The 72089-nt window shown below is 39.8% G+C and overlaps 4 protein-coding genes across 4 annotated transcripts in view; 3 read left to right on the top strand and 1 right to left on the bottom strand.

The window, feature by feature from the left end:
• Positions 1 to 9675, top strand: part of nsfl1c (NSFL1 (p97) cofactor (p47)) — a 10888-nt gene extending 1213 nt beyond the window's left edge. The window contains exons 2-9 of the mRNA XM_062426965.1: positions 447 to 547; positions 691 to 768; positions 4692 to 4857; positions 4979 to 5074; positions 5835 to 5944; positions 6110 to 6247; positions 7095 to 7265; positions 8442 to 9675. Coding sequence (XP_062282949.1) covers positions 447 to 547; positions 691 to 768; positions 4692 to 4857; positions 4979 to 5074; positions 5835 to 5944; positions 6110 to 6247; positions 7095 to 7265; positions 8442 to 8604 — 1023 coding nt within the window. The 3' untranslated portion in view covers positions 8605 to 9675. The remainder of the gene's footprint in view (positions 1 to 446; positions 548 to 690; positions 769 to 4691; positions 4858 to 4978; positions 5075 to 5834; positions 5945 to 6109; positions 6248 to 7094; positions 7266 to 8441) is intronic.
• A 4525-nt stretch (positions 9676 to 14200) lies between these two features.
• Positions 14201 to 24199, top strand: fkbp1ab (FKBP prolyl isomerase 1Ab). Its single transcript, XM_062426964.1, has 5 exons — positions 14201 to 14297; positions 14475 to 14522; positions 17185 to 17297; positions 18954 to 19112; positions 22670 to 24199. The coding sequence occupies exons 1-4, from the start codon at positions 14261 to 14263 to the stop codon at positions 19080 to 19082; spliced, it is 327 nt and encodes a 108-aa protein (XP_062282948.1). The 5' UTR covers positions 14201 to 14260; the 3' UTR covers positions 19083 to 19112; positions 22670 to 24199.
• Positions 24200 to 28247: 4048 nt separating this feature from the next.
• sdcbp2 (syndecan binding protein (syntenin) 2) lies at positions 28248 to 43817 on the top strand. Its single transcript, XM_062427407.1, has 9 exons — positions 28248 to 28381; positions 33371 to 33422; positions 33813 to 33909; positions 37975 to 38075; positions 38642 to 38806; positions 40829 to 41004; positions 41471 to 41642; positions 42464 to 42555; positions 43269 to 43817. Exons 2-9 carry the CDS (start codon positions 33372 to 33374, stop codon positions 43321 to 43323), a joined length of 909 nt encoding a protein of 302 aa, XP_062283391.1. The 5' UTR covers positions 28248 to 28381; position 33371; the 3' UTR covers positions 43324 to 43817.
• A 6647-nt stretch (positions 43818 to 50464) lies between these two features.
• Positions 50465 to 60448, bottom strand: snphb (syntaphilin b). Its single transcript, XM_062426584.1, has 7 exons — positions 60399 to 60448; positions 58551 to 58703; positions 54560 to 54685; positions 53776 to 53883; positions 52692 to 52841; positions 51872 to 52517; positions 50465 to 51736 (listed from the first exon to the last, which is right to left on the bottom strand). Exons 1-7 carry the CDS (start codon positions 60446 to 60448, stop codon positions 50465 to 50467), a joined length of 2505 nt encoding a protein of 834 aa, XP_062282568.1.
• Between the last annotated feature and the right edge of the window lie 11641 nt (positions 60449 to 72089).

Below are 72089 nucleotides of genomic sequence, written 5' to 3'. Positions count from 1 at the left end.
ACGCTCTTTTTAGAATTGAATTTGATGTCATACTCTATATCGTAATTTGAGCAGATTCTGAGCAGTTGTTGTAATCCAGCACTGTAAGAAGACAGGGCAACTAAATCAGCAGCATACACCAGATCATTAATAAGATTACTCCCCACTATACAGCCAGTCCTGCACTCTTTTAGCTGTTTTGAAAGATCATCCATATACACATTGAATAAGATAAGTGACAAGATTCCACCTTGTCTAACCCCATTGGTCTAACTGAAGGGTCAGAGGTAGAAATATTTAACGTTAGCACAAAGTTGTCTTATTGTAGGCTGAACTAGTTGAAAGGTTATCAGTATCGTATTATTAATAACAATAATAATAATGCACATAACAATAATTAATACGTTGCTATGCTGTCTGTCAGTTATTGTGACAGTGTCATATTCATTTCCATGTTTCCTCTCTAGCTCGCGCTGGCCAGCTTCTTTGAGGATGGGGCTGATGACGACATAGTGACGCTTCCTCAGCCGGAAGGAGGCTCCTCAGTGTCCCGGTCAGCAGGACCAAGGTAGTGTTTACATCCTGCCTCTGCTTTTATTAATATCATACTTCAGTCTTGATGAATGTTTAGTAAACTTATAGGCTTCTTTTTTTTCCCTCTTCAGTGCAGCAAACAATCATGTTCATGTTTATTTTTGTCCTCTTCAACAGTTCCCAGCCCAGAGTGACCTCCTTCAGAGATCTGATGCATGAGGCAGAAGAAGAGAGTGATGAAGAGGAAGGTCAAAGGTATGATTAGTTTACAATATTCGTTTAGCTTAAGCTCACAAGTCACCCCCTTTTAAAAGAGGCCATATTATACCCCTTCTCCACAAGTTAACACAGTTCCTTGGGGTCTTAATAAAATGTATCTGACATGCTTTGGTCAAAATACCACAAGGAGGCCCTGTTCAGAAAGGCCTGTTTGAGTGTAAAAACATATTTTACTGTGATTTAATTGCAATAAACAGATGCTGAAATAACGACATCATGATGGCAATTTGTAAAAAGTCTGAATTCATACTTTAACAGGTCTGCCTGCAAGATGACAAGCAAACAACTTTTAAAATGCTTGTTTTCTGCATGAAGTTCATATTGATTAGAGCTATTCTAACATTGTAGCTGCTTCATCCACACTCAAAATAATATTACCTAAAAAGGTATAAATACAGCAGCAACATTACTTTTTATACACATAGATATCCACCTACTGTGTATGTTTTAAATTGATATAAACTCACTGGCATTAAAAGATGTTTATTATTGATGACAGCAGCTGAGGTGGTGTTAGCTCTGGCTAGGTTGAGATGTCAGATTGAAAATAAATCCACTTAATCCCTAAAGTTTAAAGAACAAACTCCTCCCACCAGTTAACTGCTCTGGATCACAGCAGAATCAGCAGTGATTCTTCATCTCTGTCCCCCAGTCTGGCCCCACAATACACGCACATTTTTCAACGTGAGCATAGCTTTTCTCCATGTGACATAAGAAGGGGCACCAAATCTGAACGGCTTAATGAGTCACAATACAGAGAAAGCTAGCTCACACCAAACTGACTGGGTGGTCTCATTTTAACAGTTTGTGTGTTATTAGGCACATCAGAGACTCAAATATATACACACAAGCATTGAAAAAGCAAGTTTTCATAATGAAGTTTTTCATAAATATTCAGCCATGATTTTGAACATAGTTTAGATAACACTAAGCTACTATGTCTTTACTCCAACACAACACATTCCTCCTGGCACTCCCCTCTCCAACTGTCTTGGCTGAATATTTAGAAGACAACAACAACTCAGCTCTCATGAGATTTCAGAACAAGACTTCATGATCCACACTTGGTTAGACTCAATAACAAACGGACTGGATCAAGTGAAAGTAAAGAAAAAAGCTGTTTTTCTCCATATGGTTCTCTCCATAATAACTTCTAATAACAATCTGAGCCTGTCAATGGCAAAAATAAGCACTTTTAGTTGATGTACATTGATGGTGCCTTATATTAAATGATTACATTGGCACTGGCTAAAGCACTCCAAGGCAGTCTTCTGGTTGTTTTCCAAAGTAGTTGACAGCTACTTATCCTTTTATCTGTGACTATTCAATTAATACCCACACACACAAGATATTTGTTATATTTCAGCGTGAGTTATAGAAGGTATGGAATATGATTCAGTGACTCATCAAGGACACATCATAGAATACAGAGGATTAAAATGGTCTGAAAGACAAGATGGCAATAAATGGAAGTCCCTGCCCAGCTGATTCTGTGTGTTGTCACAGTGTCTTCTTCTAAATGGCAGTTCCAGTTGTTCTTGTGGTGTTAAAGCTGTTGAAACGTCAGTCAGTCAGTTTGTCTATCAGCTGTGATTCTAGAATGCACCATACTATTTTCGGTCGCACCTCATTCACTGTGAGCCGGTCGTGCTTTTTTGCTGCATCGACAGATTCTGCAGCAGGGGCAGGGCAGTGCAGAGGATGTGAAGGGACTGCGTGGTGTTACTAATGTCAGTAAGACACTAGGAAAACTGTCATCTACAGTCGATTGTAGCATCAGGTTTGCAGTGAATGATTGCATTATTATTTATGATGTGACTGAGAGTGAGCAGAGTACTGTTTGATGTCTTTTAAAGAGTAAATACACACCCAAATTCTGCCAGCTCCCTCCCTCCCTTACTGCACATTATAACATGCAGTAGAGGAGAGCACAGGGCAGCAACTGTAGGGGACGTGGCTGCTGTTGGTCTTGTGGTTACATAGTGTGTGTGATACAGCAGGTGAAGGGACACTGACTGACCACTGCTCACTGTAGCATGAAGAGCCACAGCAATGTAGAGCTGACCAGTTATGAGCAGCTGCTGTCACACTCTCTGTGACTTTGACAGTCACTAGAAGCAGAATCATGACTCGTTATAAACGTCTCTGTGTTGTAGCGGAGGTAGCAGCTCTGCTATGAGAGGCTCCTTGGTCTGTGAGGTAGTGTCAGTATGTCACTGTCAATTTGTTAATATTCTTTTTTCATATGCATTTTATAATGGAGGTAAGTCTCCAGCAGCTCACTCTATGTTAGCATTGGCTATAAATGGTTAGTAAATGGTTTGTTGAGCCATTTTCAACACATGAAATGTCGGTATATATATATACATTTAGTGTTGATGTCAATATTGCCACCAGCATTAATGTGTCTCATCACAGTAGATAGATAGATAGATAGATAGATAGATAGATAGATAGATAGATAGATAGATAGATAGATAGATAGACAGACTTATTTGTCATATGCATTATTATATTGCACAGCAGTAGTTTGTAAACTTGTACTTGAGTATATAAAGCAGTCCGTGGAGTATGAGTGTGTGTGTATATGTATGAAGGTGGGGGGGATTACTGGGAATTCACAGCCAGATGGCTAGGGCAAAGAAGCTGTTGTAGAATCTGACCGTTCTGCTACGGCCAACATGGAGAACAGTGAATGGGGAGGGTGGGTGGGGTCTCTGATGAGCTTGTGGGTACAGTTGTATCATTTAGTTTACAGCTCCAAAAACTGTTGAAGTGTGCAGCACCTCTTTAACTGTGCTGTGTTAACTACATGGAACAGTGTTCACATGAGGGGACACCTTGCACAAATGTGTCAATACACTAGTTTATACATAAAGTAGTTCCCACTGTTCAGTCACTGTGTGTGTGTGTGTGTGTGTGAGATGTCAATGTGAGTAACTTCATGCAGTGTTTGGTTGTTTTCAGATTAGAATACAGTAGAATAAAATGTACACACACCACTAACATCACCACCAGAATGTTTTAAGGTGTGAGACTGCAAAAAGTAAGAAGGAGAAGCAAGACTGACTTGATTAAATTCCCCTGGGGTTAGGAATCTCATGATTTCATTCCATATCAATTCTCTATTCACAACTAGTTCTCCATTGAATTAATTGTGTGTGTGTGTGAGAGAGAACACAGCTTTTTGGTTATTAAAGTTAACTGCATTAATGAATATAGAAGCATCTCACAGTCTTCTGTCTGTATGAAGTATATTTAATGTTCATATCACTAAGGTAATTATTTAGTCATTATAGCAGAAATGTGGACACACACTTGACTTAAAGATGGAACTACAAGATAATGTGTATGATTTATGAATCCATTCAGAATCATCTAAGATAAGGATTGGAAGTATTTTATTAATCAATTTCCCCCCCCACCTGCACTACTGCACCTCTGCACTCATGCACTGTCAGTTATGTATGATTTCAACTATGTATTGTAACATTATATATTACTTGACTGCAGCTCTGTGCAGCATTTTTTCCCAAAGACACATTTCCCTCAAGACATTAAAGTTTATCTTATCTTAAATGCCTCTTTACACTGTCTCAGATAAAAGATGACAATCATGAGAGAAACTCTGAGCCGGAGCCAAAGCTTGTTTATGCATGGCTTTGCTTTTTAATACAAGAGAGCGGTGCAGATGTTTTTTCTCACATATGTTTTAGCTCTAAAATTCACCATCAAATCATCTGATATCAGCTGATTGGACTCTGTTAGATCTGTCGTGCACAGTGTGACACCCTAGTGCATTTGTTGTTTTCTTTCCTGACTATCTACAGTGTTACCTTGTGGAATGATTTTATTCAGTTTCATAGTCTGTAGTCACACTCTGCCATGTCTCCCTCCAGATTTTTCGCTGGAGGATCAGAGCGCAGCGGGCAGCAGATCGTCGGACCACCCAAGAAGAAGAGCTCCAATGAAGTGGTGGAGGATCTGTTCAAAGGGGCCAGGGAACACGGAGCTGTGCCTCTGGAGCGGAGCGGGAGAGGACCAGGAGAGCCCAGCAGAGCTAGGGTAACGCAAAGCTCACAAATCCTTCTCCTTCTTGTTAATTCATATCAAAAAAAAAATTCTGTTTATGCTCATATTTCAGGTTGTCTCTCATTCTGTTTTTATTGGCTCTGTTATTTCTCAGGCATTTGTTGGTGGAGGATACAGGTTAGGAGCAGCTCCTGAGGAGGAGTCAGCCTATGTTGCCGGAGAGAGGCACGGCGCCAACGCCCAGCAGGATGTGAGTAGACCTCAGATCATCAGATACCAGTGTGGCATCAAGTGTTAATGGCCAAGCATCGCTCCCATTGTTTTGAGGTGTTTCCTGTTCCATAGACAGTGATCAGCCTCTCTAGTCTTCTAGCTTGCTCAGATTGTCGTGGAGCTAAACACACTTCACCACAACATATTGTGCATTAAATCAAAGGACTCTTCATTCATCATTTTAAGAATAGAGACTCTATTGCATCGTTTCTTGCTTTTTCGTGCTGTGTAGATCACATCCCTCATACACTGTTACATTTACAGTAATAATAGTGGGGCTGTACAGAGTGCTTCAAAGCTTTGTTTGTTGAAGTCAAAATTAGTATTTGAATATCTGTATATATGTGTATAAATTCAAATTCAAGCTTTATTGGCATGACAGATCAGAAATCTATATTACCAAAGCAGTACAGAAGATAACTAACATTGACACATGATTACAAATAAATAAAAAATATGCAACTATCAACAAACATATCAAATATAATGAATCATATTCTAGGAGACCTGCTTATTATTAATCCAGTACTGCTGGTGAACACTGTACATTTAGTGTAGTGGAATAACTATGATATTTGACACAACTCATGTGTATACTGTGTGTGTGTGTGTGTGTGTGTGTGTGTGTGTGTGTGTGTGTGTGTGTGTGTGTGTGTGTGTGTGTGTGTGTGTGTGTGTGTGTGTGTGTGTGTGTGTGTGTGTGTGTGTGTGTGTGTGTGTGTGTGTGTGTGTGTTAGGTACATGTGGTGCTGAAGCTTTGGAAGACAGGTTTCAGTCTGGATAACGGTGAACTCAGAAATTACAGCGATCCTGGAAACGCCAACTTCCTCGAAGCAATCCGAAGGGGGTAAGAGGAGTCATATAGATTTATCATAACTATGTCCTAAATGTTGACATGTAAATATACTGTATACATAGAGGCCTATTTGAGTCTGAGATATTGTTCATGTCTGAAGAGCCCTGATAACATGTGATTAAGCCCCCTGTTCACCAGTTGATTATCACCCTGCAGGGAGATTCCTCTGGAGCTGAGGCAGCGCTCTCGAGGGGGCCAGGTCAACCTGGACATGGAGGACCACAGGGACGAAGACTTCAGCAAACCCAAGATGGCCTTCAAGGCCTTCGGAGGTGAAGGACAGAAGTTGGGAAGGTGAGATTGATAGCAGTCCTTGTAGTTTCAGTTAAAATAGTTTCTGTGTCATTTCTCCAGAGCAGAATGTCAGTGATGATAAGCAGCAGCTGAGTTCAAGGTCTCAGGCTGGTAAACCAGTCTAGCTAGTTTACATGGGAGTGAATCATGTTTAGTCTGGATGTTTACTTTATGTATGAGCTCATTTCAGTTTAATAATAGCCTTCTGTTTAGCCATGTCACCTTTTATTAAATTAAGACAATGCATTAAATAATTTATGTGTATGAATTACTTCATTTGAGAGCCCAAATTACTAATGGTGCTCTGTGGGGCCTTTAGTAGTGATACAGAGCAGTTTTGTGGGTTTTTGTTATGTTTGTCTCACAGACTTTTTAAATTGTGAGCACAACTTTGTTTTTTGTTTTTTTTTGACACCATGACACCTCCTGGCCTCCGTGGAATAAATTAAAATTTGCTAAATTTTCATATTCAGTCCTCTAGAGGTGCACCAATCCAGCTATTTCAGTCCCGATACTGATATTGAAACCCAGGCTTTGGGTATCAGCAGATACAGAGAGCTGATCTGTTACCAGTGTTTAATCTATAAGCTATAAGCCTCACTGTGAGGAAGAGACTGGGATCATTATTGTTAGTGTAAGGCAACATCAGGCCTCACTTAAATATCACTTTTTGTAACTTTGTAACAAATAAATATATAGAGATATATTTACTGAATCATTTATTATAAATAATGGTATCTGATAGCTCATTGGTCCATTATCACTGATAGCTGATTCAGTTATTTGAGTCAGTTTTATAGTACATTTAAAGTCTGATCATCTTTTTCTTCCTCTTCTCTCTCTATAGTGCCACCCCAGAGTTGGTTAAAGCTCCAGCCTCCTCCCAGCAGGACCAGGCAGCCAATGAGGCCCAAGCCACCGCCTCAGTGAACCTCGACCCCTCCCAGCCCGTCACTAACATCCAGATCCGTCTGGCAGACGGCAGCAGGCTGGTTCAAAAGTTCAACAACACCCACAAGTAATGGATTAGTTCTTTTCAACCTGAAGCTGGCATGTACACTAAAAACAGTCACACTTATGTCTCTGCAGTTCTATGGAAATGAAATAAAATACAACCCAAAATGATGGCTTAAAATTATATAACAAATATTTAGTTTAGTTTGCTTTCACTGATCATACAGTGTACAGTGTGTTAAATAACTGCTCAACTCTAAAATACTAACATAGTGAAGGGTCTCTTATTTAGTAGTTATCTGATTACGAATGCCACCAGATGTCATGATGAAAATTCATGAATTTCTAAAAGGTCACATCTTTCACCATGTGTGATGTCAAGTCTCAAACTAATGTAATAGTGTAAATATATTCAAACAGACTGAGTCACTATCTATCATTATCTGACACACCACCTGCAAGGAGGACATACAGTAAGTGTGTCAGTGATGGAGGCAGGTGAGATGTGTGATTTGCTGAGTCACAGGGAAAAAAATCATAGAAATATTGAGTATTTTTTTTACAGACACTGGTAGATTTTAAGGAGACTGAGGAGCTCCAGAAAAATGTGACAGAACATCCAAAATAAAAATATCTGTGTTATAACACATTATTATAATCCTTGTGCCTTATCTTAGAAAATGTTACACGTCTAATTAGGGACAGAAATTGCTGCATCGAAAGACTGCCATAAACATTTTTATAGATTAATATGATAGTCCTGAAAATATCTGTCAAATATTCATTCATTTTCAGGATTTGAACCCTTTAAATGCCAGTTTGTTTACATAATACAGCACAGGAATGCATGAAAGTCATATTTTGGCAGGGGGATCAAAAAATGTAGTTTTAAATGGTTTTAATGGGGACATATTTGTCCCTAAGAATGATGGTGTAACAGATGTTTCTATACAGGGTATTATAGGCCTATTATAATTGATTTTAAAAAATGGATGCCATATGCATGAACACATCCCAAAATTATCAAGAAAATTAAAATGAACAAGGGATAGTTTATAAGCAAGTATATAAGGTTTTTTGTTTAAATTCAAACTAAAATTGTCATATATATTAAAATCAAGGTATGGCAGAAAGAAAAAAAAGTGATGAAGTGGACATGTTTGATACCCAAAAGGAAACACATTGAATCATCAGTCAGGAGCTTTTAAGTTGATGTTCGTCTCTTCTTCGTGTCTCTCAGGGTGTCTGATCTGCGGCAGTTCGTGGTCGCGGCCCGGCCCAGCATGGCCGCCAGAGAGTTCGTTCTCATGACGGCCTTCCCCAACAAAGAGCTGGAGGACGAGAGCCAGACGCTGCAGCAGGCCAACCTTCTCAACGCCGTCATCATCCAGCGGCTACAGTGAGGCGGGCCGCCCCCCGCTGGCGTGGCTGAGCAACTGCAGCCCGGTGAAACCTGCTGCCCCTTCTGAGGGAGGAGAAACCACGGACTTGTGTATGGACTTCTAATTTCTGATTTATTTTGTTTTTTCTAAAGTGAAACATAACATTCTGCTCCCCACCAGATCCCGACTCCTCTCCCCCACCTCTCCCTCTTTTCTCCTCCGCGCTCTATGACGGGCTTAAACGGAGGGAGGAAACACAGAATCTTCCAGAGCGGAGTTCATTTAAGAGCCTGCAGATGCTGGTAAATGGTTGTGATGGGCAGCAGAAAAGATGGTTAAACCAGCATCAGTCCAGCTTTCTGAAGAAACAGATACGCTCACTAAACCTGGCTCTATTTTCCATTAAGTCGCTCCCCCCACTTTTCCTCTTCTAATAACCTCCATTTAGCCTGTTAAGCCAAGTCAGGTGCTGGGGCTTCACCACATCCATGCAACGCCAGATTCCTAGTGTGTTTCTGTCTCAACAGCACAAACCAGAACCACATAAGGAACAACAGTCTTATTAAGATAAATAAAAAAGTTGATGGTGATACTGTGGTTTTTGTACAAGTTTCCATTTCTCTCCACATATTCCTTTTTTTTCTTTTTGTTTGAAGAGAGAGAGAGAGAGAGAGAGAGTGAGAAGTGTAATGATATAACAGACCAACCTATACCGGTAGCCTTATGCTCCTCTATTCACCTCCAACAATCACAAACAGTCCCTTTTTGTTCAAATGAAGATGGAATTATTTTTTTAAACTGCCTTTTTTTTTCTTTTTCTTTTTTTTTTTTCCTTTACAGATTGTAGGATTGTCCTAGTTAGACTGCAGGATTTTGATATGGTGTAACATAAAAAAATTAGTTACACGTACGGCTTTATTACCAAACCAATGGTTGAAGAAAAACAACATAGATTGTAAACATTGGTTTGTAGTAGTGAAAGTTGAATTCTTTATGACACACTGACATCTTCTATGCATCCTGGGGCAACACGGAAAATATGTTTGGACCTCTGGTAAAAATAAATCCATTTTATGGTTGATGTATAAAGAACTATGGTCTTGTGTTTATTCTTATAGTTGGTAAATGAATATTCATAGACTTGGAAACAAGAATTGTAGAGACTGTTATTGAAATGGAATATTGTGGTTAATCTAAATATGTGTTAGTATCATAGAGACTTCTCCTGTATCATTATTCAGTGCATTTACATGAGCTATACTGTCAGATTATACATTTCTCAGGGCAATAGTCAGATTTCCAGAAATGTTGAAGTGAAATAAATGAGAACCTTTGTAAAAATTAATTGAGTCACATAGAGATGAAAAATATCCCAGAGTTATTTATGAATCTGCTTCAAAAACATACGAAGACGAGAGGAAGAAAGAGAGAGACTGCAGGGAAATAACAGAAGAGATGGTGAGTTCTGAGTTCATTCAGAGGCTAAACTGAACACAAACATACTGAAACACTCCCACACAGTTTAAGAAGTACAGTTGGTATTTTAGTACCGTGGTTGTACTCAAGTGAATGACATGAGTAGTCTGAACATGAAGTAATTAAACTAACAGCTCCACCAAATAGTGATTTTTCCCTCTAAACTTCTCACGTTTTGATTTTAATAAATGTTCAAATGATCCAATATTTCAGCAAAAATCAAAGATTAGAGAACAAGTAAAAAAACTGAAAACACATTTATGTATCAGAACTTTTCTTTCCCATTAATCATCTCACCACCCCTCACATTTATCTGCTGACCCTTTGGAGGGGCCCCACCCCTAGGTTGGGAACCATGAGACTAAACTAGCTAACTGTATATAAAGTAGTGTAAACTAGCTCCACCTCCAGCAGCTACAACAGTAACATGCTGCTCTAACACTGATGCTTCACTATTAATAATCTAATGATGTCATAGATAATAATATATCAGTCAGAGGGACCAAACCACTACTTTTACTGTAATACTGCATACTACATCGCTCATAATACTGCAGTACTTTTACTGTAATACTGCATACTACATCACTCATAATACTGCAGTACTTTTACTGTAATACTGCATACTACATCACTCATAATACTGCAGTACTCATAATATTTACTGTAAAACTTGATGGAGCTAAATGGAATTCAGCCATCATTCATTTTCCTCCTGTATTAGAATGTATACTGTGGAAAAGGCCCCTTTAGTTGGGAAGGGGTGTATAATCTCAGACGGGTTTTTTTTCGCCAGATGTTTACCTCTGTGTACTCTCTGCGATATCACCATGTCTTTAAAAGCATGGAAGGAAAATCTGAAATGAAAATGATCTGCACTCTCTATTTATATTCAGTGTATTCTGCACCAGCGTTTATCTCTGTGGCCGTGCTCACACACCCACACGGACACTCCACGACCCGCACTTGGAGCCAATTATCTGCTCTTGTAACGGTGACCTCAGCAAAAACACCCCCGAACACTATCGAGCTGCACTTTCTACACTTTATTGAGTCATGGAGAAAGTTCAAGAGCTTCAAAGTGAAAATATTCCACTGCTCTTTCAGTTAGAAAAGACAAAAATCACTCCTGCTTGATACTATGTTGCTCTATCCATCCGTAATCCTCTATACCAATATGACATTTCTAGATTTATAATGATACCTGTGGATAATATAAGCACTCGCTGTTGTTGTTGTTGTTGTTATTGGATTGTGCAGGATTCAGGTGTTGCTATGGATGCAAATTTGCTCTGAGGAGGTGAGTGGAGGAGCCTCTGAGTGTCTGCTGGGACACTAAGAGACACCACCACTTCTCTCTCTCTCTCTCTCTCTCTCTCTCTCTCTCTCTCTCTCTCTCTCTCTCTCTCTCTCTCTCTCTCTCTCTCTCTCTCTCTCTCTCTCTCTCTCTCTCTCTCTCTTTCCATTAGTTTCCCACTGCAGTATTAAGCCTTCATCCTGCTGTCCACAATGCCCCCCACTGCACTGTAAGCTATGTTCCTTTTCAAAGGCTTGTTTTTGTATGATTTCAAATGTTTAATGAATATGTTTCTGAGAGTGTGTGAATATAAAACCAGTGTTTTTTATTCAGTGGAGTAGATCTCCCAACAATAGAGGAGAGAGAAAAGAGCATGCATCACACACTTTGCATAGTATCACACACTCTACCTACAACGTGTCAAGTTAGTCACAGGTGCAAGAAAACCACACTCTTCACATGCCTTCGAAATAAAAGCATTTTTCTCACGTGGCCTGGTGAGTCTGCCATGTCAGACCTGTGTACCATTCCAGAGGGCACATCTGGCAGATGTGCAGATTCATCTTTTTCCATTATTTTAAAGGAGGATGACTATCTACTCATCATTGTTGGGCTCATGTGTGCAATTTCATAGAAATTGACTTTTTCTTATTTGGTCACTCTGAAAACATCTGCTGTTTATAGGTGATACAAGAAAAAGCACTTATCAACAGCTGGGAGGAGGAGTCAGTGTATGGAGCCTTTTCTCCATTAATCTAGTTTTGTTATACTGGAATAAAATGGGATATATGGATGCTGCAGTTGTGATGGCAGAGTTGAGGCTGCTGTCAGTGGTAATACACACTCACTGGAATACTACATTTACACAGTACATGGGAGGAGAACCTATGCATGTATTATATTATATCAAAGGTAAGTATGTTTTTTTTCACCTACCCTCCTGTATAGTAGTAGTAGTAATAGCAATAGGAAAAATGTAATAATACATAGTCACAGTCTTCGAGCCCTTGTCCTTATGGTCAGGACTCTTTTAACTCTATGTGTATGTGTCTCTACCTTCACATTGTTCTTGTGTGTAAGTACATAGAGAGCTCAGATCCATTGTATATATACATGGTCAGTAAAGTGGATTAAAACATCAGTCAGAAGCCTAAATACACATTGAAACATGTTTTTCTTGCTGTAATCGTTCATCCTGTTCATACTGACCATTAGAAGATCCCTTCATAATACACTTACAATGTAAGTGATGGAGGACAAAATCCACAGTCCTCCTCCTGTGTAAACATGTATTTAAAAGTTGATGTGAAGCTAATATGAAGCTTCAGTCGTCCAAAGGAGTCAAATCAAGTCTTCCATGTTTCAACATTACAGTGTTTTTAGTGTCAAAGTCTTTTTGTTACAATACTTCCACCACAGCTGAACAGAGAAACACTAAGAGGGAATTTGATGCTAAAAAGACTGTAAATGTGTCAGATATCACTTGATATGACTAACTCAGACTGTTGAAGCTCAATAGAAGCTGATCATCTACTTTTAAATGACTGTGTATTGAATTGAATTGAATTGATTTGAATACCTTTATTGTCATTGTACATTACAGTACAACGAGATTAAGAGTGCTACTCCACTGCGGTACACACATACAATAAATAAATAGATACAACAATTTACAATAAATACAACGAATGTACAATAAATGAAACCATTTAAAAATGCAGGACAGGGGTTCATGTGCAAGAGGGCGGCAGGTGGGGAGGGTTTATTATCTGTGTTTGTTTAATGAGGTTATAGCGTATGCATAGAAACTGTTTATGAATCTGGTGGTTCTGGATTTGATGGACCTATAATGCCTACCAGAGGTTAACAGTTCAAACAGATGTGTGGACCCACTGTGGATTTTGTCCTCCATCACTTCCATTGAAAGCACATTTAAAGGGCATCTTTTAACAGCCTAATTCACATTCATAAATTCCATCAGTCCTTAGTAAATGTTTGACTAATCCTTCTGTTTGGTTCATCTTATTAATCTTATTTTTTATTATATATTCTACTATTATTGTTTTTCATACTTATTTATTGTTCTTTATTCTATTATTTTTCTTATTTTTAACTGTCCAATTGCTGCTGTAATACTGCAAATGTCCCCGTTGTGGACTAATAAAGGAATATCTTATCTTATCTTATCGGAAAAAGACATTATCAATCACTATTTTATGATCAGGAGAACATTTTATAGAATATGATGAATCCAACTTATTTAAATTTATTAACTTGTACATTTGCATAAATAGGAATGTGTATCAGAAAAAAGAAAATATGCATTTTATTCCATTATGAACAGGAAGAATGATTACAGTGAAAAAAACCTCTGTAAGTGTTCATATGGACACATGACTTGACTTAAAAAAAACTGTGAGCTTATCCTTTAAGGTTTTCTATAGGATGTACAGCATCAATTTCTGCCTTGATTCATTATAATTTCCCGACTTTATGTTAATGAACTCAGATGATGTTATTATAATATTATGTGTGTATGATATGAAATCCCTCTATAGTGCCTACAGATTTTACTTTGGAGGTAGTGGGCGGAAGTGTTGTTGTAGAGTAGGAGTGAGTGATGCTGTTCTCCCTGCAGAGAGAGAGAGAGAGAGAGAGAGAGAGAGAGAGAGAGAGAGAGAGAGAGAGAGAGAGAGAGAGAGAGAGAGAGAGAGAGAGAGAGAGAGAGAGAGAGAGAGAGAGAGAGAGAGAGAGAGAGAGAGAGAGAGAGAGAGAGAGAGAGAGAGAGAGAGAGAGAGAGAGCTGAGAACATCCGCCGGAGGAGCACACACAGACACACTGCGGGAAGAGTGTGCTGCCGGGTGCAGGACAGCTCCACAACACACCGCTATAACAAAACAAATCATGGGAGTGGAAATCGAGACAATAACCCCTGGCGACGGTAAAAAGCGATCTGCAAGAAAAGGAAATGACTTGTGCAAAAAAAAAAAAAAAATTACAAAAAAAAAAACAATGCACTCATCTGTTTGCATATGTGTAACACAGCCGCAGATACGCCGCCTTCATAACTGCGTCGCTCGGCTCTATTATAATAAGCGCCTCTTTGGTTTCTCCACAGGAAGGACTTTCCCCAAAAAAGGACAGACGTGTGTGGTGCATTATGTTGGTGAGTTTTTAAATAAGAAACTTGTGATTAACCCACACCCCCCTCTTTCTCTCTCTCCCTCCCTCCCTTCCCTCCCTCTCTTTCCTATTCTGCATGCATGGACAGATTCTGCACGTTATAGCTGGTTATTTTTTACTCATGGAGGAGTGACGGCTGTGGGCAACTGTCTCCTTTTTGGTGACAAATAACCACAAGCGCGCACTGTAATACAGTAGGGACATTAAGGGTGTTATTAGTGATATTACAATGTGTGGTAAACTGTGCCACAGCGGACATGTTTGAGCCTTTAAACGCTTGCAGGCAGTGGGGCAAAGAGGCATGACTGTCATTCACTTTCACACACTGGGCTGCGTGAACATTTTAACCCCTTCCACACAATTTAGAAGCACATTTGAGTTGATGTAGGGGATGTGTAATGATGTTGACAGCAGCAGGGGTGGTGGAGGTGGTGGTGGTGCGTCCCGGGGACAGAGCGCACGGCACTGCGTAAAAATCATGCGCGCTCCAGTGTGTGGTTTTTTTTCTCTCTTTTGGATCATTCCACTCAGTCTCACAAAGATCGGCGGATAATGTGGTCATTTTTTTTTAATTTTTGTCTTGTCTGGAGGAACGTTACAAAATAACAGGAAGACAGCAGACGGATTCCGCCGCAGGGTTCACTCAGAGGGCCAGACACACACACAGACAGACAGACAGACAGACAGACACATACACACACACACACACACAGACAGACAGACAGACAGACAGAGACAGACAGACAGACAGACAGCCCCGGCCAGACAGCGGGGGTTTAAATCCTGTCTGATTTCCAGCGCTTTTCTGTCTTTGTTGGAGTTTCTGGGGGGGGGGGGTTGGTGGCGTTCAGTTGAGCGGATTATAACCGTCTGGGCGACTGCAATAATGGATGACTAACTCTAATATTGCTGTAATATTCCTCCAGAGACATAACATGTTTAAAGTCACCCTAAATATTTAAAGTATTCCTGCCAATGCATCACTATAGGGACTATGATGCGTTCAAGGCACTCACTATCAATCTATATCTAACAGTGTATATTCTGCACTGATTTTTAATGGAGCATGTGCTCTCTACAACATGTCAGTAAATTTTAAAAAAAAGAGTCCAAGTTTAGTCTTCAACTGTCTTGTTTTGCATGCAGCATCTTCAAACTGCTATCATACAACAAATGGTTCATTTAAATGTAATCATATCCTAACAAGATAAGTGCTCACAGCCACGCAGCAGCTCTCAGAGGCTCAACTTAGGCTTAGCGGTGTTATGATAAAGATGTATCGTTTTCAGGGTGTCCACCAATCTCATCGGGATCCATCCTGTGGTCACCGTGAATGCTTGCGACGAATTTCATCGCGATCCACGCAGCAGTTGTTGAGATATTTCAGTGTGTGGTGCACAAACAGGCCGGGCCCTGCTGCTAAAATGCATTACAAGAGACTACAATATAAATACAGTGCAAACAGTAGAGGCATCGGCAGCAAATATGGGATTCAAGGTGGCTTTTCCTTCCCCCGGTATGTATATTTGTCTGCACCTGTTCTCAGTTTTGCGAAGCTGCTCTTCGTCTTCTTGTCTTGCCTGGTGAGACAGACATAACTCACCCTGTAACACAAGCCTCTTTGCTTCAAGATTATGTAACTTGGCCTGATTTGGACCTTTGCCCATTGAAGTATTTTTTTTTCTAGGTATGAGGAAGATCAGCCTGCTTCTTTTTTTGTTTTTGTGTGTGTATGTGTGTATGTGTGTGTGGTTTTTTTTAATATCGCAGGATTTCCTCTCTGGGGCGGTCTCCCTTCCTGTCAGCCTACAAAGCAAGCCTTGAAATGCGACATGAAACAGGATATTCCATTACACAAGCCTTTGTGAAAGTAGACGTCCAAAATGAAGATCAAAACTGGGATTTGCTGGTTGTTTTTCTTGTTTTTTTTGTGTGGAGGAAACGTTCGGCGTGTGAAAATGTCAGCGTCTGCACTGTTCGGTGCTGAAACAGGACATGCGAAGTATCGGCTTTGATGCTTTTCAATAGGACCTCTCACAGCTCTCGTAGATAATTCCATTAGCCTGCTATCTAGATGTCCAGAGGAGAGCAGGACACCCACTCCACTGCCTGGATTACAGGCTGCATCTCGCCAGACGCCCCCTGATGTGCCTTAAAACAAGCGCGATGTTGCACCTTCACCCCCCCCCCCACACACACACACACACATAAACCATCACTACACTCACACACTCCTTCCCCAGTGCTAATAACAGTATTAGCGCTGGTGTAAATAGTCTTGGAGGGGACCGTGCTATTCTGCGGATTGATGCTTGTGTTTTTTCCTGACTTGTCACACTGAAACCCACCCCTCAGACAGCTGCAGCGTCTATTTCGGAGATCCTTGGAATCCCTTCATTTGCGCTCTCGATATACACACAGCAGGGGAAGATGGATGTCAGACAAGCTCGGAGGATATATTTGTTTCCAGTATATTTTGTGAAATGGTATAAATACAGTTTATTCCAGCTGAGAGACACAATCTTTCTATCATTCTATTATCTGATCTGTGCAGAAATCCTCCCAGTGATGAATCCTGCCTTGTTGTGCTTGTTCAGAGGTAATGGTTGACTCTGTACTCCTCTCTCAATCCCTGTTTTTCGTAGGCTCCTTGACGGACGGGCGCAAGTTCGATTCATCCCGCGACAGGGACAAGCCTTTCAGGTTCAAGATCGGCAAGCAGGAGGTGATCCGAGGCTGGGAAGAAGGTGTAGTGCAGGTATGACGAAGAACTGAATGGTTCATTTAACCCTTACATACTATTCATATTCTCATAATAAGTCTCTACACCAATTCACATTCATAAATTCCCCATCAGTCATTAATAAAGGTTTGATTAATCTTATGGGAAAAAAGACATTTACAATCACTATTTTATGTCCCAAGAGAACATTTTATAGAATATGATGACAACTAGTTTGAATGCTGATTTTTGATTAGTTGCGTGGTCACCAGGACAACAGTCTTTATCTAAAAAATGAGGTATACTTTAAATGAGGTCTATTGATAGAATAGAATAGAATAAAACTTTATTGTCCACCATGGTGGAAAAGTGTCTTTGGCTCACCAATAACAGACAAACAAGAGACAAAATTTTGCATTTGCATATATAAACATGTGTATCAGCTGCACAAAATGTTAAAAAAATTCTTTCAAACACTGTAGTTCACATTACGGGAAAAGTCTGGCTAAAGAATGTGTATATGGTGATCTTACAGCTCTAAAATATAAAAAGGGTTAAGACAGACTTACATACTGTTCAGGGTCAAATTTGATCCATTTTTAACATGTGAGAGCTGCAAAAACACCCAATACACATTTCTGCTAGGTGGACTTTTCTTAATGTGACGCCAGAATATACAAAAATGGAAATAAAATGCGTCATTTAAAAAAATGTTGTGCAGCTTATACAAATTTTTATATATGCAAATGTACAAATTTAACCTGTGTTTATTCAAAAAAATAAAATAAAATAAAAAAATCAGCAATTAAACATGTTTGTTGTTCTCCTGGACCATAAAATAGTGATTGTGAAGTCTTTTTTCCATAAGATGAATCAAACATTTATTAATGACTGATTGGGAATTTATGAATGTGAATTGGTGTAGAGACTAATTATTAGTCAGACTATGAACAGTATGTAAGGGTTAATATAAATATTAGCTTTGTGAGTTGATTTCTACAAGCTGCACTCTTTCAGCCTCTCAGAGATGGATATGCTCGACGTTCTACAGTGTGTTTATTAATGCCGTGGGTATGGACAGATTCCAGGGAAAAAAAAGTCATGCAACTAAACAGCTTTAATAGTCATGATTCAGAGGCAGAGATGATTTGGAAAGGAAATGCATTTTACGGCTTATAATTAGTGTCCTGCTGAAACACATTCATTTATTGACATGGTTCCATTATCCAGTTTTCGCTCTCACCAAGATCTCCATTAACGCTGCAAACAGTGGGCCAGTACAGCATGGATGCAGCTCTATATGTCACACAGCATTTAGATGAAGTGTCTGGTGAATGATGCTTCCTCTCTGTAGGTCCTGTAGATTCACGGCAGTGTAGTTTAATGCTCTCTATTCCCTCTGATTGTGTGTTAGAACATCAGTCTTTAGATGTCTGAATAAGGCATGTTAATGATTGGAACATAAAATATGGTGCAATAAAGAGTGCGTGAGAGTGAACTCGATTAAGAAACAATGAAACATCATTAGTTTGAGAGATGTCCCCTGTGGTTTATTATCCAACCTAAACTGCAGAGACTGTATTATGATCCAATTAACAGAATCCTCCAGCTGTTCCACATGACCTCTGTTGTCTCCTTCTCTGTCCTCTGTTTTTTGTCGTCTGTTGCCCTCCTCCTCCTCCTTCCTTCCAGATGAGTGTCGGCCAAAGAGCCCAGCTGACCTGTTCGCCTGACTTCGCTTACGGAAACAAAGGCCACCCGGGCATCATCCCTCCGAACGCCACCCTCATCTTTGACGTCGAGCTGCTGGGTTTGGAATGAAACAAATCCACCGCATATTTTATTGTGTGTGTAAGTAATCTGCAACAAATCACATCCTTCTGCGTCTGTGTTCCGCCTGAAATCAGGACAAGACAAGGAAATATAAAGCAGGAAGTTGAGTTAGAACTATAGATGAATGCATTTAAAGGCAGAACCTTACAAGAATCTTACAAGAGTAACTATTTTACCTTTCGTTGCAGCAGTAACACAGCATTCAGATTGCACAAGTAATCCACCAGGAATGTGTGCTTGCATGCATGTGATTGGCCAACGCGGCGTCTTGCCGGATGCCGGACATTGCAGCAAAAACTTGAGCTCAGTTCAACTTTTTTTGCCATATGTGTCAGCGTAGTCTTGCCGTGCCCTCTGTGTCAACACGCTGCCCCCATTCAAATGAATGACACGGCCGCATTTTGACCCTCAGAGCTAATATCAGTGTGAATGCCACCTGAAGGTTCAGGTTATCATGGCATTTTTGGGATATTTTATGGTGCTAACGGTTAAAGAATGTAGTTTCTACTCATGGGACTAGTAAAGAATCTAAACGTTAATTTGTTGCATCCTCAAGTGTATGTTTATGGTCCCACAGATGTGTCTGCTGTCTGCCCAGATTGATAAAATTGTTTCCTTTGGGAGACACTTATAATAGAATATTTCCACATGCTTTGCCAGCTACTGAACTGTGGACAGAATGAATGTTCCAGCGTAGAGGAAGAACAGAGCGGCAGAGTCTGAAAAATATCACATTTATACAAATGCTGTGTCTCAAGTCACATACTTCTGTTAGTACACTTGTATAGTACACTGTGTACAATATGTACTTACTTGTACAGTGCGCAAATTATGACAGGTTAGTGTCGTCTCTGCGTACTTACCGTAAATGACAATTAGCTAGTAAGCTAACTAGTGTTAGCAAGCTAGAGTTAGCATTCGTGTTATCATTTGCAGTGCCAAATCATTATGGCTTATATGTGTCAGGATAGTGGTGCTTAGTGCAGAAAAAACACATGTATAATTTACATTTGTATAAAGTAGCGATGTCCACCGTTTTTACAACGTCCTCGACCGCCATTTCCTGTTTGAAAAGTGATCCCTCTCCTTCCACTACGTAGCCAAGATAGCGACTGTTGAGGACAAGAACTGTCCAGAGTTCTACACAACTGTTTTTTCTACTCATAGCGCTTTTACTCAAGTTTTTCCATACTTCTCAGTGTGAACACACTTATACACTCAAAATATTAAGTGTAATAACTGTCTCAAATTTCCCTAAGGGGACAATAAAAGTATATCCTATCGTATGTTGTATCGTAGAAATACGAGATTTGAGACGCGGCAATGGTTTCAGTCTGGGCAGACAGAAGAAAAATTGGTGCTACTTGGTGAATCGTGGCAGCTAGAGAAGTAACGGTTAACACATTCTCTCTAAACTGTCCCATTAACTCCACCTTGAAAAGATTCTACATCATTTCATTCAATAAAGCTGAAAGGGGAAAAAAGTCTCTGAGTAGGTTGAGAAGCTACCTAGCTTAATCACTAACTAGACAACAAGTTTTAGGTTGAGAAGCTACTTAGCTTAATCACTAACTAGACAACACGTTGTAGGTTGAGAAGCTACCTAGCTTAATCACTAACTAGAAAACAAGTTGTAGGTTGAGAAGCTACCTAGCTTAATCACTAACTAGACAACAAGTTGTAGGTTGAGAAGCTACCTAGCTTAATCACTAACTAGACAACAAGTTGTAGGTTGAGAAGCTACTTAGCTTAATCACTAACTAGACAACAAGTTGTAGGTTGAGAAGCTACCTAGCTTAATCACTAACTAGACAACACGTTGTAGGTTGAGAAGCTACCTAGCTTAATCACTAACTACACAACAAGTTGTAGGTTGAGAAGCTACCTAGCTTAATCACTAACTAGACAACACGTTGTAGGTTGAGAAGCTACCTAGCTTAATCACTAACTAGACAACAAGTTCACACAGTTTATTCAAGAGACTTTGAGACCATTGACCATTGAGACCGTCCTGTCTCAAAAAAAAATCAAAGTTGTTTACACTCTAAAAGAAGACTAACTGTGTTGAATAGTGTAGCACAGTTAGCTACAGTTTACTAAAACATGCAAAACCTCCTTATATGGTCCTTGGAAAGCTACGCTAACCTTTTTTAACCAAAGAAGGTGGATGGTGCACGTTCAATACCAGCCGGATATAGGATTTGGTAGGATTGCTTTAAATTCATATTAATATTCATATTGATAATTATAAATCACAATCTCCATTATCAGTGAAGTTGCTCTGTGATTGATTGCACTTATCTGATGTCAACAGACTGGTGGATTAAGGCTCTTTTATGGGCCCTAAGGCTACACTTTTTCTAGCATTCTCCACCATCCCATGTTAACAAAAAAAGTCGTGTTGTGAGTCAGGAGTGTAAATTAAAATCGACACTAGTTTGCAACACTAATATCAGTAAGAGACCAAGATAATAAAGTAAACAGCAGCACCCACAAGCAGTGAGGTATCTGAGTAAAGTCTTGTAAAATAACAAAGATGTTTAAAATGATCAATCCCATCAGCTGTAAAGTTGTATCACCCTCTGAGTAGGGAATCCTGCCTTGACTGATACATACAGATAAAATCACAACAACTGCAGCACATGATGAAAAATAAAAAAATACAATAGAAAAACATGCACCAAAAAATCTTGAAAATAACACACAGTTATCCAACTATTTGACGTCACCTCATTTTGTTTCCATTCATCTTATTTAAGTTGATTCAATTGTGGAGTGAAAACAGCAGGCTGTCAATACATGCAGGTCTCAATGATAACTAAAGGTTAATGTCTCAAACTATAATCATAGTCCAGGCTGCTCCTTCAGAGAGGTGTTGTTGATGGAGGATGTTTGATGTAGCAGACACATTTCCTACCTGTTTTAGATCGATTAAGCCTCAAACAAGCTCAAATCTATGTTATTATATTAACAATTAAAGTAGTGAGTAGTGGCAGATGTGTAGGAGGAAAGTACCATCAAAAAATGAAAAAAAAACTCCCCCACACTGTCTCGCTCACTGCTGTTTGTTTTATTAAGTTGCTGTAATGTTTCAGTCTCTCAGATTTTCATCAGGCATATCACAGACAGCATCATAACACTTCCATACAAGAGCTGTCTCAATCATCCAATGAGAGGACTTGAAAGATCAATCTGATGAATTGATGAGCACCTTGGGTTAATACAAATACTGTGTGTCACCTGTCAGACAAGAGTATATGAGAATTAGTAACATTAGAAAAATGTGGAACAGTACAATTAAGGACATAATGTTACATCTCAGAGCTTTTTAGCATATTTTAGCTCATTATTATTTATTTTTGTCATGCTTAACCCAAACATATCTGCTTTCACTGACAAACTATTCCATGATCTCAGTCTTCAGACAGCTGATTGGTCAAATCATGTGCTCTTGATTGGTTGGAACAAAAAACTGCTGCCACATGGCCCTTAATGGAATAGTTTGGACATACCTGATTTAAGGCATACTGTGACTGTGCTTCATCCTAAATTTTCCCTCTTAACTGTCTTTACAGGTGACTTCCTACCTGGGTGACCTGGAGAGAAGCTAGGAGAGTCTGCACTTGATTCTATAAGAGGCTTGAGTCTATAGTTCCACCATATTTATGGTTATGATTTCATCAAACTATGACGTTTTCTGTTATTATTTTGTCTATGTGACTGAGTTTATTCTATTTTTTCCATCATTTTCTTCCTCCTTAAAAAAAACAACAAACTATGGGCCATAACCTTACAAACCTCCATGTTTTTAATCTTGAATTTTTTGTGTATTGCGCTTTATTTTTCTTTGTGTGCGCGCGTGCGTGAGTGTGTGTGTGGTTTTTTTTTTTTTTGGTTTTATTTAGTTTTCTTTTATTTATAATATAAGTATTGGTTGTGCATGGTTATGCTGACAAGTACAAAATACCAATGAACCACTAGCAGCGACATTCATCTCCTATGAGTCAGTGAGTAGTAGTGTTAGAATGTTTGAGAGCTGGTGCTTGTTATATGAAAGAAACAAAAAAAAGTGTACAAAAGACAATGAAAAAAGCACACATTTGTATCTTAAACCCCATTTCAGCTGAAAATTGGAACAAAAGCAACGAGTTTCTGTTTTGAGAGACGGCGCTCAGTGGTATATCGTCGTCATGGTCGGCCTTAAATGGTGCAACACAGGAACTTCCCATTTCTATACAGCACCACTGTGTTTACTTTCTCGGTGAAATCTTGAACGCAAGTGCGAGCTAAAGAAAGGTTTTAATTAGAGAGCCAATCACAGCTGTAGATAGTTTTAACGTGTGCCTAAATATCTCCACCAGACGACACATGACGACTACCTTACCCCCCACCCCACCCCCCCACACCCCGTCTGCATGTTCAAGGCCCGGCGGAAACTCTTAGTATGTACGTGTGGAAAAGCTTTGCATCCGATTTGCATTACCATTGCCTTCTCATCTCTCGCCAAGTCTTTAAACCCCATTTAAAGCCATAACACCAGTAAGAACAGTGCAAAGACAGGATTTTGCAGTGATGCACATAAAATTGGAGTTTGTTATTCTTTTCTTAGAAAAAAAGGGGAAATGCTTGAAATTTTACAAAAAAAGGGGGGTTGAGGAATCAATTAAATTGTCACCTCTACCCCCCTAACCTTATTTTGTGTAACAACTTCAATCATGTATTTTTCAGATGCCAACTTTCTATCTCTGAGAATCGACGAAGCTAGTGTTTAACCTATGACGATAGCTAGTGTTTTTTTTGTTGTTTCTTGTCGAGGTGTCAGTAAAATACCACACTGCCTAATCGGAGTCTGCTGTGGGAGAAAAATGCTGACACACAGGCAAGGCTATAGTGGTTTTGTATCTTAAAGAAATAGTTTTAAATGGAGTTTAAATGAAGGAATTATGCTGGCCTGGCTGTCAGATATTGATTAATGGCTGTCGATGTTACATATTGGCCAAGCTGCAACTGGTGCGGCAGCAGTCCACCTCTGTACTGTGTAGTTATGTGCTGATACGTTACTGTATGCAGGCTAAACCAATGATGACATTTCAAATAAAAGAAGTGCTCTCCACCTGCTTCTGGAAGTGTGTTTTTTTTTCCTCCATATTTTCTCACTACTAATAGTTTTGTCTCACATGGGGATTTATTGATTATTAATTTGAATGTTTTACATCATGGGCAGCAAAATCAGTTTTTGCCACTTATTTAAATTACAGTGGTGGAAAGTTATTAATGTACATTGACCCTTGTGCCTCATGAAGGACATTTTTTGGCTTTTCATTTTTATTTTCTTGATCATTTTGGGCTATGTTCATGCATTTGGCATAAAATTTTCCAAGGATATTCTTTTTAAATTTCAACCAATCACTTATAATAGGTCTATAATACACTATAAACAAAATTGTTAGACAAAAACTCTTAAAAAAACCCAAAAACAACTACAATTTTGAAGCCAGGGCTCCAAAATGACAGCCCAAAATGCAGGAATGCATGAAAGAGTGATATTTTGGAAGGGGGATCAAACAATGTAGTTTTGATGGGTTTCAATTGGGACATTTTTGTCCCTAAGGAAGATAGAGGGGGTTTGTTTTTTAAATCTGACACTGCACAAAAAATAATAATGCATCAAAATCAATGTTGTTGCTAATCATTGACATGTCCCAGACTGTGATAACACCCCCTCCCCCAAATAATAATTTACTTTGCATTTAGTATATGGAAAATAATGAAATGTTACAGTTGTTTTATGTTAACAAACTGGCATTTAAAGGGTTAAAATCCTGAAAACGAATGAATATTTGATAGTTACTACCATAACTTATATTGATTAAAAATAATTCATGGAAAATAATATTAATTTATAATATTTTCATGGCAGTCTTTTGACGAGGACATTTTTGGCCCTATAAGTAACCCTTTTTACAATTGATTCAACTTTATTTTTCTAGTCCACATTTCAGAGGGAAATATGGTTCTTTTTACCTCACCACATTTATCTGATTATGTTACTTATTTGACATTTTACATACAAAACATATCATATAAAATGTAAGATTAAAATACACAATATCATAGCTGGAGTGTCACAGGGCATAAATGTGTTGTTCGGCCCTCCTGTCATTATTCATGGGACATAAATGACCCCAGGTTTTCTGCGTCTTCATTATTTTCTTTTAAACTTTTTTCTTTCTTTTTCAATTATGCAAAACCCAATGCACAAAAAGTTTTGATATCAAAATTAGAAACTGCTATACGGAAAATATAATATGATTAAAAATATATGAGAATGAAAATAAATGGGGGCACTAGGCTCTCCTTACAACTTTTGTCCCTTTCATTTCATGTCCACTAAGGACCTGACTCATCTTTTATTTACAGTCGATTTTTTTTGCCAGTGTGGATCCAGGGTCTCTGCTTTGGTTCTTAGATAATGAGTTAGTCTTTCCATGGAGTACATTTCCTCTATATATCCAGCCAATGTCCTGCGCTCCTTGTAATGACCTTTTTACACACCAGTATCAACATTTTGAAGATATAGATGTCCTTCTTTTGAATAAAGTCACCTGGTATCAGACCCAGGTACATAGTCCTGGGGTCCCTGAGTACCTTGTGACATAGAATCTCCTCAACAGTCTGAGTAACACTATCCTAGAATACTTGTAATTTCATACATGGCCTGGTGTGTCTTCATTTTTAGGTTAGTCATTACTTTTTAAGGCACTTTGATTAAACACAACTTATTAGGAACATAGTAGTTAGTAACATTATAATACTGTCTGTATGTAGAAATTATACACATTTGTTTAGTTCACTCTTTACTGTATATTAATCAATCAATCAATCAATCTTTATTTATATAGCGCCAAATCACAACAAAAGTAATCTCAAGGCACGTTACACATAGAGTAAGTATAGACTGTACTCTTTCATTTAAAGAGTCTATATTTAAACAGGCTGTAAATACTGTACATAACCACCTACTTACTATATATGTATGTAAAATATCACATCATTCAGTTTTTAATCATTTAGTATTTATCTCAGCACTCTTCACCTGTTTGCATTATTTGTATTGTATTGAAAGTCGAATTCCTTGTATGCGTCAATAACCAATAAAGATGATTCAGATTCTGAATGTACAACATGTTAACAATCAATATTAAAATTCGATCATAAAACTAGATTGTGACACAAGATGGATATCTGCTGTGGGACAGGACCACAAAGATGAGATAATAACCCAGGACTTGACTCAGTTGATATTGTACTTAGTGGAACAAATTCCAAAACAAGCAGTTAATCAGATTATCTACTACTAATGAACTAACACTGAACATGAGGCTTCTGGGGGAGTTGCCCACTTTGCACAGTTGATAATCCAGCCTTACTCAACAGTACATTATGTATAGCAAAAATGAGCTCCTCTATATTTAGCTGACAATACTTATGTATGTTTAGTTCATTTTTAGTGCAGTATTATTACTTGCAATGGCGTATTTAACACTGTGATATTGCTACTTTCACTGAAGTAAAGAATTAGAGTACCTCCTCCACCACTGCTAATTAAAACCATTTGATTTGACAAAATCTGCTGCTAACTGCCATTCCAACCCTTAGTTGCACCACAGTAAGCCGGATTTCCAGCCACAGTTCTTACATTCTCACCACAACGTTACAACTGTATGTCCCTGGCAAGGATTGTCTCCAAAGTCTAATAAAAAGAGTTGCTGGTTAACAGTCACCACTGCTGCTCTTTTAATATAAATTAGATCATTCTGCTTAAAAAATGAAACTTACCAGTATATGTTTTTTATTAAGTGAGGGAGAATGTTGTGAGGCGGCAGGCATCTGTATAAAGGAGCAAAGGGATTAAATCAGTTAAAAATCACAGTGGAATGTTCCTACTGCACATAATTTCCATAATGGAAAGGTCTGACATGAAATTTGCATCCTATACAGTACAGAGATCTGTGCCTGTGGAGTTTGTCTGCCATCAAAAGGAAAGGTTCACAGTATGAACAGTAAATAGGTTTTCCTCACTGTAATTATTCCTCCTGTTCATACTGACTATTAAAAGATTTCCTTCAAATGTGCTTGAAAAGGAATCTTCTAATGGTCAGTATGAACAGAAGTGATGATTACAGCAAGAAAAACTGTTTCAATGTTTATTTAGTATTTGACTGTTGTTTTAAGACAGACTTGAAAAACTGTGAACCTGCCCTTTAATTATAAGGACACTTTTACATTTTCTTTTGCCATCTTTAGCAAAGAAATAGTGTTCCGTTCCTCTCCTCAAGCCATATAGCCCTAGATCTTATCTTTCTATTTTATGTTTGTTTTTTTGTTTTTTTGTGAAATGTATATTTAATGACATCACCCTGTCATTAATGTTTATTAATCTATTGATGTAAATAAAGATCTGAACTTCAATAAATGAAAAAAAAAACAGTGATTGGGATGTGGCCAGACAATCTACTGTATATGTTTAGAGTTTGAACCCATTATTTAAGCCTGTATTCAATAATATTATATAATCACAAGTGTGTGCATACAATAGATCTGAGCTCTGTATGTACAGTACCAGTCAAAAGTTTGGACACACTTTGTCATTCAAGGGGATGGGAAGGTGTGTCCAAACTTTTGACTGGTACTGTACTTACACACAATAAAGGTGAAGGTAGAGACACATACACATAGAGTTAAAAGAGTCCTAACCCCAAGACTGTGACCATATATTATAACACTTTTCCTATTACTATTACTACTATTATACAGGTGGGTAGGTAAAAAAAACCAAACATATATACTTCTAGATATAATGACTTTTGTTTTAAGACAGACTTGAAAAATTGGGAACAGGTCCTTTAAATCTATCAATCAATAAATGAAAAAAAAAAGCATCTGGGTTTGCTTATAAACCTACTGTGTTAGTTATGTCATAATGATTCCCATTATGTTACATAGGTCGCTTATAGGTTTATTTCATTTATTTCCCTGTTGATGACTGATGTTCATGTGACCAATAAGAGGCGTGACTTTTAACGTCGACGCTGATTTGCACGAACCGGGAAGCCAGCGGTGACGTCACCGTTTACCAGAATTCCCCCTCAGCAGCGCAGCGCCGTCTGAACGACGAGCGACGACCAGCAGAGGAAAACAAATAAACCGGAGGGCTCCGCTGAGATCTGACGCTCCGCGCATCTTAACAAGACTTACTACACATTTTTCCAACCGACTTATAAAAGGTGAGACTTTCTTTTTTAACGCCGGTTAATCCTATGAACCGTTGTACCATCACTAGCGCAAAAACACACATACAGAGACATCCTGCTAACGTTACCAGCTAGCTGCTGCGATTCACGAACAAAAGACGAAGGAGGACAGCTAGCTAAACGACTCGGAACACTTTTCACTCATATATATTATAATTTACTATGAGCTATTAGCTACCATATCAATACACAAGATAAGTCTGCCTGTTTAAACTAGCTAACAGCTGTCGCTTAATTTTAATGAGTGGTCTATAGCGGCAACGTAACGTTAGCTAAAAATGACGGTAACGTGATAGACACGTAAAAGCACTTCAAAGCTATTAAAAACCGTATGCAAATGCTTCCTTCAACGTCAAGTAAGAGAATTGTCTCACGTTGAATATACTTATATGTTGTATTGTATATGTAAAGTAACGTCAATTAAGCCTCATACGTATCTTTGAGGCAAAACACAGCAGCTCACAACGCTTATTTATTTGCTATCCTTATCTGTTACGTGTAAACGCAGGTGATATATTATGGCTGCTGTATATTATGGCACAGTAGAAAAGGGTGGAGGTCAATTCAAAGCAGTGCAGACTTCCCTGTTACTGTTTTCAGTCAGTCTCCCTCCCCTCTCCACCTCTCCCCTCCTCCACCTCTTCCCCCCTGTCTCTTTCCCAGCCATGTTAAAATAACAGAAAAGAAAGAAAAAAAAAGCTGCCAAGAAGGCCACAGTCTCCTATCTAACCAATTCGTTCAGGCTGGCTGGATTCAGTCCTCTTTCCTTCCCACCAAAGTGTCCGCATTGCCAGTTGGTTACATAGTTTCTGGCCGAGTTCAAGAGTCAAGGAATGCCATGTTTGACAAGCTTTTTTTTTTTTTACCACACTGTATCTTATTTCCTTTTAGTCTCTTAAATGCAAGATATTTCCCTCTACATGTGTTAAAAAAAGAAGTAATTTCTCCATTTGAACCACAGTTGCAATAGTAACAGTGAGGATTAAGTTAGGTCATTGCCAGAGCTGCCCCCGAACAACACTCATTTTTTCCACCTCTCCGGCCTGTTTAGTTGGAGCGAGGGAGCGAAAGAGCGAGGGAGGGAGGGAATATAAAAGCGGGCAAACAAACACAGCTGAAAAGTAAACACTATTATATTAAAATGCTCTCTCTGTGTCCACCAACACAATGACAGGCTTGTGTGCGAGGACTGAGGCTAACAGAATGGAGTAGCGGCTGAAGGAGCTGGGAGAGTGAGATGTGGCAGTAATGTGATTGCGGTCAGAATGATGTGTTTATTTGAGCTTTTTCTTCTTTCTTTTTTTCTCCACCTGTTAGTGTCAGAATGAATGTGTGAACACAGGGAATCACAACCAATGACATATCAGTGTGATGTACATCCATATCGCATAGAATTGTGATGTTTTTTACTGTAAAAAATGTAAAAATGTTGTTTTTTACGATGGTTTATTTTGGCTCAAACTTTTTAGTTTCTTGTCGCTGTCAGTAGGTTTTTGGTTTAGTGTGTTTTAAGGTTCTTTCTATGTTATTCCGTCATCGTCTTTACTTTGTTTTCGTGTTCCTTATTCATTAAGCAATGTGTTCACCATACATCTTGTGATTGTGACTCACTTATTGTTGTGTGGTGAAGAAAATGGTAGAGAAAACAGCCCTATTTCACATAAAATAGTACTAAAACACCATCAGTTTTCATTTTAAAATCAGTTTTTAGCCATTTTCTACATTTTATTTAAGGATACACCTCAGCGTGACATAACCAATCCACATTTTCTACAGTTTTTTGTTAAGATCATCGTTACATTCAGTTTTGTCTTTATGCAGTGACTCAGTTTTTAGGGCGAGAAAGGAATTAAGAAGAAGAAGGAAAACAGAGAACACTGTGGTCACACCTAGTAAGAGGAAGTTAAAAAAATTGGGTAATAGCGTGCGCTTGGAATGGATCGGTACCCTGAGTGGAGATATTGGAATCCTAATCAAGAAAGGGAAAAAAATAGATTAGAGCATCTTGAGCTGTAATGATTGGTCGATTGACAGAAAATGAACCTGCAGCTATTTTAATATGTGATTAATCCTGTCAGTCATTGTTTTTAAGCAAAAAAAAAACACAATCTCCTGCTTCTAAACCTCTCAAATGTGACAATTCAATGTTCATTTTTGACCATAAATTAAATTTCTTTAAAGTTTTTGGACTGCTGGTCAAAACAAGCAAACTGGCACTCTGCATCCATTTTTTTTACTTTAAAAAAAAAATGTTGCATAGACCAAGCAAGTAATCAATTAATCGAGGACATAAGCAGCAGACTAATCGATCAGCAGCTCTGAGTGCATCCCTTTGTTATTTGACAGCTGACACTCTGGACAGAGAAAAACAGGAAGAGAGGGAGGAGGAAGAGGAGGAGGAGGAGGGGTGTAACAGAGATTCCCAGCTGGAACTGAAGAAGGGATGTTGCAGTTTAATTTAGTCTGCCGCTGACTTTCTTAACAAAAACACTAGATGTAATCCGCCTACATGAGAAGTGACCACTAACTTCCTTTTTCCCCCCCAAACTATGACAAAGCAGAAATGTGAGCTTTAGTGTGTTTGAAGGCGAATAAACGAATGAATCCACACTGAAACATACTGTACATGTGTTTATTAGTCGTCATCACAGCGCTGCGTGCCTCTGCTCGTCCTGCCTGCTTTATAATCTCAGTCAGCCGACTGCCATCTTTCATTTCCTCCTTCCTCTACGGGCCGCCACTCGTTTATGAGCAAGTCTCACAGAGTTTCAGTTAGAGACGGACCACAAGAGTGGTTCAGTTAAGGCGTGCAGTGTCATTATGGTTTTGTAACACCATGAGAACCTGAGAGACGTCGCCTGTGCTTTTTTTGCTCTCGCGTGTCTTCCTCCACCCATGTTTACTGATGTATTATGTGTTGTGGCAGGCTCAGGTATTCACCCTGTCATTATCTGATTAAATCATGAAATCAGCGAGGAAGTGCAGCCACACAGTGCTGCTCAGTTTTCATAATAATAAGTATAATAACTTTATTTTTATAAGACCTTTAACACAGGAAATGCAGCTTAAAATAGAAATTACATACACCAAGTTCTTCACAATAAAAGAGTCTAAAAGGAGCATAAAGAAATGTTAAAAAAGAATAAAAAACAGCATATAAGATGGAAAATAGAAATAGTCAAAGTTTAAAATAGTGTGTGTTACAAGTAAATACAACACAGAGTTAAGAGAATACATATAATCAAGTAAAATACATTTTAAAAGAAGTGCATCAGTGTGAAGATGACTTATAGAAAAGCTAGTTTAAGGCTAACAAGCTGACATCACTTATATTTATATATCTATCACACTAGCAATTTAGTGTGTTCCATAGTTTAGCTGATGAAGGATGAATCCTCAATTTTCTTTCATCTGTTGCTGTGAGTGTTTTATTGACAATGAATGAGACATAAAGGAATAAAAGTGTTATTCCTACCCTCTCACACACCCACACCTGTCGTCATTTAGGTCAATAAGGTGAACACAAGCTCAGTCAGCACACACCTTGAGTTCACCCCACAGGAGAACCAGATTAGATAAGATGCTGACGTAGCGGCAGGCCCGAGTGAACACATGACACACATGACAATAAGTGTTCAACACAAACCAACAGAGTCTGTTCTCGTCAATGACTTGATAAACTCACTCTACCAGCTGCTATTTATAAATGCAACATTAGTATGGGTTGATTTGACTGAGAGACAATAGAAACCTGTTTATAACATGATGGCTGAAGCTTTAATGTTTGTGCTGGGCCATCATCTGCTGCTTCATGTTAATACTGAAATAACAGGTGTTTTCTATCACTGTGATGAAGCATTATAATAAAAACATCTTCCATCTGTTTGCTATATTCTGTTACTGTTTCTCTATTGAGTTCATCATGATTTCATCATGGAGTAATAGGATAAACTGCCACATTGTCATGGATATTTTCTGTATGTAGAAATGATGCAACTTTTTTTTATAGATTTAAAAAAAATTCAAAACAAACAACATATCAAACACCATAACAGTCTAGTATATGTACACCCATACCTACTTACATACACACACATATACACATACATTCAAATATATATAAATTAAGCATAAAAAACAGGTAGATAGAATAAACTTAAAAAGATAAATAGGAAGAAAAATAAACTATAATTATTATAGTAATAAAATAATACTGAAAAAGAAATGAAGCAACTTAATGGAAAACAGTACAGTTACTGTTAAGGATTTGTATGTGTTCCTCACATTTCGATAAATGTTTTCCCCCTGACACTTAAACTCAATAAAAGCACCATAAATGTGCTAACAATATGAGCTGTCTCATCTTAAAAAGTGAGTTTCTTCCTCATCAGCTTCTCTGCAAACCCATCTAGTACATTACTAACATGAAGGTTGAGTGCTTGGCATATCAAACATTGTCCACCTATTATTTATGATTTACTTTAGTCTAATGCACAAATGCTTTCCCATAAGCTCTCCATCATTCTAGTTTGTTCTACCTTCTGCATCCACACGCACAAACTCATCTATTCATAAGTATAGTAGCTCAGGTTTGTGCTGCCAGCTCCTGACTTCTTTATCTTCACAAGTCACTCATTTTATTTCATCTCTCTTTCATTTCAAACCAGACAGGTAGGTTGTTTATTTCCTCCTCGAGACTCGTAAAAACCAAAACAATAAAGTGAAAGCAGCCGAGAGCGGCTCTCAACCACAATGATGGTTTTGATTGTGAGCGCAGGCATCCTTTTCACATCGCAGGCAGCTACTCCACTTAATGCTTAATGGAGTTTTACCTTTAGTGGATGACATTAAGGTAGTATGAGGACAACGCAGCCAACCAGGAGCTTTGTTATCTCACACGGCTACGACATCATCCCTTACTCAAAGCCCTTCACTCACAGCTGTTTGTTTTCTCCTCCTCAGGATGTCTCTGTATCCATCACTTGAGGACCTGAAGGTCGACAAGGTCATCAAGGTAAGACGAGTCAGCCATCTTTCTCTAGATAATTAGCTCTGTGGTTGCATTTTATGCCGTTGTTTTTAATGCATATGCTTTATGTGCAGTAGGTTAGTAACAGTAAACATACATTGTAGCATTTTGGAACGGAGGGGGAGTTAGAGCGGCTTGTCTACTAATTGGAAGCTTTGTAGTTCAATTCCCACCTCCTGCAGTCCACATGTCCAAGATACTGGACCTCACTCATTCATCATGATGGTTCCTTTTTCCTTCGCAACTTTACTTTCATAGTTTTTCTTTCTTTCTATATTTTACTGATGATATTATCCATGCAGTAATTGCCATTTTAAGCCAGTCGTTTAAGTAGCTTCTCCTCCTCTTGACCGTGTGCGTGTGATTGGTTCTCAGGCCCAGGCCCAGTTCGCCCAGACCACCACCCCCATGCCTGCCATCACTGAGGGAACCTACCAGCCTCAGCTTGCCACTGCTGGGATGCCTGGGTCAAGTAAGTCTCATACATATATTTATATTTATATTTATATACACCGTTGAACGTTTGAGAGAGAGTTTGTCATGCTACAAGGGCAAATGTGGTGTGGCACTCAGGAAATTGGGCAGATACTGTGAGGATGGGACAGGAAGTACGTTATCGCTTCCATGGAAAAATACGAAAGATACGCACAAATACAAAGCCCCAGAGTTTATTTTAAAATGACAATTAGATGTAGCAGAAACTCCTTCACCTGTACCTGCTCCCTTTTCTTTTTCGTTGGTGTGTGGGGGGTCTGCAGTTATTTAGAATCAGAGTGATTGTGATAGGAGGAGGAGTTAACCCTCCCCCCCCCCCCCGGAGTTCATTTTTTTTGAGTTTGTGTGAAAGTAGTTCCTGAACTCCTGTAACACTCACTCAGACGGTAGAAAAGAGAGAAAGGAGGCACCCATCAAAGATAAAAAAAAGCAGGCAAAAGATGGACGGGGGGCGTTTAGAGATTAGAGAACTTTTCTACTCATTTTCACTCACTTCTCCCTTCCCATTACCCCCCTCAATCTCTCACTCATTCACTTTCTCTTCTCTCTATTCGGATGCAAAGTCCTGCTCGCTTTCACTCTTTTTTTAACCTCAGCAGAGCTAGCTGTGAGTCGCCATGGAGACCGGCTCTGGCAGCTGTGCTGGGACGAGGCATGATAGGAGAAAAAGAGAGAGAGAGGAGGAGGAGGAGGAGTTGATTTTTTTTGAAAAGGAAGAGAGAGAGAGAGAGAGAGAGAAAGGAGGGAAGTGAGATACCCAGGGGTGTAGTAGTGGGGTGAGTAAGATGGAGGAGAGAAACAAGAGAGGGGAGGCGGCGTGATTGACATCAGCGCTGGACTGCGGCCGAGTCAGACACGCTAATTCTGTACACTGCGCTCATTCCACTGCCTTCACATCGCCCCCGACAACACCACCTTTTTCTTCTTCCTGTGATGGAAAAACACAGAGAGAACGAGAAGAAGCTTGACAAGCCTCCCTGTGTGTTTAAAGCATTTAAAGCATCAATAATCATTTACCTGGTAAAGCAAGATGTGACTTCAAGGCCCATTTCTCAGATACTGTTGCTCAAGATATACTCGTGATAAGAAGAAGGTCAGGAGAAAGTGCAGAACACTCAGCCAGCCGCCTGTTTTTTTCTCTTTCTATTTTTTGGTTTGGCTTAGGTGGGCTTGTGGGTGCAGGCGTGTGTGGAAGAGAAGGAAGAAGAAGGGAGACCGTGATAAAGCAGGAGAGCATGAAAAACAGAAATGAGGAAGAAGAAGAGAGAGGGAGGAGGAGGGGGGGGCAGGATGACTGTTACAAAAGGAAATCTCAATTTTTGGGATATTATGAAACATATCGTTTTGTTTTTTCAAGGCTGAGTGTACGATTACAGGATGAATCACGGTCTGCATTGTTCCTACATTTGCACTTTTATATGCTTTGCCAACAATTTGTGGATGTGTTTATCTCTCTCTGCTCTGTGCCATGGTCAGAGCTGTGGAGTGGGTGTTTGGGGTGGAGCACACATGCTGTTGTGAAGAAGTGGCTGACTCAAATAATGTTGACTTAAGACTTGACTCGGTAGCACTGAAGCACTGCGGTGGCACAAACACTGCTGTTGAATCACTCAACACTGACAGTATACTGACAGAAGTATTGATTTAAATCACAGAGCTACTGTCTGTCACTGGTTAATATATGTGTTGTGATCAACACAAGTCAACAGTCTTGGCCCTGATTGGTTCACATAGCCCACTATACATTTCCTAAAGTTGAGAATACATATCCATGTTAACGAGGAGGTGGTTGGGATTGACCTGGAACTCTACTGGTTGAATCATCAGTCCAAAACTTTGCTATAAATATCTTTGAACTAAATTAAAGGTACAAGTCTGTGTTTGAGGTGTGTTTCAGCAAGAAACAGCCAATCACAGAGCTTCAGAGGCGGGCACAAGCAGAAGATGACACTGATGAGAAAGCTTCAACCACAATCTGCATCTTAAATCAATGCATTGTAGATTTCTCAATCCATTTTTTAGTAATTCAGTAACCATGGCAACCATGTTCTCACAAGCCATCACTAAACTATCAGATTTCTGCTGTCATCCAACTATATAATTCATAGTAAATGTTTCATTGATAGCAGTGGTGGAAGTAACTCGAGTACATTTATTCAAGGACAGTTTTGAGGTGCTTATGTTGACGATTAAGATTTTTATCAATACTGGTACACTTATTGATACTCCCTATTGGTTTCTTTATCAATATTGTCATTTGTTCATTTTCATTACTAAACTATTGCTTTTTAATAGCTATAAATATTGTTTTTTAAAATGTCAATAACAGGGTTAGGGTTAGGGAAGGGGGAGGTTGGTTTCAGAGAGAGTTTTAAGATTTGTGGCAAATCAAACACTTATTCTACATTTGCCACCCACTCCACTGAGTTGACTGATTCTTCTGGTCTGGCTTCATGACCTGAAACAGCAGTCTCTCAGTTTGAAAAAGCAATCGATCCAATGAGCACTGCGCGAGGACCAACGATTAGCCAATCAGTGCCACAGGCGGGACTACCGCTGTTGTCAAGCTGCGTGTCAGAACCATGGAGGAGTAAAACTAGGCCAGTTCAATGCAAGCCTGTCACGTGTGAGTCTATCACAGTCCTGCTCTCCTACTAATTTAAGTCCCATTTGTTTTCATTTCTTTCTTTCAGGAGGGTGGAGGTTCCCTGCAGTGAAACAGGAAACACTGAGATCATACAAAAAGCAGTGTGTAGTCAGGCTCAAATTTAACAGCTCCACCAAATGGGGATTTTTCCCTCTAAACTTCTCACATGGTTTCAATTCAATAAATGTTCAAATGATCCAATATTTCAGCAAAAATCAAAGATTAGAGAAAAAGTCCAAAAACTGAAAACACATTTGTGTATCAGAACTTAGTTTTTTCATCTTTCCTCTCCCATTAATCATCTCACCTCCCCTCACATTTATCTGCTGACCCTTTGGAGGGGCCTGACCCCTATGTTAATGATGTCATATATAATCTTATCTCAGTCAGAGGGACCAAACCACTACTTTTACTGTAATACTTTAACTACATCAAGCTCCTAATACTTATGTACTTTTTACTTAAATAGTATTTTTCATGCAAGACTTTTACTTGTCATAGAGTATTTTTTACATTAGTGTATTGGTACTTTGACTTAAGTTTAGGATCTTCTTTTCCCACATGAATCTTTGCTCCAGTTAAACCACACAGAATACTTTCATCCACCCTCTTGACACTGTACATAGATGTTCCCAAGTGCTTTCCGAGCTCATGAGAACAGCGATTCTTCTACTTGCTTCCCTGCCTCCGTCTGTCTTTCCTTTACCCTCTCCAGGATAAATTTAGTAATCGTCGCTCTGCGGCAAGGTCAACGGCCGCCTCTCATTGCCAGAAAAGTGATGCAGTCATGCAGGCAGGCAGGCAGGCAGGCAGGCAGGCAGGGAAGAGGGACAGACAGGTAGAAAGTGTCCAAACAGTGAAGCAGACAGGAGATATGAGTTCAGGTACCTCATAATAACCAACAAGCAGATCTCCGATCCAATCGCAGATATCCCCCTAATTTGCGTAAAGACTTTGGGTGTGTATTATTACAGATCAGGTCAAACAGGAAGTGGAGGGGCTGGACACACAGAGCATTAGATTGTGGTGGCCTGGATACTGATGCCAGGAAAGTTTGACTGCACCGCAAAACACAGACAGCTCATTATCAGCATTCTTCCAGCAGAGGAATCCATGCGTGACCCCCTATCCTGATGGACGGCATGAATTAAATATAACATGTATGGAAGAGTCAGAGGAGGTGTAACATTTGTACACCTGTGAAAAACATTCAATGAAGCCTGTTTTGCAAATGTAGTGTTACTGTATTCATTAATTCATCATGTAACCTTCAGCTAAACTCTTCCATCTTCTCTCTCTCTCTCTCTCCCTCTCTCCCACCTGCTCACCTTCCCTCCATCTGCTCCCATTAATTCTTCCTCCCCACCCTCCTCCTCCTCTCTCTATTCTCCTCAGGCCTGTACCCAAATCTGGAGGAGCTGGGAGAGTACATGGGCCTGAGCCTCAATAGCGACGAAGTCCAGAGGAACCTGGCTTTGGTGCCTGTGGCTGACAATGTAAGTGTGTGTGTGTGTTTGGATGCATTAATCACATCATATTCTAGCTTTGGTGATTAAAAAATATATCCCCCTCCCCTAAAACGGTCATATCCGATTTAGAAATGCTAGTAAGATGAGCTCTCAATTAAAAAAAGCAACCAGACTTCATTTAAAAAAGGCTGTTTTTAGTAAATGAAAGCAGCCCTGAGCTCTACATATATCAGCAACAACAGCGCTGTTCTTGGAGATCCACATCACTGAATGAGTCACCGCAGGCCCCGTAGCGGTGTGTGTGGGAGGGTGTGATCTCGTCACTCCCCTACAAAGTGTGTGCGTGTGTGCATGTGTGTATGTGTGTCTCCTGCAGATGTCAAGGCTCTCGCAGCAACCTAATTCTTCAGCTGGCTCTGTAACCATCTGCGTTCTCTGTCATTGCTGATCCGTTTACATTCATTTCTTTATATTAACCGTAAAGCAAATCAGCGATGGAGATTATAAAAGCGTTCCTGATCTCATTCAGCGTCGGAGAAGATGAAATGAAATCCTCCCACGTACTCTCTTGTCTGTCTCTTTCCTCCTCGCAGCAGGTCGCAGTGCCCTCCCTCTCAGGTGTCGGCGGGATGGTGCGGCCGGTGACGGGAGGGGACGTCGGCATCAGGAGGGCAGAGATCCGCCCGGGCCTGAGGGAGATCATCCTCTGCAAGGACCAGGACAAGAAGGTCGGACTGAGGCTCAGGTCCATCGACAACGTGAGTCAGCATCGAAAAAGTCTTAGAAGGGCATTAATTATTCAGCCCAGACCACTTTGACACTCTACTGATGAAAGAGGAAATCTATCTACCCCCCCCCCCCCCTCTCTCTCTGCCTCCACTTGATATTGGGATGTGGGTCAAACTCAAAACTCCAGAGCATCACGTCAGCCTCCACGTTTAACACAGCTGCTTAAAGACGACGTTACAATTTTAGTGCTCCTTAAAATTGTTTGTAGACATGTGCTGACACAAGTGTGATGTGGTAACCTGAAACCTCCAGTGCACTTCAGCGTGAGCATGGACTGTACAGTGAAGCGGGAGACTTCTGCTGTCTTCTACAGTTCAACTTCTGACTCTTGATTTTTTTTTATATGTTTTTATTACTTCATAATTTCTTAAGAGTACTGCACTGATTAAGCATGGCTCTCCTAAAGTTTGGCATTGTAGGACTGTTTACAAACCGGATCAATATTGACACATACAAACCAAAGTTTCAGATATTTTAAAGTAGTATGTAGTAGTAGTGTAGCATTAAGCTGTTAGCCTCCAGCAGAGACGAGGAGCAGGCTGCAGAGGTTATTTACTAATTTGTGGTAGTCAGCCCCGACCCATGCTGCCTCAAGTGACATCATCACAAATTTCACACAGCTCCCCCTAGAAGCACAAAAAGGCTTTATATGACTTTTTAGGGCTGGGCATTGTTTAAAAAATGATGATACCAGTACCGATCCAAGAACCCTTAAACTAATACTGATACCAACTGAGTACTTCATTCAATACCCATCACACATTTAGGTCTCTGTCTTTTATCCGGTGTAACAGGCGTGTAGTGTAGACTCACTTTAGAGCGCTTAGGTGGCATCTTGGCTGCTGAACTGCTAAGCACGCTAACTCTTAATTCACCATGACCTTACCACTACAAGTGGGTTGTAGCTGCTGTGGCAGTGGACCAATCACATGTCGCATTAAATCGCTTGCACGGATTGGCTGTGAGCAAGTCCATACAAATAGTCATATTTTCTAGCTCTGGGTGCAAAAAGGATCGATTGCAGGTATTGTTTGACTGGAGACGTTTCAATGCCAGTTGGTATTGATTTATTTTGGTACTGATACTCAGCCCCACTGTAAAATCAGTGTAGTTCTCCTTTAGATAGAACCAAAGATGTTCAATAAGCATCACTATATTTTTGTGTATATTTGAATTAAATTGTTGCAGATAGATTATGAAAAAAGCACTGAGCTGATGCTGATGCTACTGCAGCTACTACCAGTTCTTCACTGATAAGATGGAACATGGGTTCTCTTTGTTAAACATGAAATCTTAACGTGCAATGTTTCAAAATGAATACCTGACTCAAATGTACTTTTAGAAAAACAATAAACAGTCAGTTGTTGATATTGTTAGTGAACTGTGTATGTTGCATTTAAAGGCGTGTGAGCAAATACAGGAAGTAATGCATAACTGCAATAATTTAACGCAGCCAATGAACAGAGCAGAACAGAAAGTACTATTAATGTAGATCAGTCACCTCTGGCTGATACACAGTCTGCTTCATTTGGTAGTATGGGGGTTTATGTGATCATTAATGAGAGATACATGTATTACATCTGCATTAATGCCATTAGAAAAACAAGAACACACATTTTAAAAAGTGAGTGAATAATTTCTATTGATACTTGGCCAGCTGTACAGTGCTAACAGGCTCCTGAACATAATAAATAATTCAGTGTGTATTGAGTTGCACTCATACAGTGGGCGGCTTTTGAAATGACTGAAATGAGCCGGCAAAACCAAAAAGATGTTAGTGTTGGTGATCGATGTTCTGCTGCAACACAACATCCAGCTAACACGCTTTCTTTACACTTGTGAGCTTTCTGTTGTGCCTTTTCAAATCATCTAACAATATCTGTTGAGTTACTTCTTTTTTTTCTTCTTCTCTCCAGTATGAACAATTTCTGTCTCCTGTCAATCCTCGGACTCATTTTGACTCACTTTTCTATCTCCCTCTTCTCTCTCAGGGAGTGTTTATCCAGCTGGTGCAGGCCAACTCCCCCGCGGCCTTGGCCGGCCTGCGCTTCGGGGACCAGGTCCTTCAGATCAACGGGCAGAACTGCGCCGGCTGGAACGTAGACAAGGCCCACAAGGCCCTGAAGGCTGCGGCCGAGACCCGCATCGAGCTGGTGGTCAGGGACAGGTGAGGACAGAGGATAACACCAGCGTGTGCTTTTATTTTATCAAGACGTTTTATACTACTACTTTTTATTATAATCCTCTATTAACTGAAGCAATGTTATCACAGATATAAACACTGGCTTTGGGTTACATTTTTATAAATTTTTTCGATATTTATAACCTTTAAACAGGTGAGATTTTCTCCTGTTTTCCACTTTTTATAGCTTCCTGTTAAAAGCTGGAATGAACACGAGGCCAACCCAGCTGCTTTTCTTTACTGTTTGGCTCCCTCTGCTGGCTGTTGCATATCACAGCCGTCCTTGTTTTGTTTTTACCATGAAGGGAGTTTCTTGACATCATGTCTTCTCCCATCTGTTCCTGTCTTTTTTCTCCCTTCTGTTTTCCTCATCACATAATTATTTATCATAATTAGTTTACAGGCATATTCAGGCTAAACTTCTCTCTCTCTCCCCCTCCCCTCCCCCCAGGCCTTTCCAGCGCACCGTCACCATGCACAAAGACAGCTCCGGCCACGTGGGCTTCATCTACAAGAACGGCAAAATCACCTCGCTGGTCAAGGACGGCTCCGCTGCCCGCAACGGTTTACTGACCGAGCATTACATCTGTGAAATCAACGGACAAAACATTATCGGACTTAAGGTCAGACGCTTTGTCCTGTGTGGTTTGTTAAGTGAACTAAAAATGATCCAGAGTTAAAATACAGAACATGTGTGATGCTTCTAAAATGTTTGGTGGCTAATTTTTGCACCGAGACGCGAGGAGATTTGTAAGTATGTGCAGCATCCACACATTCTAAGTCTGTTTAAATGTGACGTATTTAGTAAGTATCAGCTGCTTTTAGTCCAGTGTTTTCTACAGCAGGTGTGTAGTTTCATTCAGCTCCGTGATAACAGCTCTGAATGTGATTTTAGCCTGTTGTAGTTGCTCTTTTCAGTTTTTCTCCACTGATTTTCTTCATTCAATGCATTCATGATTACCAACTACTGCTTCTCTTTACTTTTCACACAAATATAACAGAAAATATACTCTGACTGGTTTCAAGTGAAGAGAAAACAGTTTCTGTCGTGAGACTATGCAGCTTTATCCAGAAGGTTCCCATAGTTATGATGCGGGTGGTAATGATGTAAATGATAGGACAGATATGACATTAGTAAATGGAATGCTTCAAATATTTTGTTACTTTCATTTTCAGTTTTTTGTGTATCGCCACTAAATAACTGTAAATTTGAATGTATCATTTTATGTGGTGACGGTTATGATTCATGTTACCGTATTGTCTGAGGAGTTATTTGTAGACATTGTGGATTTGGAAATTAGTGTCACCTATTCTCTAAAGCTCGCCATTGTTTCCAACACTGGAGAAAAACTGAAGTGAATGTGTTTCACTAAACTATAATCTAATCTTTCTTAATAATGACATGAGATGCTCACATGTTTCTGTGCCTGTGTGAACATTTCAGGACTCTCAGATCAAGGATATTCTGTCCACGTCCCCAACCGCCATGACCATCACCATCATGCCCAAGTTCATCTACGAGCACATGATTAAGAGGTAGGATTACCTTTTATAAGTCAAGGTCATGAACTCTAAGGATTTGTTTTGTCCATTCAGTGGTCCAGTTAGAATTCAATATAGAATGAATAGAATGGAGGATTTATTCCACCACAGATGAAGGCAGCTTTTCCACAGCAAACATTTTGACTTCTTATAACAGGAAAATAACATTATTGATGGCTCTGTTCCATTTAAAGGGGGAAGTGTGTTTACATGTAGGACCTAACATATATATATATATAGTAGTATATCAACTAGAGTTTTTAGTTTGTGCACACTATGCACAATATTTTAACTGTGGAATTTACAGGACTGATGTGGATGTGCCAAATCTGATACATTTCCTCAAGCGATGTCAACTAGACAAGTTTAAAAATGAAATAAAAGAAGTGAGGTTAGCAGACCTCTGGAGCTGGAGACTTAACAGCTCCACGCGACACCATCTCCCACTGATTTGTAGGCATTTGAGTTGCATTGTGGGCAATGAAGGCACCAGGATAAATGCCTGGGATAAAAAAGACGACATCTCTGGTTGTACACAACAGCTCGGTCCATGAAATGAAACACCTACATTACATGAATTACATTAGTTTCACCTTAATTTAATGAGGCACAATGTCTGATGAGGAAGGGACACTGCACAGTGTATAATTAGATTCTAGTCCCATTCATCAACAAGCTCATGAATATGACTTATTTCTCCCCTCCAGGATGTCCACCGGTCTCCTGCGATCAGCAATGGATCACTCCGTCCCCGAGGTGTGAAGACGGGAAGAAAGAAGAGTGTAAACTGTCAGGATGTCTACAATATACAGAGATATCTCTCTTTTTCTTACTGCTCTTTGTCTGTCTCTCTATCTCTCTCTCTCTTTCTCTCTCTCTCTCTCTCTTTCTGTCTTCATATCAAACCACCTCCTGCATCACAATCATCATCATCACCATTACTCATCATAACCTCGAGATGCCTTTTTTTTCAAAAGTTTGTTATTTTCAGTACATTTCCTTTTCTACATCTTCTCCTCTGTCTCTGTTGATATGTCTAATACTTTTATATGTTAACCTTGTAGTCTACGTATTACATGTGCTTTTTTTTTTTTTTTTTCCCTTCTTCTTTTTTTGTATTTGAGATCAAGGACAGTACAAAATGTTTGTTTTTTTTTAAAGCCATGCACACGATCATGAGTCCAGAGCTTCCTCCTCATTGTGGAGATGAATCATTGGCAAGTGACATTTCACCTTGTCAAAAAAAAAGAAAATAATGCTGTAAAAGGCGACGTTCAGCCATCAGAGCCCTACCATGTAGATCACGGCTGCATTCTCGCTCCCTGCACTTGACCTCTAATGTGCATACGTCAATAAACTGAACTGAATTAACACCATAAGCAAAATAGTTGGCTGACTTTGCTCTAGATTCGTTTACTCGGCCAGTAAAACTAATATTTTTTTAGCAGTTTTTAGTTTATTAGTGAGTACATTTTTTGACATTGAGTTTAGCTTTTTTTTCCCTCTTTATTCTAACATAATTCGATGCTCAGAAAACACGGTGAGAGTTAGCAACATCAACAGCTTCCACCTTCTCCAAGAGACGGCGATGTTATCATTGCGCCACATTCCCCGTGTGCAGGCAGAAGTCACGATGGGACTGATGTGTTTTTGAAGGTACTGGGAGCAAAATGTGTGCACATTCCAGGGGAGAGTGAAGGGAAAAAGAGGGCAGCAGTTTGTTGTCCTATGCAACTTGGGGACTCGACCCTGTCCACAAACGCTATGACAGCTACGAGACAGAGAAAAGGCACAAGCCAGCTGTTATTATCCCATCATCAGGAAAGCCAATTGTATTTTTGGATGGATTTTGTCGGTATCTGATTGGACAGGGTCTGTGCTGGGTTGACCCACTAAGTGCACTTTCCACTACCTTTTTAAAGAGGTTGTCTTTCCTGCATCCATTTCAGCAGTCGTGCTTTTTTTTTGAATGATTATTACTGTGTTCGTAATGCCTCATGTTGACGAAAGAACTCTTCTATATGTTGTACGTTTAAAATATAGAAAAGCTGCTTAAATTTGATGCTGAAAATCATCTGCTCAAATTGAAGCCAATAAATTCCACATCATGGGTTTCACAGACCGAACTCGCTGTCCTCTGCTAGGTGTGCTGGAGGACCTCCCTCTGTATTATTCCTTCCTAAAAGAAACTGATGAGCGCAGTAAGACTGAGCAGCGACTCACAGTTGTGAATTTCTACTTGTTATATAAAAAAGTTGCTCCTTTTAATGCTGTTCATGTTTGAATGCATGTATTCCTTTTAAATTTCTAGGTATGCAATCTGATAAAAAACATCATTCTCATTCTGTAAAAAAAAAAAGTGCTAGAAAAAAATCTAAAAGTTTATATACGAATGTAACCAAGATAATATTGTAAAACAAATAAACAGTCTTTCTGTTCACGTTAGCTTGGTGGGATTTGTCTTGATTGGAGGGAAAATGCGACAAGAAAGTCACAAAATAAAGCAAAAAAAACAACAAACATCTGGATACTAGAATCAGACAAACACACACATGAAGACAACAGGAAGGTTTCCTCCATGCTGTTTAATATAGGGGCTTTTGGTCTTTCTTTATACAGTGTGGTGGGAGTGTGAATGGAGAAGTAGCCTACTGATGTCTTTAACTGTACACACTACTATTGCCATTAAAATAGTTCTTTTACATTACTGCAGATATTAATGATGTCAGATGAATTCCTATACAAGGCGACTGAATCGAACGTCCTCATTGGAAGGATGTTAAAGGACTTATAACCTTTGTATACACTAACTATCATTACATCAGCTATGAAACACAGAATCAAGACAATTAGACAAGGATTAAAGCATAAAATGACAATACACATTCAAACACCCCCCCCAATTCACTTTCCCCAACAAATATTCAGCATCTTGTGTGTCTAAGGATAGTATATAATTACTCACTCAGCCACAAACCCGGGAAAACCACACACTACAGCAGAAAGTTCAGGTGCATTATGAGATAGAAATAGAAATCACTACAGAGACGGTTTACTCTCAGGATATAATGGTTTCTCCTTGTCATCGTGATCAACTTTACAATGGATTTTTGATAAAGTGCTGCACTCAATCAGATTCAACTTTTAATGAATAAATCTGAAACATTGAACAATGGACTGTCCACTAATTAAACAGGAAAATATAAGGGACGAAATGCCTCGAAAAGTTAATTAACGATGTGTGTTTGTGCATGAAACAGATTAGTGAGCCCCCGAAATCCTGAAAAACACTCAACTTATATTATTGTCTTGATGTAGGGCTCTAACTCATTTTTTCAGTATCGACCTGCTTATTATTTTTTATAGATTTACTTATTATGTGGTCTTTAAAATGTAAAAAAAAAAAATGCCATTATAATCTCTCAGAGCCTATGTTGATGTCCTCAATCTTTCAATTTCAAAGATTTATTTTTGGGCTTTTTAATGCCTTTATTCAGACAATCTGGCAGAGAGGCCGACAGGAAACAGGGAGAGAGAGAGAGAGGGGCATGATCTGCAGCATAGGTCCCTGGCTAGATTCGAACCAGGGATGCTGCAATTATATGGCATGCGCTCCAACCACTCAACCACCAGGGCGCTCCCTCAATCTTTCAATTTAATCCAAAACCAAAAGATACACAATTTACTCATTTATTTCTTTAATTTAAAGAATATTTAGATTTATAGCTTGAAAAAATTAATCTCTCATTAAAAAAGCTGATGATTAATTATCTGTTGCCTCATTGACTAAACGTTGCAGCTCTAAACACAAGATAATATTAGGTGCTTCACAATAATAACCACAAGTAATAAAAGATAACCAAGATAATAATTTGTGTTAAGAAAGATGAAAAAAAAAAAATTTCAGGACTTTGGGGGCTCTGTAATCATCAGTACAGAATCTACAAAATAAGCCTTAACTTAGACAAATGATGACACAATGCAGTCACAAGTGTGTGGACTGTTATGTGCATAGAGGTAAATAATTTAGGGGGGGCGCGGGGGGGGGGTCGAGATGATTTGCTGCTACCCACAACAAGCCTGAACTCAACCTGAACCTTAGAGCAACACAAGTTTAAAGCAGCATCGCAAGTTCTCTATCGCCTCCATCTATCCATCACCCTGTTTGTCTTGACAGCAGGAGACTCGAATCGAAGCACATAGCCGACACATCATTCACTTTCATCAATACACTTTTTCTTATATAATACATTAATATAGAGAGGAGGAGGCCGCCTCCCACAATCTCACACATGTTCCCCTCACAGGATTATATGGCTTTTTCTTTTTTATAAAACTTGAAATTATTTAAACTTCCTAATCCACTTTAGCCAACGTTGTTCATACAGTCAGTCGGTAGATGGGAACACAGCCAGCGGTCGGCTAATGGGTGAGTAAACGTAGAAAACTGTTACAGAAGAGACGGTCCTGTGTGTCCCCTAGAGGCATTCACTCAATCTTCTCAGGGATCTCAATGCACCGCTGCTTTCGTGGTTCCTTCAACTTGATGAATTGCTAGGAAGTGAAACTCCAAAACGGAAAGGGATCGTCATGATTGTCATGATGTGTTTTGCACATTTTTGACAGATTATCATAACCACTGCTCATTTTCTACCTGTGTGTTTTTACAACAGCATGCAGTGTTTTTCATTTAGTGGCCTGTGGATACATATTGTGGTCAGATGTAAAGAGCCGGAGATCGTTGGCTCTTTTGGCGGCATGAAAGGCAACAGGATTCAGAGAAATAATGACATACATTGTAATAGTATTTTTCAGGCTCTTCCTGAAAACATCTGCATTATCTTAGTTACACTAGAACTGGGACCAACAATTACATTTTTTGCCTTAGAGCATTGTTAGTGACACTGCAGAAATAACTATCAATTACAACTCAGGGGACATACAACACATTGAATAGACATACAATTTTCAAGTAATTGCTTAAAATTCATAAAGTGAACAATAGTGCAAAATATGTCAACCAAATGGTTAAAAAAAAATCGATTCATACCGCTTACTTCTTCACCGAAGAACTAAACATTTCAGTTAGCGTCAGACTATTCTTGCTGGTTGTGTCGGGGTGTTTCTCGATACACGTTTGGCTCATGAGTCTCTGACAGGGAGACAAATTGATCATTTTACATTTGCAGGATGCTTTTTTTTTGCCCTTATTATGACACATTTACATACGTTTCTGCATCAGTAAACAGAAGGAATCGCCATCAGATGCAACTTTCATTAAAGTCCACATTCACACAAAGAAAACACCCCGATCCTGAATTGCTATTACACCCAAAAACCTCAAATTTTTTGATTAACATTTTGAGTCACGTGACATTTAGTGCTCCATGTCTAGAAACGCTTTGCAGAATGGTTTGTTAAACAAATAAAATCAATTTATTTGCAATGACGGACTTGAAATAGGGTACACGCTACCAGAGTGACAGTTTAACTACACCACGACAGCATTAAAGTTAGCAGAAATATACAGCACGGAGCACAGACTGAACACGCCTCACTTCATTCAGATCTACATCAAATTGTCAAACTGAGCCAGTGAGTATCTACAATAAGTGATCATAATACGACTTAGGACTTGGTTATTTTCAATCATTCAATAGTTTAACTGAGTTTGCTTTAAATATAAGCTTGAGGGTACAAGAGCCAACCATATGGCTGAGGAAAGGCAAAATTCCACCCTAAATTGCAATATCCATGTTGTTCATCTAGCCTGAAAAACCCAAAAACAAATGAACAGTATAAATAAAGTTAAAGAAGAAAACACTACTTCAGAGCTTTGGATAGAGCCACAAGTAGCTTAGCTTAGCTTAGCATGAAGACCTGAAACGGGCATAACTGCTAAGCAACCAGCACCTCAAATGTTATTAATTAACTTTTGCATAACTAACGTCTTTATCGGTTTAATCTGCACATAAACAGACTTGTTTTTAAAAAGTTGTAGTTTAACAGAGAGTTACATGCTGGAGCTATATCTTGTAGGTAAAATTAAGAGGTTCCGGTGGGCAGCCATGCTAAAGCTATGCTATCCATTCCCCCCAGCTTCCAGTCTATATGCTAAGGTAAGCTAATTGCCTGCTGGCTCTAACTTCTTATGTAGCATATAAATAAGAGTGGTAACAATCTTCTCATCTAACTATTGTCAAAAAAGCAAATGAAAGTGTTTCTAAAATGTCAAAAAGTAAAGTGACGGTGTAGAATATAAGTTGGTTACTTCACAGTCAAAACCCGGAGGCATGCTGTGCATGGAGAAGATGGAGGAAAACACAATGAAGTTGGAGATTTACTGTAAATAATTGACTATGTGCCAACCTTGTGGAGTAATTACACAAGTTTAAATTTCAGCGTCCGAATTAGCCTTGTTTGATATCTGGAAACGTAATCATACTCTGAAGGTAGATACACATCGAACATGGAAAGCTGGGTGGAGGCAGTGTCCAGGTGACAAATCCTGCTAAAGACCTGATCTTATCACTTAAAATCTGACTGTTTTGCTTAAAAATGGGAGGATGGGCTATGAAGTCGTCTTTAAAAAAAGGGAGAAATATATGTTAATGTATGCTTTGGAAAGGTGGAATTCAATCTGCTAAACTGCCACCTGTCACCTCTTCTCGATCTTCTAATATAACTCTCAGCAATGTCAACATCTTTAAAACAAGCTCACACCTTATGAAAGATCTTTTAACAGCAGTCATGTGGCATTCATTCAGCTTAAGACAGCCAACCATATCTGACATGCAAGAACATCCATCCAATTGTCAAAAAGCCAGATCAGTGATTGTTCGAGCAATTTATTAGACATTGCAACCCACCTCAAATTGATGTCAAATGACAACTGATTGCTCTGCAATTTTGGCCTGCTTCTTTTTTTTTTTTTTTTTTTTTTTTTTTTTTTTAAAGATTTTTTTTCAGGCATAGACACCTTTATTTGATAGTTGCCAGACAGGAAACATGGGAGAGAGAGGGGGGGTGTGACATGCAGTAAAGGTCCACCGGCCGGGATTCGAACCGGGGTCCACTGCGTACGTGGCATGCGCTCTAACCACTCAACCACCTGCGCGCCTTGGCCTGCTTCTTAATAAATTGGAGGCAACTAATTAAACATCATCTGGACAGTGCATGGTAAAAATAGAAAGAGCAGCAAACTGCATTGCAGCACGATTTATTGACGCCCTGCAGCTGAGTATGGTAGGTGTCTATGGTTCATTGCAGTCTTGCCATGTTTGATGTGTTTCTACCTTTAGAATTTACCTGAGTTCTGTATCTATGTTATTGTTTCCTGAAAGTAAAGGAGCTCAATGGATTCTGTCGTGAAGACTCAAAGAAAAGCCTAATCTGAGCAGTGTTGCTCATCTACAGACAAGAACATTTGGTTACAGACCCTTAATCATACACCTGTGTACACAGTGAACATGTACACATTCACCAACATGTGATCATTTGAACATGTCAGAATTGAGTCAGACTGGTATCAATGGACCTTCAACATTTCCCTGCATTTAAACATAAAACAATCAGCAGCAAAAATCCAAGCATCAATCATTCATTTCAAATCAGCTCATTCAGTTTTGCAGAAGTCAGAAGCGTTGGCAGACGTCTTGGTAGCAACAAGAGAGACCAGTGGATGAGAGACAACAAGGAGCAGGACCAAAGAGAACAGAGTTTACCGGTCACAGATCTAAGTCATGAATGCACATTTCCTGTTCTTGATGCTCCCTCAGCTATTAACCTTAATGAAAAAGCAGGACAGAACGTTCTTTCTTTGTCTTCTCACACAACAGCTATCTTCCAAGACGGTAAAAGAACTCAGACCCATACAGGGGAGGTCATAATGCAGACTCTCTTCTTATATCTGTGATCCACCCATGTCTCCCCCGCCTGCGGGGTAATGCCTCAATCCACCTCCCCTGCGCAGCGAGTGCAGTGCCACAGTGCAACAGCCCCTCAGCAACGACCCTAAATGATATATGGGCTGTCTACCTCTGACAGGACCACGGCAGAGCCACGCCACAGTTGGCACCATAGGGATGGCCACCGCCAGCAGATCGACCAGGAAGTGACGACTCCAGTAGCTCTTCTGAACTGGCCCAGAGGTGGAGTCTTCCGGCTCTGTTGTATCACCCCCTGTGGCACCTTGCTCTTTAGTTTCATCTTCGTCATCATCCTCGCTATCATGCACCTCCACCACAATGACACCGGCTATCTCCTCATGAGAAGTAGATCTTCTTGGCCGGTTATCTTCTCCTGCTATCTCCTCATGGGAAGAAGATCTTTTTGGCTGGGAGGTATGAGGCTGTTCTATGCCTGGTGATGGTCCTCGGTGACTTGGACTCAGCTCTGCTGTGTCTGTCTGTGTTGATCCTGCTAATCGATCAACTTCTTGGTGCCTGTCTTCCAGGTTGAGGTTTTCCAGTGTTCTTCCACCCTGCTCGCCTTCACCAGTACATCCCCCAAACTTAAGCTCACCCTCCATCTTTTCTGTTGTTTCTGCTAAATCGAACAGTGCTGTTTCCTCCACTGCATCTGGACTTTCCACCACATTCCCTTCCATTGAGTTTGTCTGCGTCTGCTGCCCTTCTTCTGCCAGTTGGATTACTTTTGTTTCTACCTGCTTCTCTGTTTCAGCAGCTTCTTTCTCTCTCTCCTCCTTTTCCAGTTTTTCCTCCTCTTCCCATTCCTCCTTCCCTTCACACATAGGACTCTCCATGGAACACGCCACAGTGGCAGACCGTGGTAAGGGAGGAACCAACGGCGTTGTGGAGACTGGGATTGGTTCTGTGGCTGTGCTCATGACCGTCGCTGTGGTTACTGAAGTGGTGGTAGTGATGGAGTCCAGCTCCTCCTCCCCCTCATCAGACATCCAGGTGGAGGTGGGGCTGCAGGCCTGGGAGCGAAAAGTGCGTTGCTCTGCTATGGTGTCTAGGTCCGAAGGGTACCCTGCTGTTGCAGGGATGGGGCAGCTTTCGGTCTGAATGCCTGTCTCCCGCAGAGGATGCAGGTACAGATGATGGTGGGACAGGCAAGGGTGACTCATACAGCTCACTCCGCCCAGGCCGCAACGAAATGGTGCCATCCGTTCCCCTGTGCAAAGCTTCTCATAGGTGGTGGAGTGTGGCATAGTGTGGGGCACAGAGTGGGACATGTTACGCGGGAAAGAATGAGGTAAGGTATGGGAGAAGTTGTGAGGCAGAGAGCTAGGCAGAGAACTGGGCAGAGAGCTGGGCAAAGAGCTGGGCAGAGAGTGGGAAAAGGTCTGTGCGTAGGAGTTGAGTAAAGATGCTGTTTCCTCAGAGAGGAAGGCAGCTTCCAGCAGTAAGTCAGCCCGACTGGGGACGCTGCTCTCCCCACCGCATCCAAAGCCACTGTCCTGGGTACCGTCACCTGAAAGACATGGAAAGTCTGGCCCATTGCCGTTCCTGTCTGCCAGCGCTTGATCGCTCAGCTTGGTGTAGGTGGAGCTCCGGGTAAGAGAACGAGCTGGGGAACCATCACAGGAGCAAGACCCCCTCCCACCTACTGCTGGTTTGGGTATTGCCCCTGGACTTTCCCCTGATACAGAGGCCGGTGCTGAACCTCCGACACGGATCCGACAGCCTGGTATGCCTTCCCCCTCCTTAGCTAATCCAGCCTGGGCTATCTCCATGCTGAGCAAAAGGTTCTCGAGCTTGTGGTTCTGAGTGTTGATGTCCTGGAAGTACTTCTGGACCCCTATGTCCCCACTGAGCCCCCCAGCTTCACTGAGCCTGGCCCGAACAGTGTCCACAGCCTCTTTGAGCTGCTGGATCTCCTGACGTGCATCTTTTAGGGCCAGCTGAGCCTCCACACGGTGACACTCCTCCTCAACCCAGTCCTCCTGCATTCTGTAAAGCTGCCCTCTCAGCTCATCTATCTCTGTGTCCCTAAGAGTATCAAAATGAAAAATAGAAAAAATGAACGGAAGGGAGTGAGAGAGAACAGTAAAATTAGGGGGATATAGATACAGAGAAAAGTAGGAAAGAAAGAACCTAGACTCAACCTAAAAACTGTCTTTCTGACTAAAACCAGTCATCTTTATTTCGATCTCAACATCTCACCTGTCTTGAAGAGTGTTGATGGTTTCCTTTAGCCTGGCCCGCAGGTGTCTGATACACACCTCCTTCTGCTGAAGGGGTGTGAGGTACTGCTCTGGCTGTGGGGGCCGGATACCATGGTTGTCCGTACATGATGTGTACTTCTGGTGACGTCTAGGACACACAGGACGCAAACATATTAAAAGCTAATAGTGGTGTTATTCTAAGTTCTTTAAAACTGATTCAACTTCAGTGAAGTAACACTGGTATGGTATGGTTTGTGGCATGTCTTGTATTTCAGGATGGGTCATGAGCCTCAACACTTTGGTACTTTGGTGCTTTAAATGTTTAAGTAGCACTGTGTATAGAAAATAACACCAAAGGGAACATTGAACATCTGGTCCGATTGGTAATTTTGTTTGGTAAGTGTTTGATGAGATAGTTCCTGATTTGAGCCAAAATTCCAGCTGAAGGTATTTTAAATCACACTTGAGTCATTTGAATTTGCTTAATCTTTATTTTCTAATAACGCAGAACCGTAACAAGCACAAAGATTTTGGCTAATGCCGTCTTTGTTGGCAGGCTCAATGAAACAATCACAATCCATCTTCTTGTATTAAGTAATGTCAGGTGCACATTACTTTTTTAATAAGTCAATGTGATGCCACACCTTTTCCTTTTATCCAGTTCCATCTGTTTCATGTCTATGTTTTAGTTATGTGCAACTGACACTACTTACCTGTTTGGATTGGAGGAGTTTAGGTTGTGACAATCAAGCAAGCAATTAAGCCTGCGAACTGAAGGCATCAGTGCTACCATTTGTGTTTGTGTGATATAATCAATAAATAGCTGAGCCTGTTTTCAGACATCTGAATTACCGCCAACATCTCATGTGCAATGATTCAGGTAATAAAGTGAAAAATAAATGGCAGTTTAGTCTGTTCAACTGTTTAATAAAACAGGAGGGGATTAAATTATATGTGGTAGGCAAGCTCTCATTTTGACTGACGTGAGAATATAAGGTTTTATATTTGGTTTGACATTAAAGCAATAAGTCATTCCAGGTAGTATTTTGGAGAGCAGTCAGCTACAGTGTCTGATGTCTTACCCTTTGGTGGGGCTGCAGTCGCTGCCTTTACAAGAACCTGAGTTGCTGCTGTTGCTGAGGGAGGTGTTGCCATAGGGATCTCTATTACTGGGCGCGGCTGGAGTCCGCCTGATCCAAAATAAAGAGGAGGAGATGTTAATCTGTCTCTGGTAACAGTATGAAACCACAGTGAATTCAGTCAGCTGTTGAGCAAAAACCATCACGACACCGTTCAAAATCACTGATGTGAATGGAGCAAACTTCAATCCAGGTCCACTAACATGCCAAATACGACACAGAAATGCACAAATGTACAAAAAGACATTGCAGATACAGAGGTTGAAGTCACAGCTGGCACACAACAGTTCTGTAAGAAGACATGGTCCTTCAAGCACTAACAGTGATGTTGCTGTTTTTTAAAAAGGGAATCTACTCTGTGAAGATGAAAACCGAAACCCAAAGCAAAACAAATTAGACACACCTAGTGACATAACTGTAAAAAAAAAAAAAAAAAAAAGCATTCCTCAAAGGAAAAAAAAATGAGAATAGCTGTGGGAAAATAAAATGAAAAGAGAACCAACAAAAATAAATGAAGGGAGGAATAGGTCGGACTGGAACATGATGCTGCGACATATTCAGGTCAGTAGTTACATCATGAAAACATTCACAACAGTGCAATGTCTCTCATCATTCCCATGCTTCAGAGAGTCAACACTGATCGGGAGGAAAAGAAGACGGACTCAGAACAGACCGAGAACGAGGGGTGGAGGGAGAGTTTGTTGAACGGCTGTGGCGTTCCGGAGACTTGGTGGAAGCGTATCCTTTAGTCGGCGACTTGGTCGATGTATAGCCTTTAGTCGGGCGCATTGAAACCATATAGCCTGTCTCCATGGGAACGTAGTCTAGCTCTATGAACCTGCAGTAGTCAAACCTGACAGACCAGGCAAAGACAACACGGTGTTAAATCACAGAGGACAGCAGAGGACCACACTTGAACTATACATGCTACAAACATATGCACACTGTACTAAGCTGCGTGGCATTTAGCATGTCTTAAAATCCACCTAATTCATTCGAAGCCTGAGCTGCAGCCAGGCAGATGCCAAATATTAAGAAGCACTCAAACACTGAAGGGGCACAAGAGAGGTGTCTCTCTACAAGCTTGCTGTAATAGTGGAGGCTAACTCTCTTTGGCTTCCCATACAAAACATTTCTGTGAAGTAATTTGCAGCTATGAGGTTTTTACTGGCACAATAACGCCCCACATCCTGAAACATAATTCACAAGAGATACAAATGTTCCAAGACTCTAATGATGAGAGAAGCAGGGGAGGGCCAGCAACAATATTAATATTTATTCATTACAGCCTCATTATACAGAGCATTTAACTTATAACAAGCTCTCAGACAGATGTCTCCACACATAGCAAAACAAATTTGAAAGGCGAATGGAAATTAGAATTAATTTGTGCTAAATCTTAAAAGTATATGTGTTTGTTTTGACTTTTGTACATGTGGACTAATTTATGATCACCAAAATTTGTTTTTACTGGTCTCTGAACCAATTAAAGAGAGACTGCTAAAACTAGATAGACTAGCTTCCACTTGGAGTTCAAACTTAAAGGGCAGCTTCACAATTTTTTAAGTGTGTCTTAAAACAACAGTCAGGTGTCCACATGAACAGTGGAAGTGTTTTTTCTTGCTGTAATTAACTATTAAAAGATCTCCTTCAAATGTGCTTTCAATGGAAATGATGGAGGGCAAAATCCAGTGTGTCCACACAGTCATTTAAAAGTAGATGTGAAGCTAATATGAGGCTTCAGCAGTCTGAGTTAGTCATATCAAGTGATATCTGACACATTTACAGTCTTTTTAGCATCAAATACCCTCTTAGTGTTTCCCTCATGAGCTGTGGTGGAAGTATGGTAACAAAAAGAGGGACTTTGGCACCAGAAAAACTAATGTTTAAACATTTCTACTTGATTTGACTCATTTGGACGGCTAAAGCTTCATAGTAGCTTTTAAGATCAACTTTTAAATACATTTTTGACAGAAGGAGGACTGTGGATTTTGTCTTCCATCACTTAAATTGTAAGTGCATTATGAAGGGATCTTCTAATGGTCAGTATGAACAGGAGGAATGATTACAGCAAGAAAAACATCATTTGGACACATGACTGTTGTTTTAAGGCAGACTTAAAAAATTGTGCACCTGTCCTTTAACAGCACAGTGGGTTCTCCCAAATGTTAAATGTTGTAAAAGGAAATGATACATATCCAATGCTATGTGGACTTGTGAAAAAGGGTAAAGGGTTATTATATTAATATCCATGCAGTCAGTAGTGCACCACTGAAGTTGACAGAATGTCTCGTGAAGCTAAAATAACATCGAAATTATAATCAAACATAAATTAATCGTCCATATCTGATACAATCCGAAAGACTGACATGAATATGAGCTGCTGAACATCTGTCAGGACTGAAACTGGACTGCATATTTGCTTACATGGATTAAGGACAGATTAATTTTAATGTGATAAAAAGTTATAAAATCAAACCCAACCCCCAGCACTATCCCCTTCTAGTGTTTCTCTCCACACATCAACAAGAAAGTTATTTTCAGCTTCAAATTACATCATTCACATCATCCTGCACCACGAGGACAGATTTGAAAATTCACTTATACTAATCCATGTCAGATAATGGACTCATTATCTCACAAACATTTTCAACTTTAACCTTCGCTACTATCCTGCTAAAGAAAATACAGTTGAGTGTCACAGTACAGTTATATCAGTGCTAACTACAAAAAGGAAGGGTGATCTGTGATGGGCAATCTCTGTCAAGACATTCCTCTGACTGTTGCCCAATCACTGGCCTCCATAGACGGAGGAGGGGACAAGCGGGGCCAATCAGAGCAGCGGTGATGGAATTTCACACAGGACATGATGACTTTGCACTAAAATCCAAAAGTTGGATACAGTGCAGCAGCCAACTCAGTGTCTTCATACCTTAAATTCAACATACTGGAACTTTTCCACCATGCATGCAAGCAAGATGTTTTGTTTCCAAGAATATCCAGAAAAAAGAGAATTACTCAAACATCATGTGGTTCGGTATTACTGAGTCCATATTTTACATTATGACTTTTCTGTGCTTTTACAGTGTATTTTAGCAATTATCATTATCCTGTAATTGCTAATTGTGGCTATAATCATTTTAAATCTGAGGTTGTATATGGATGTTAAAGCAACACCAATCTCCTAGAAGTATAATTCTTATCAAATGGGCAAACCATGTGTTTAATAATCCACCTGTTTTATTACCCAATGGTTGCTTTATTTGAAACATTAACATAATTATTCTTTCTTCTTCTTCTTCTACTGCAACTCCCGCAAGTTTTAGTCAAGAGCTGTCCCATATGAAATGGCTGAGTGAACATGTCCTGTGTGAAACAATAAGCCAGATATTGACGACTCAGCACTCCTTCCAAGATCAATATATGACAAAAGCCAAGACATTGACAAGAAACAGAAACACGCAGGGGGGAAAGCAGCTTGAAGCAGTGAGCCTGGAGAGGGACAGAATACACAGAACATCAGTGTTAAAGGCTTGACAGTCTAGTCGTTCATCTGCTGGGATGGAACGTTTCTGGACTGTGAGTTGTGAGTGGAGGATGGGTTATCTGGTGGAGGTGTTGGGAGGTAGGCTGTTTCCGCAGGATTCAGGTGTGAGTGGGTGGAGGATGGGAATATTCCTTTATGTTTCTGGTTGAGACAGAGATTTTGCCCAAGAAGCTGATATCATTTTTGATAAAGCAGAGGGCGCCTCAGGCAACTTCAGTGTCTCACCAACTCTCCACTGTGGAGCTTGTTAGTGTCTCTAGCAAATATGTCAGTGGTGACTGAGTAGTGGTTGTTCTCTTCAACCAGTGATCACCAGTTTCACGGTTTGCTTTCACAGCACGAGGATAGGGTTATTTCTACTGTGCATGTAGCCGCTAAATACAATGTCATACTAATTACAGATGACATACCAGGACCAAAAAATCTAATTCTTGTGTATAACTTTACCTGGTGATCCTACAGACCTTGGTATGTCAGGGTTTCCCACATTTTCTTTCTAGTAGTACATCAGGAGATTCTAAGATGATGGTGCTCAACAAACCCTTCAGTAAATATCAACACTGAGAATTTGTGTTGTTTTCATGTATTATACAGTGAAACCATGACCTAACTGCAAGCTATGAAGGGTCTTTGTTAAATGTTTAAAGTAATTAACCCACAAACTTCCTCCAATAGATAACAGGAGAGGTGGGAAATCAGCAGAGGTAGGAATCTTTGGAAATCTCACTATTAAGGTCGATTCTGATTTTGATTGTTGGTGTCATAGTTAGATTAGATATTAAGACGTATGTTGCAGTCATCTACCTGTATGATGATAATAAAATGAAAGGGTAATTTACAGACCACAATCATGGGCTAAAATGGAAATTTGCTGGTGTTTTCTGGAGTTCTGGAGATGGTAATCACGTTTGTTGGCTGGCCCATTCATTGCACCAACTAATACTTCACCCTCGTCTTACAGAGCTAAATTTGAAGTTGACAAATCCAAAGTTAGCTGCCATCCAGCTGCTGGACTAAACACTGAAGGGGAAACCCTGGTCTGGAGCTTTAAAGCTAGAGTAAATGTTGCTTGTGCGCTGCTGGTCTTGTTTTAGTGGCTACAGTGCATGCCAGAGCTACAGCTACAGCTACGGAGCATGCTCTCTGAGACTGTAACTGAAGTGTGTCTCACGCAGGGGGCACAGGCACAGGAATGGCCACTGGCGCTGTGGCTGCTGGTGCGGCAGTCCCCGACCCTGACTCCGGCTTGGGCACCGGGACGGGCGAGGACGCCAGTATTTGCTGCAAGCGGCGTTTGGGCTGCAGCGCCTTCAGTGGGTTGAATCTGAGGAGGACAGATGAGAAAGAGGAGGACACCACAGCCACAGGTTGAAGCGCCTGTAGCTACATGTTACCGTAGCAATAAAACCACTACACCCACTATGATCTGTGATCCACAAACACAGATCGCTTGCAACATCTGGATCAGAATACTGATTAAAAATACTTTAAAATTGGTCCACAAAAGTAAATGTTCGACAATTATACTGTGTAGTGAACATTCTGAAACAACGTTACTGCAGCATTTGCATTGCAAAGTTAGAACATTTAGGTACGGGGCTAAATAGCTTGATTGATGTGATTTAAGGTTGAAGTCATCACAGGCCCCTGTAGGATAATGAAACCTCAATAACACAGTTTATCCTTTAAACTTGTGTCCAGAAAACAGGCCAAGAAAGTCCATCCATTACACAGTACCTGTAGGAGAAAATACATCAATATACTCAATAGAAAGAGAGAGAGAGGGAGGGAGGGGGGGAGAGAGAGAGAGAGAGAGAGAGAGAGAGAGAGAGAGAGAGAGAGAGAGAGAGAGAGAGAGAGAGAGAGGGAGAGAGAGAGAGAGAGAGAGAGAGAGAGAGAGAGAGAGAGAGATAACTAAGAGCTCAGGGAACCACATTCTAATAAGGCATCCTTTATAAGACTTTTTTTTAGGTTGTAACTTATTATTTAATTCATATTAATAAACACTACTTTACTAATGCTTTAGTTGTATGCCATTAATTACAACAACTTTTAGGCTGTCCATCAAACTACCGGTAAGATGACAAATAGGGCTTGGTGTTGGTACTTGATACCTTTAAGGTATTGACTGCAATAAATCGATATCAAAACGTCTCCCATCAAACGATACCTGCAATCGATCCTTTTTGCACCCAGAGCTAGAAAATAGGACTATTTGTATGGACTTGCTCACAGCCAATCAATGCAAGCGTTCTTCGATTTAATGCAAAATGTGATTGGCCCACTGCCACGGCAGATACAACCCATCAGTAGTGGTGAAGCCGCGGTGAATCTCTGTAAAGATCAAATCATTTAGATGTGTAGGAGTTGTGGCATTTTATGTAACTAAATGCTTCGATTCACATGATGGGTATAGAATGAAGTACTCAGTTTTTTAAACGATACCCGGCCCTAATGGCAAACATGCCGACCCCAAAATTATTAATTATTAACACTAACCCCATACTGTTGATGTTATTGAAAGCATTGATAAAAAGAGGTTTCTCACTTTCTTTTAAGCCAACAGCAAAAGTTACTAAGTTGTGTGTAATTATAAATGTTAATACATTGTTACTTAATTGATTTCAGAGGTCAGAGGTCATATGGTCCATTGAAGCACTCTCTTAGATGAGGTAAAAAGCTATAAAGACAAAGTAAGTGTGTTGGAGGAGGATAAAAAGCAGCCAGAAATATTTCACAGTACAATGTCTGGTGGATTGAAGGAAAATGTTACACAAGGAGCAACATAACTATCACACAGAAAAATGAAAGGCGATGAAAGAATGATGAAAGGTCACTGTGAGGGTAAATGTAGAAAATGTAGGTAAGCAGAATGCATTAGTACACTTGCGGCATCTGTTGTGCAGCTACACCTGGACCTGTATTTATCTGTAGAAGCTCAAGAAGGGAAATGTGACAGATTAGGGGCGTGTAGCTAAAAGAGGTAAACAAAAACATGGCTTTTTCATTGGCTACCTACCGGCGAGAGCCCGACCCAGACCTCCGATTGGCTGGAGCAGGAGCAGACATGGGGCCAGACAGCCTCTTGTGCAACCTTCAGTTTCTTCTGTCCTCACTTTCTCTGTCAGTGGTGAGAGCCTGGAGACAAACAGAGACATGAGTCGTCAACAAGAGCAAGAACAGTGTGAGAAAATAACACACACACACACACACACAGATGAGTTTTGCTGACTGCCTCTGCACTTGGCCCTGGATGCCTCAGCATGCTGCATGATGCTGCTGACTCAAGCTGACACGTAGCTGGCAAAGACAGAGCATCAGGGTTCAGCCAATCACCTCTAAATCATGTGGGAACACAAGCCAATCATCACTCATCTGTCTCATCTCATGCCAAATATCAGTGAGACCGGCAGAAGTAAGCAAACTTGGAACTGACATTTGTATCTAAATGCACATGGTGGATGGGGCCTTTATTTGGGAGTTGGGACAGGCCTATATTAAAGACAAAGACATTATGAGTAAGCTTTTAATATGGAAAAACATCAGGAAGTATTACATTTTATTAATGGTAGCTTAACACTGATTTGGAGCTGCATGATGCTGCTGACTCAAGCTGACACTTAGCTGGCCAATCACTTTTCAACAATGTGGGAACACTAGCCAATCATTACTCATCTGTCTCATCTCTTGCCAAAAGAGCGGCAAAAGTGAGCAAAGGGAACTGATATTTGCATATGTGTGTGTATGGTTGCTGGGGCCTTTATTTGGGACAGGCCTATATTAAAGACATCTTTATTTGTGCAGATCATAATATAAAACTAAATGAAATTTAGTATTAGTATTTAGCTGTTTTTTTTTTTTTTAATTAGTATGAAAAAAATTCTGTTACAAACATTTTACTAACATGACTTCTTTATTTGAATACTGTTTTTTACACACGGATTCGTGGCATTCGGATGTATCTGTGGCTGTGTGGATGTAGAAAGAAGAGGATGGAGCAATCTCATAAACATTTAATCTTTACCCCTGTCAGTGACCTTCACCTGGCAAAGCTTAAACTGGCATTACATCGCTGGAAAAATCATATGCACAGGTGTCGAGGGGTTTGTGCCATGCTGATAAAAAAAAAAAAAAAAAATCTGCAAGTATCTACTGTGTCAGGCTGGGAGCAAGTGACGCACACAGAGGAGGAAAAGGGAGGTTAATGCTCATCAAAAATACATCACACACACAATTTAATGGGCTCTTGAGTGCCAGATTTCTCTGTGTGTGCGTGTGTGTGTGTATATGCAAGGCCCCTGCTGTAAGTCACCTTCCTGCTGTAGTAGCTCTTGGCTTACATGCTGTGTTGTTTCCCTGCCAGCTTCATCTCTCTTTCATTATGGGCCAATGCTCAAGTAGTCAATGTGAATGAGGACATTGGTGGATTAATAGAAAATAAAGCTGTGAATTCTTATCTATCTGCTGTGTCACCTACATATTAAATTATATGTAAATTCATTCAAATCCTGCTAACACCATATATCTACCTACTGTATAACTTTAGCCATATCTGAGCTCTACTTTAGTTCACCTAACATAGTTCCTGTGCTTCCTATTATTGGAATGTTTTAATGTATTTTTTATGGCATGACTTAACAATACTTAATAAGTGTGATAAGCTTGATATTAGTTAAATTATTACAGTTAAAGTACTGCAGTATTATGAGGGATGATATATACAGTATTACAGTAAAAGTACTGCAGTAGTATGAGCGATGTAGTATGCAGTATTACAGTAAAAGTACTGCAGTATTATGAGTGATGTAGTATGCAGTATTACAGTAAAAGTACTGCAGTATTATGAGCGATGTAGTATGCAGTATTACAGTAAAAGTACTGCAGTATCATGAGTGATGTAGTATGCAGTATTACAGTTAAAGTACTGCAGTATTATGAGCGATGTAGTATGCAGTATTACAGTAAAAGTACTGCAGTATTATGAGTGATGTAGTATGCAGTATTACAGTTAAAGTACTGCAGTGTTATGAGCGATGTAGTATGCAGTATTACAGTAAAAGTACTGCAGTATTATGAGCGATGTAGTATGCAGTATTACAGTTAAAGTACTGCAGTGTTATGAGCGATGTAGTATGCAGTATTACAGTAAAAGTACTGCAGTATTATGAGTGATGTAGTATGCAGTATTACAGTAAAAGTAGTGCAGTATTATGAGTGATGTAGTATGCAGTATTACAGTAAAAGTACTGCAGTATTATGAGCGATGTAGTATGCAGTATTACAGTAAAAGTACTGCAGTATTATGAGTGATGTAGTATGCAGTATTACAGTAAAAGTAGTGGTTTGGTCCCTCTGACTGATATATTATTATATATGACATCATTATATCATTAATAGTGAAGCATCAGTGTTAGAGCAGCATGTTACTGTTGTAGCTGCTGGAGGTGGAGCTAGTTTACACTACTTGATGCACAGTTAGCTAGTTTAGCTGTCATAGAGGACTCAAGAAACAGAAGGTATTCTCATTTTAGAGGCTAGAATTAAATCAAAAATGATTAATCGATTACCAAATTAGGGGGTGATTAATTTAATAGTTGGCAACTTATCAATTAATTGACTAACTGTTGCAGCTCTATTCTCATTACAGAACCACCCCCACATACACGCACACACACACACACACACACATTTCGTCTAGCCTCTGTGTTTTCTATGTAATTAGATCTAGAATCAAGAGTCCTGCTGCTTCCAAATCCTGTTTCATTTGTGTCTTGTCAAAGAAAAACGATCAATTATCAATCTTCTTAACCAGCTTAGAAATAAACAGATGTAATTTGATTGGCTGCTCTGCAACCCTGAATCCTCTGGGTCAGTGGAGCTGTCCAGATCTGACCTAAAGGGAATATAACATTTTAAAAGAATCAATAAACAAAAAAAACGATTGAATACCTTTGACATGGGCAGACATGCATCAAGGACAATAAAATCACAGTCATGTCTTTGACTCACTATATTTAAGATCTAGTATTACGGCCTTTTTTTGACCTATTTTTATAAATACTGAATCTATTTTCAACATATCTGGGACATTTTAGTTGTTTAAAAACACAGCCAGAGGCCAATAGCTTAGCTTTAGCACAGATATAATATATTCCTTTAGCTGAGCAAAGGAACAATGTACACTTGTTTTCAAGTTTGGATATTTTAATTCATTCAAAGATTGAAGATGAAAAAAAAAGTTGAAAATCCTGCAGCATACTGAGTCGTGCAGAACACACACATACACAACCACTCGACAATAACAGAGGGAAGATTGCCTCCAAAAATTTAATTTCAGTCATTCCTGATGTGAATTTCCAATCTCTGGAACTCTGTACAGACTTTTTAGCTGCTGAACAACGTACACACTCAGTGTAATGCTGGGCAGTAATGGATTCATGCTTAAGCTTCCTGCATATTTAATGTGACTTCCTAGTGTGATGTAGCTATGGGTTCCGCCTCAACACCACTTGCTCTTGAGCCATGCATTTCAATTTTTTTTTAAATAGACAGGAGATACAGCACAGAAGGCCCCACCATCACCCTAATCTATCCCAATGTTCATTTTTCTGGTGTTCCGCAACTCCAGCCCGTTAAGTGTACAAATCACATTAGCAGACCTAAAAAAACCCAGTATATCTACAGTCTATTACATAACATAGTAATCACACTATTTTAAAGGCAACTTTACGTCACACAGTGTGACATACAGACCCAGGAAGGCAGCAGGTTTGCCAGCTCTGGCCGCTGTCACAGCAGATCAAACCCCAGCACAGCACATCATACAGGATTTATTAAGTTAGGCCTGTTATGTAACACTTTTCATCCCCAGTTACTGAGCGCCTGAGTGAGGTAGACACGCGAGCAGCTTCTGTGCTGACGAGATGGAAACACAGAGCAGGTACAGAGAGAAGAGAGAAGAGAGGAAGAGAGGAAGAGAGGAGAGGGTCCCAGGAGAGGAAGGCCAATGAGATGAGAGGAGGATGCTGCACGTGTCAAGGATGTTGGGGAAGATGAGGAAGAGATGAGGGGGATGTTAATTTGACAGGCATCAATTCAAGTGTGATACTGTGGGGAAAAAAACACACACATACATACACACATGTGCACACACAAACAGACATTTTTCATCTTTCTCTGTGTCTGCAGCAGAGGACACGCTGCAGTTCCTCTAATGAAAAACAGTGTGTCCTTGCTACCCAGGATGTTGTGACCTTGACTAGTGACGAGTGTGTGTGTACATGTGTGTTGGACATGTACAGTATCCTATATGACAAGTGGCAAAGAGTTGAACCAAACACTGCTTGTATTCAGATCAGACAAACACAAGAAGAGGCAGAGAAACAAAGGGGGAAATGGAGCTTAACTCACAGACAGAGCACACTGCAGTGGTAATGCTACTCACGACTTGCACCCCACATGGAGAAAAGAGTGGGGAAGGGAGGGGTGTGTGTGTGTGTATGTGTGTGTGTATGTGTGTGTGTGTGTATTGGAAATTGTGACTCACACCAGCTACAAGCTCAAGAGTTTCCTCGAATAAACCATACAACAGACAATTGCATTAAAGCAGAGGTTTACAGACTGTCAGACGGTTCCGGGGTCTACAACACTGAGTCACCCATTCAGCAGTGAGTGTGAATGTGTGTGTGTTGGTGTTGCTCATCCAAAGTTCCTCAGGGCTTTTGAGACACTTTCCCTGGTGTTTGGTGTTTGGACACTGGCAGCAAAGCACTGGCTCATGATAAATGGTAACTTTTTAAACCTACTGCGTGTGTTATTTATCCCACTGTGTCCTTGTTATGTCACACAGAGGTGAATATTGTGCTGCGTCAGGGTGCTGTGGCGAGTCTTACATCAGCGACCTGTCGTTGTGCATCTAGCTGCCCATTGGCTGTCACCATTCATTCACTGTTTACAGTTGTACATTATATTTTATTGTTAATATTACAAAGAGTTTTTTCTTTATTTAAGGACATCATTTGTGGATTGAAGTGTATTTAAATATTTATAGTGTATAGTAGTGTTAAAAGAATAGTTTGATATTATCAGAAATACTCTTATTCACTTCGTTGCTAGGCATTAGATAAGATTAATTGACACAATCAATGCCATTGTACCGAAATGTATTTCACCTACAAGGCTAAAATAATGATTTAAACCTACTTCTAGACAAAAAAGCCCTCATTTTATTTTATTTTTTGAAAATATAGTATTGATTATACGAATGCCATTTCATTTTTCTTACAGGGGAATGAACATTTTAAGGAGGACCAGGAGGATCTTGGTGTTTGAAAGCCAAATGTAGATCTGGCTAATGTAATAGCTGCTAACTAGTCATGGTGGCCTTAATAACTATGCTAAACAAGTTTGCATGCCGTAAAGTGGCGACACAAATACTTGCAGAAAGGTATTTCACTACAAAAAAGATGTGAAAATCTAATCTAATGAAACTCTATCTATTGTCTCTACTGCTTATACTGAAAACATCATGAAAACAACAACAAGCAAAGGTTATGAGAGAGGGAGTTCTCTTCCTATTAGAAATTCTCTGATATGACCCAGCAGGCGATTAGCTAGCTTTAATTAGCTTAGCATAGCGTAAACACAGGAGGGCAAACAGCTAACCTAGCCCTGTGCAAAATCTGCCTAATAGCACCTTTAAATGCTTACTAATTACCATGTTACAACTTATTTCATCTGTACACAAACACAAATGTACAAATTTAAAGTTGTGGTGTTGTAATTGTCTAAATGTGAGATTGCTAGCCAACCACTGGAGACTCAATAATATATATAAATATATATACACACAATATATAACATGTGCATTTGTAAAGATTCAGAGGTATTGGTGGCAGATTTAAAAAAAAAACTTTTGACAAAGCCATCCTAGCTGTTTCCCACTGTTTCCATTTGTTATGCTAGGCTATATCTTCTTAGCTCTAGCTTCATACTTAACATACAGATATATGAGTTGCATCGTTGTTCTCATCTCACTCTTAGCAAAAAACAAAACATTTAATTCCCCAATTGTCAAACTATTCTTTTAACACCTACTATGGATATGCAAACAATATGTTAAAGTCAACTGAAAAGTGATAAATAGTAATAATGGAAATTTTGGACTCTATACTGTATCTCTTCATTTGCTAGTAGCTACACAAAAAATTCTAAGCCATGAGATCAATCATGTCTTCCCCTCGTTTGAAAAGAGTTAGCAGCCGGTGCCAGCGAGCTGCATTTCCTGTACTCAGTCTTCCAAACTCTTTAAGTTTAAAACACTTTCATCTGATTTAAATAATACATCTGTGGGCTGAATGAAGCTCTGCGTCTCTCTCCAGGGCACAGTCTTTCTCTTTCCTACAACATGATGATGACTCATTCTCTTTATCTGGATAGACTGCACAGTCAGCAGCTTCTATTAGCATGCTGCCTGGGAAACATATCAGTGTAACTCACCATTTGTGCTACTAGAACTGCTATAAATGCCCACAGCTGTGAAGACACATGATGGGGCAAACATTTTAAATGTGGAGGTGATTGTGATGGTTCCACTAACTGACACTGATAAAATGATATATAATGAAATGAGAGCATTAATACAATGGAAGAGGTTTTAGAGCGTACTGTAACAATACAAAACATTAACATTTTGTGAGTCATCATGTTTGTTTGTTATTCCATGTAGCCACATTTGGTCCCAGCAGTCCGCAGCAGACTCCTCTATGTCATACTACACACAAAGGTTACCAGGTTACAGACAAAAAAGCTGCTTTAACTGTGAGTATGAGAAATTATTTCTATTTAACCAAAGTGTTTTTAAAAACTATGAAACGTGATGATAAAATGAAGAACCACATATGTAACAACAACGTGCTCATTAGTAACGACATATGGGCTTTGTTAATTACCAGGTTAACTTAAATTTAAATCTCTCCCACAGGCAATGCAGTTATCTTTCTCTCCTGGTGGTGAGAAGTAATGAATGGAGTGGATCAGCCAGTGCAGTGAAAAAAGTGTAATACTACTGGATTCATGCTATTGAGTTCACCATAAAAAAAACCCTATCACAGGGCTTTTTAACAGACTTGTCAGTGTAAGAAAAGTACAGGTGTTACTGATAACATTAACAATGGCTCTGTTGAATTCAAATGTCCCAGTGATCCTAGACAGTGTGACAGTGAGTCCCAAAAGATTGTATTTTTTTTTTTTTATCTAATGCAGTAGTGCTAGTGGACTTAAGGGGCTCCGTAGAATTCAGTTCTGATTGTTTTATTTAAACCTGTACTGTTCCTGCTGTGACAAACAAAATTGTGTCCAATACCAACCTTGTCTCCTAGAAATTATATTCATGTTCAGCTAAACTGTTTTCCCTGTTTTGTTGCCTTGACAAGTATAATCACTGCCTGGATTACACATTGCTCTGAAGTCACAGATAGGAGGTCAGGATGAATGGGGGACATAAAAGATTCAGGACTGATTACACTGACCCGGGTTCACATTCCGAGTCCAGTGCTGTCGTCAGGTATAGGTCACATAAGCACTTTGGTTCAGGTTAGTGAAAGATCATGATGTGGCCTAGATGTGAATAAAAATGTTGTACTTGAAGTCATTCTTTTCTTAACCTTACCAAGTGCTGCCATTGCCTAAACATAACCATGAAAAGTTTAATATTGCTGTAGTTTAGTTTTAGTGTTAGATATTATAATGCAAGATTGGATTTTATGCTGGGAAAAAAATAAAGTATGTTGTCTGAGAACATTTAACTCATATGTTCAGTAACAACATTTTTGCAACTTGCCAAACATATTAAATGTATTCAGTAATTTAACTCTTTATATACACAGTATGATCAAGGATCTTTTATTACTTCCCCTTGTCACTCACATTAGCTTTGTGCCAGAAGAAACTCTGACAACATAACATCAATCATTAATTGTCCAGAATGCCAACTCAAATTAAGTCACTATATTAAATTGATTTTAACTGTGGGCTCCTTACTGTGAACAGGAGAGACACAAATAGCCTTGCTGCTAATGTAGTTTTTCAAGTCTGTCATAAAACAACAGTCAGGAGCCAAAATATGCATTGAAGTAAGTTATTTATTGCTGTAATCATTCCTACTGCTCATAGTGGCTATTACAATGCTCTTATAATGTAAGTGAAGAGGGTTAAGAAAACTCCTCCAGTGTTCATATGGGCACCTGACAGTTGTTTAAAGGCAGATTTTGAAATATGCGAACTTGTCCTTTAATACAGAGGTTTTCTTGACCCCTCCCGACCACATAAACCAGCAACAAATCAGTTGTTGGCATATTTGTCAAACAAACAAGAACATTTGTATTCAAGAGGCAATGGTAACACACTCAATCCACGTGCTGAAGCCCTGAACCACATGTTGCTGTTGCATAGTATATGTTGTCATGCTGGTACATCTAAATCAGGGGTGTCAAACTCATTTTAGTTCAGGGGCCATATACAGCCCAATTTGATCTCAAGTGGGCTTAAGCAGTAAAACCATTGCATGATTACCTCTACATAGTGCTGTAATAAACTATCTAGGGGTACCCTGGTAAGAGATAATGATAAAAATGTGTCCAAGCCCACATAGGTAAATTTGTCCTTCACAGCTGAATCACGCAGCAAGTCAGTTATCTCAAGTTTGATGTCCACGGGAAGATCAGAAGCCTTGATTGTGAACTGAAAGTGAAAATACTAAGAAAAGCAGTGCATTTTATTGAAAAACCTTACTTTTCTGCAATTTTCATGCTTTGCAAAGTTATCCAGTGGGACGGATTGGACCGCTTGGTGGGCCGGTTCCGGTCCATGGGCTGTATATTTGAAACCCCTGATCTAGACACTGCTCTGAGCTGTAGTATGACACTTACAGATCTGCCATGAAGTTTAAAAGCCACCACAATGGTTACGCTTCTAATGGAAAACATAAACCAGAGCAGACATGTCAACATAATTAGCAGCTGAACTTTCCCTTCAAGCCCTGCTGCTTCATTTGAGCTGAACTGAACATGAATTTATTCCAACAATGAACGTGCACTGATGTGAAGCAAGGTATTACCGGAGAAGAGTAAAGCATACACTCACACATTCATCAGATGTGTCCTCTGTAAACCCAAGCTGGAAATACTGCTCAGTGCAGAACACAAACAGTGACTTTCGGTTTTCACTGCGTTCACAGATCAGGCCAATCCTGCAGAGTCACCCTACTGCTGCAGCAGATTCAGACTAGCTTAGCTAAAATCCAGCCGAGCACAGCAATAAAGCTACGGCACAGCTCTTACTGGACCATCAATCGTCACAACACTTAACACTGAGAGAGAAAGCGAAAGAAAAGACAGGAGACTCAATGAGGATGGAGAAAAAGAAGTGAAAGGTAATTGTGGTATTGGTCTAGATTTTTCCATTTCACTGATTTACACATTAAGGTTTCTTTCAGACTTTTTCACACTAAAGTCCCACTGGATTCTGACAAGATTACCCTCATTTGGCTGCAAATTCTGGGTGACCAGCACATGGCTTCAGTCCTACTTCTGAGGCACAATTCTTATCTGAGATGACTGGTAACCTCATATCTGTGCTAAATCAGGGAAAAAGCTGTGAATACTTGTCATTTGTGAGCCAAGCTGCAGCGATTAAAAGAACACCAGAGCACTGCAGGCCTAAGTGATTACGCTAATAGTCTGTGTGATCTAGTTTCCTTAAAGGCAAAACAGCTAAAGAGCGTTGATAAAAACAGGAGATCAATATTCACAATGGCCAACATACATAGTGGGTGGAGACTGAGGACCGGACACATTAATCTCTACTCAGGCTCCATTCAGAGTAAAGATGCAATGATGTAATAGACTGAAGACATCAGTAAAACCTTTTTGTCCTTCTCAGTTCTTGTAGCTAGATGTTGTGAGTACCACAGCTGGTCCTTAAGAGTCACAATTAAACTCGAGCAGAAGTGGCCAAGTGATTGTAGATTTAAGGTCTAAATTTAAGAACAGGTATCACAGCTCAGGCTTGTCCAAGTTTCTGATACAGTACAACTTAATATAACTGAAATTAAATAATTATATCGCTTTTCTTGTGTTCATTTTTGAAAAAAGTTGGCAGCGAAAAAGGGAGAAATGTTTATTCTAGGCCTATATTCTTTATTTTTCATGACTGCATCATCCATCTTTGCATTCACCAGTAACCAGTCAACACCATCACTTCTCTGTGTATGTGGATGGACAACTTGCTACTATATATCCAATCAATGGACGGATAATCCATTAATGTCAGTCACACTGAGCCTGACAGCAGCAGGGTACACAATAGCCAACAAGACCAACACATTCATTAGCTTTCCTGACAAGTCGAATCTTCTTATCGAACTTGGACAAATGAGCCACCGAACAAACGTTCAAAAAAAGTGTGCTGCTAATGTCGGTTTGCAGGCTAGTTAGCTAATTAGCTGCTCAGCTGCAGCACATTAAACAGCACAATGACGTACCTGCAAATGTCACCTCAGTACGTTCAGATGCTGGTGTGGTCCTTACTCTTCAATACCACTGCTAATAACATATTTTTTTGTCCATAACCAAGGCAGGATTTACCATACAGGCTAACTGGGTAAGTGCCCAGGGGTATTTGAGCAGAAAAAAGGCCCCCAATGATGGGACAAAAAAAGAAAAAAGTGTGCGCTTTTTTTTGTTGGGCTCTACAGAAATACAACACAAGGCTTGACCCATTGTCTCATGATGTTGTTAATTATCGTCACTGTCAGAAACCTAGTATGTCCAAAACTAAATACGGAGTTACAAGGTTTCCACCTGACAGCAGCCAAAATTAAAGTTGTTTGGGGGACATGAGCTTCAGTGCCCAGGGGCCCCTGGGTGTACTAATGCAGCCTTGCTCATAACATGTAGGCTACAGTGCTGGTTTGCTATAGCCTACATGGCAGCTGCTGTCAATCAAACACAGACACTGACAGATCTCTCCAGAGTCTGACAGAGAAAGGAGCATTTCTGATATTTCCCCAAAGACACTTTTTCCTTCCTTCATCAACTATTAACAATAGATTTTAAAAGCACTCTGACATTATTTTTGACTACAAAAATGTGATTGCACATGTGAAAAGAAAATAAATAATCTAAGAGAAGACAACAATACAATTTATAGACATCATACAACCTCTGACAACAGTCCCAGACCACAGAGATAACTATACTATCACATTAAGCTGATTGATATTTTTAAATATATGCTGCACCCAAATCATTTTCTCTTCACCACAACTCCAAGTAACACCATCTTCAATTAACACACGATATACAGCTGAGATTAATTTTGCCAATAGGACAGACTAAAACCACTTAGATGGAAATGCTCTTTCCTGTTTCCTCCCCTGCAGTAAGAGCAGCCATGGAGTTAAAGGTGCAGTGTGTAGAATTGTGTGGCACCTAGCACAGTGTATAATCCCATGTAAATAAGAACTGTTATGTTACCTTAGAATGAACCCTTTATATCTACATAGGGAGTGGGTTCTTTGCCACACAGCCATGTCTCTACAGTAGCCCAGAAAGGACAAATCCAACACTGGCTCTAGAGGGGGCTTTTTGTGTTTTTTAAAAGTCTCATTGCCACTGTAGATTCTCCAATATGCTTAGAAGGGAAGAAGGGT

This window comes from Scomber scombrus, chromosome 10, assembly GCF_963691925.1.
Source record: "Scomber scombrus chromosome 10, fScoSco1.1, whole genome shotgun sequence".
Classification (NCBI taxonomy): Eukaryota; Metazoa; Chordata; class Actinopteri; order Scombriformes; family Scombridae; genus Scomber; species Scomber scombrus.
The sequence above is the reverse complement of the archived record's forward strand: the minus strand, read 5'-3'. Positions and strand labels throughout refer to the sequence as shown.

Coding starts and splice junctions, on each gene's coding strand:
- fkbp1ab (XM_062426964.1), top strand. CDS start 14,261: ATGGGAGTGGAAATCGAGACAATAACCCCTGGCGACG. Junction 14,523..17,184: donor GTGTGTGGTGCATTATGTTG/GTGAGTTTTTAA, acceptor TGTTTTTCGTAG/GCTCCTTGACGGACGGGCGC. Junction 17,298..18,953: donor GGGAAGAAGGTGTAGTGCAG/GTATGACGAAGA, acceptor CCTTCCTTCCAG/ATGAGTGTCGGCCAAAGAGC.
- snphb (XM_062426584.1), bottom strand. CDS start 60,448: ATGTCTGCTCCTGCTCCAGCCAATCGGAGGTCTGGGTCGGGCTCTCGC. Junction 58,704..60,398: donor TCTGGGTCGGGCTCTCGCCG/GTAGGTAGCCAA, acceptor TGTCCTCCTCAG/ATTCAACCCACTGAAGGCGC. Junction 52,518..52,691: donor ATCAACACTCTTCAAGACAG/GTGAGATGTTGA, acceptor TGATACTCTTAG/GGACACAGAGATAGATGAGC.
- sdcbp2 (XM_062427407.1), top strand. CDS start 33,372: ATGTCTCTGTATCCATCACTTGAGGACCTGAAGGTCGACAAGGTCATC. Junction 33,423..33,812: donor AGGTCGACAAGGTCATCAAG/GTAAGACGAGTC, acceptor ATTGGTTCTCAG/GCCCAGGCCCAGTTCGCCCA. Junction 38,076..38,641: donor TGGTGCCTGTGGCTGACAAT/GTAAGTGTGTGT, acceptor TCCTCCTCGCAG/CAGGTCGCAGTGCCCTCCCT.